At 37.4% G+C, this 61,763-nt stretch overlaps 4 protein-coding genes, 3 long non-coding RNA genes and 1 pseudogene across 30 annotated transcripts; 4 read left to right on the top strand and 4 right to left on the bottom strand.

Annotated features, from left to right (window-relative positions):
• The first annotated feature begins 1,412 nt into the window (after positions 1–1,412).
• On the top strand, positions 1,413–4,829 carry LOC125213059 (uncharacterized). Of its 2 annotated transcripts, XR_016136672.1 has the most exons (5): positions 1,413–1,601; positions 2,288–2,379; positions 2,449–2,515; positions 2,666–2,751; positions 2,861–4,829. It is a non-coding gene; the product is annotated as an uncharacterized LOC125213059 (long non-coding RNA). The 2 variants fall into 2 exon arrangements; XR_007174847.2 differs by having other exon boundaries at positions 1,413–2,379.
• Positions 4,830–11,863: 7,034 nt separating this feature from the next.
• Positions 11,864–16,707, top strand: LOC125216492 (65-kDa microtubule-associated protein 6-like). The gene is made up of 12 exons (XM_048118226.2): positions 11,864–12,337; positions 13,203–13,406; positions 13,814–14,077; positions 14,275–14,490; positions 14,564–14,719; positions 14,806–14,965; positions 15,067–15,218; positions 15,313–15,400; positions 15,482–15,555; positions 15,634–15,708; positions 15,927–16,263; positions 16,347–16,707. The coding sequence occupies exons 1-11, from the start codon at positions 12,257–12,259 to the stop codon at positions 16,260–16,262; spliced, it is 1,806 nt and encodes a 601-aa protein (XP_047974183.1). The 5' UTR covers positions 11,864–12,256; the 3' UTR covers position 16,263; positions 16,347–16,707.
• Positions 16,708–17,395: 688 nt separating this feature from the next.
• On the bottom strand, positions 17,396–19,377 carry LOC125216494 (BolA-like family protein). Its single transcript, XM_048118228.2, has 3 exons — positions 19,068–19,377; positions 17,855–17,922; positions 17,396–17,732 (listed from the first exon to the last, which is right to left on the bottom strand). The coding sequence occupies exons 1-3, from the start codon at positions 19,308–19,310 to the stop codon at positions 17,579–17,581; spliced, it is 465 nt and encodes a 154-aa protein (XP_047974185.1). The 5' UTR covers positions 19,311–19,377; the 3' UTR covers positions 17,396–17,578.
• Positions 19,378–20,019: 642 nt separating this feature from the next.
• LOC125216490 (septin and tuftelin-interacting protein 1 homolog 1 pseudogene) lies at positions 20,020–24,948 on the bottom strand (annotated as a pseudogene). Of its 21 annotated transcripts, none has more exons than XR_016136926.1 (6): positions 24,778–24,948; positions 21,960–24,543; positions 21,226–21,569; positions 20,935–21,023; positions 20,391–20,495; positions 20,020–20,282 (listed from the first exon to the last, which is right to left on the bottom strand). The product of XR_016136926.1 is annotated as a septin and tuftelin-interacting protein 1 homolog 1 pseudogene, transcript variant X11 (transcript). The 21 variants fall into 21 exon arrangements; XR_016136931.1 differs by having other exon boundaries at positions 20,391–20,440; XR_016136930.1 differs by having other exon boundaries at positions 20,391–21,023; positions 21,226–21,286; positions 21,472–21,569.
• A 92-nt stretch (positions 24,949–25,040) lies between these two features.
• On the top strand, positions 25,041–29,971 carry LOC125216493 (alanine--tRNA ligase-like). Its single transcript, XM_089068019.1, has 10 exons — positions 25,041–25,903; positions 26,009–26,205; positions 26,271–26,408; positions 26,585–26,731; positions 26,821–26,970; positions 27,185–27,314; positions 27,521–27,617; positions 27,737–27,875; positions 28,530–28,589; positions 29,834–29,971. Exons 1-10 carry the CDS (start codon positions 25,267–25,269, stop codon positions 29,870–29,872), a joined length of 1,734 nt encoding a protein of 577 aa, XP_088924145.1. The 5' UTR covers positions 25,041–25,266; the 3' UTR covers positions 29,873–29,971.
• A 138-nt stretch (positions 29,972–30,109) lies between these two features.
• Positions 30,110–32,208, top strand: LOC125209853 (65-kDa microtubule-associated protein 6-like). Its single transcript, XM_089068020.1, has 8 exons — positions 30,110–30,242; positions 30,329–30,488; positions 30,590–30,741; positions 30,836–30,923; positions 31,005–31,078; positions 31,157–31,231; positions 31,431–31,767; positions 31,851–32,208. The coding sequence occupies exons 1-6, from the start codon at positions 30,129–30,131 to the stop codon at positions 31,199–31,201; spliced, it is 633 nt and encodes a 210-aa protein (XP_088924146.1). The 5' UTR covers positions 30,110–30,128; the 3' UTR covers positions 31,202–31,231; positions 31,431–31,767; positions 31,851–32,208.
• A 4,499-nt stretch (positions 32,209–36,707) lies between these two features.
• LOC125199558 (uncharacterized) lies at positions 36,708–38,443 on the bottom strand. 2 transcript variants are annotated; one of them, XR_016136655.1, is made up of 3 exons: positions 37,412–38,417; positions 37,114–37,349; positions 36,708–37,009 (listed from the first exon to the last, which is right to left on the bottom strand). It is a non-coding gene; the product is annotated as an uncharacterized LOC125199558 (long non-coding RNA). The 2 variants fall into 2 exon arrangements; XR_007172602.2 differs by having other exon boundaries at positions 37,114–38,443.
• An 8,221-nt stretch (positions 38,444–46,664) lies between these two features.
• LOC125215253 (uncharacterized) lies at positions 46,665–48,328 on the bottom strand. Its single transcript, XR_007175235.2, has 2 exons — positions 47,072–48,328; positions 46,665–46,967 (listed from the first exon to the last, which is right to left on the bottom strand). It is a non-coding gene; the product is annotated as an uncharacterized LOC125215253 (long non-coding RNA).
• Positions 48,329–61,763: the final 13,435 nt, after the last annotated feature.

Below are 61,763 nucleotides of genomic sequence, written 5' to 3'. Positions count from 1 at the left end.
GATTGATAATGTTGATATAAAAAAAATTGTTGTGATTTTGTTGCCATAATATATTTTTTTATTTTTCCATTATAATTTCAACTTTTACCATTATGAGATAAATGAAAAAACTGAAATATTTTAGTATTAGAGTTTTAAAGTTATGAAATTGGCCAAATTCAATGAATAACTATAATTTAATAACTAATATTTTAGTATTAGTGCGGTATGTACTGAAGCTTATTTGAAAAGAGTTAAAGTTTAATTGTTGCGTTGTTATTATGAACAATTTTTTTATATTTTAATTTAATTGGTGCATTTTATTCAAGTTTGGGTGCGTGGACTTCTTGACTTTCGACAAGGAAGAAAAATTAGTGCTTTCGACTTTAACTTTGACCTATTTTATGGCCTAAATTTTCTTTAAATTAATGTCACCTATGCCCTTGACTTAGGGCGGAGGAGAATACGATATAAGAAATTCTAGTTGAAATAATACACTAGTATAAGTTGAACTAAGAAAAAGATATATTGATCAGAAAATATGAATTTATCATTTCTAGCATATTATGTGGTAAAAAATGATGATGTTAATGGTCGATAAATGATAAAACTATGAACTTAGAGGCTAGAGCTGAATTTGGTATTTCTCTCAAACTATAAAAGCAATCAATAATATAGTAGTATTAAACCTTACATAATGCGCTAACTTCTCACGGGAGAGCATTCCGGAAATCGTCAAAATTGACGTGACATATTTGATCCTTTCTGACATTTATGTGGTGTAAAACTGATGACCTTATTGGTCGAAAACACAGTGAACTTAGAGCCTAATTTAATACTCCCTCCGTCCACGAATTAGAGTCCCATTTGTTTACTGCACGGATTTTAAGAAATGTTAAGAAAAGTGGGTGGAAAAAAGTTAGTGGAATAGGGGTCCCACTTGTATATATTAGTTTTAAATGATATGTGAGTGGAAGGAGTTAGGTGGAGATGGGACCCTAGTACCATTTATGGAAAAAGTGAACCGAGTCTCTTATTCGCGGACGGACTAAAATGGAAAAACGGGACTCCTATTCGTGGACAGAGGGAGTATTTTCCTCAAATTTTAAAAGTGGTAAAAAATTCAACGTTACATTGACCTGATATTTCCCATGGCAAATTATTCCGAAAATCATTAAAATTGACTTGACACATTTGTTCCTATATGACATTACTAATATTAACGTCTGACATATGAATAGTCACTAGGTCCGCCAGACCGCCAGTAGATACCATTGATCTAATAACCAAAAAAATTGACAAGGAACGAAAGGGCTCAAAGTTGCGTGCTGGCCAGCCAAAAGGCCCAAAACTGGGGGCGGCAGAATGAGCCTGAGACGCCGCGTTGCGGATATCCTAACATACAAAGTCAATTCATTTTAATCCAGTTAATTATCATCTCTTATTAATCACACTGTTTATTCAAAGTTGAGATATATTAAAAAAAATTCTTTATAGAATAATTTTCTAACTTGGTTATTTTATTTTTCCCTCCAACAAAAAGCCACATTCTCTGACAGCGGCGCCATGAAGAAAACTCGTTGCCTGTGCCTGCGATATCGAGTGATCGAGTTCCTCATTCGGTCTGCTAGCTTTCCTGTGCATTTTACTTTTTTTTTTTTTTTTTTTTTTTTTTTTTCTTCTTAAAAATTGTAGCATTCAGCATGGATTTTAGGCTTCCGTTTGATTTTCTCCAGTGATTCAGTGTTATATGTTTGGAAAAATTTGCTGGACGTTCGCCAATAGCTAAGTAATCGGCGATGTCGCTCTTCGCCGGTCGCTTTTATCATAGTTACTCATTTGCATCTATTCGATTTTTTATTATTTCATTACGAAATCTGTAGCTAATCTGCAGGAAATTCTAATTTTCTTTTTGTTACTACTTTTTTCCCCGATTGAGTGTGTTATGTGATTAAATAATGCATTTCTGATGTTTGTTTTGTGTAAAGGTTTCCTGCATTTCTGATCTATTGTTGTGTATGATTCTTTTTTTTTTTACTATTAAAAATATTGTTTACTTACCCTGTGGCTGTGAATGATTAGCATTTGTCGAATTATCAACAGTGTTTCTATGATACCAGAAGAACCTCAAATTTGAATCACTGAAATGTTGATGTGTAAGATGTATGCCTCACGAAAATTGCTTTTATCTTAGATTTACAAGAAAGTATGTTTGTTTTCCATAATTTTTGTTTGAACATTGATGAGAAATGTGAAGGCATCTCTTGGAAGTTGTCCTTTCGTCCAGTAGTTATGCAGTTTTGTTAAGTAAGGTGACGAAAAACTGTCTTCTACATCCGAGTGGAGAATGTACCTTGCAGCTATTTGCTCTTGTTTCATTATAGATATCAAGTAATGCAGGTAGTTATTCCTGTGTCTTTTAACTTGATTCTTTTCAGATACATTATTCACCTCTTCTGTCTGTTATAGCTTCGAATCCTTGGGAGACAACTTTATCAGGAAGCAATATTACACGATCGTTGATGTTTTGAAAGCTGTAAGATCGCTGTTTCAGTAATGTATACAAGATTCTGCTCCATTTTCTATTAAGCATGATACTAGTTGCCAAGAAATCTTCTGGAGATGGTGTTGATGCAGGTAATTGTATGATGTGCTAGTCCTTAGTGATTCTATTTGTGCTCCACAGTGATAAAATTTCTTCAAGGTTCTGCAATTTGAGATTGGCATGTCAAAAATTACATTTACTTCAGTTGAAGACTTCTTTCAATTCAAGTAAGCTTCGTGACCAACATGGAGTTCTTTCTGTCTCTGCTGTTTGAAACTGGTTTCGAAACTGATGTGTAAATCCTAATAAGGAATTTTGTTTTTTTGGTTAACTCAGTTACTCAGGAGTCAGGACAGATTTGAAGCTTGTATGGTTGTTATGGATCCGGTTTATGAAAATGAAGAAACATCAGTCCTTTACAGCAACCCTGAGGCTCTGGCTGCATCAGTAGTGGTATGTGCTCACTTACTTCAGCTGCAATGAGACATCTATTTATTTTGAATGGTGTCTTCCACCCTTCACTTACATCATTACAGCACATGCACCATCACTACTATCTAGCTGCTAATCTGAAACCAACAATAAGTTAGTACATTGGATAACTCAATTTATTACAGACGAACATTAGTCCAACCCCAACACAATTTTGTCATTTTTCACATTCTTCTACTTCAATCATTTTTTCTCTAGTTTTTCAATCTATAAAGCTTGAAACTACTCAAAATTGTATAATGGCCTTCGATAGGTTAAGTTAGATAGTTAATAATGCTTGAACAATATAGATTATACTGATTACTGAGGTTAATAATTACTTGACCATTCACCACTAGATTTTGGATTTATTAAATAATTGGAAAATCTCCTCATAAATGCAGGCTAGCCACAATTTGTTCAACTCCTGAATCATCTTAGGCACACAAAATCTTATGGAATCTCTTCAAAGCCTCTATTTTTGTTTCATTTAAAGTGAGACATAAATTTTAGTTTAAGTACAGTCTGACATTTGCTGAGACTACCGAATTAATTGAATGAGAACATATTTCCATACTTGTGTAGAAAATAGGGCCGTTTCACATTGCTTGAGAAGGATTATCATCTGAAAATTTTAGTCTTAAATGCACACACAAATAATCTCAAATTTGACTAGTCACCGATTGAATGAATTGGTTATTCATTGATGTCTATATGGTTGGTAGAGTGCCCCCTTCTACCAACCATCCATCACCATTATTTGATTCTTCCTTTCCTCACACTAATCATGCAGTGATTTATATATGCCTATCTTTTCTCAAAGTCTGTAAAACTTCTAACCACTTTCTTGGACCATTGGACAAAGTTTAACATAAGAATCTAACTTTGAGAGAGCTTGTCTTGTTATAGCTTGAGCTACCAATAACAGCTCTTTTAGTCTTTTTTTATTCTTATAATATCATTCGACTCAACCAATTCTCTAGCCACTGTCTTTGAGAGTTAAATGGCCAAGACAAATAGTATATTGTGTTCCCTTGATCCCATCACTCTTAACTAAAACTTTGTTTCATCTGATTTAGAAATTTAGGATAATCAGAAAGTAAATCATACACTGATTCTTATGAATTTGTGTATTTGTATGCTCAATAACACTAAACACAGCAAAAATTAGAAGCTATTGCTTATTTGATCAGTAGTCTCGTTATTTTGATTTGGGTCAGTTCTCTATAAGTTACAAATTTTGGCCAAATATTTTGCTTGTAATGCACCTTTCAAAATTCGAATGATAAATCATGAAGTTTCAAAAATTCTCAATTGTCTCATTTGACGTCGTTTAGTCGCATGCATCGTTGCTATCTATCGACATCATCAAATTTTGCACGTGTGCAGCAACGTAACATTCAAATTTTGAAAGGCGCATGACAAACCAGAATTTGGTCAAATTTTATTATTTTACATGCAAATTAACCCCTTTTGAGTTTTGATTTCCATGTTGCATTTAAGAGAAGCTTGGTTGTGTCTGTCATTATTAATTTAGCATTAGCGAAGCGTAGGGAGATCTCTGTTAATTCAGATAAGTCTCGTTATATATACCCCACCCTTTTGAAGGGTTGTTGTTCACCACATAGTTTAATGTTTGGTTGTTAATCCAGAGAAGCCCGGATCTATAGATGTTGATTTGAAATCCTAATTTATCCTACTCCATATATCATTTAACACTGTTAGCTTTCTTTTCTTGATGTGGGGTTGGAGTTGGACAAACATTAAAAATTATGTTACTACTTTAAACATTATTTGTTCACTATTAGTCAATTTATGGATGCTTATTCGAATATTATGCATACTATGGATTATCAGTCCAATCCAATAATCACAACTAGCAATGCTCGTGTGATATTATGTCGTATTCTCTCTATTGTATTATGCTTGAGTTATTTTTTTAAAAGCAAAACACACACACACACACATACATTTAATCTCTTTTATTTTATTTTCCTTGTTACTTTACTCTCTCTTTGATTATCTATGTTATTATGTACCTAAAAAACATTCTTTCTTTAATTTAATCTATGTGCCTAACAAACACATCAACTAAGCGGTAGGGATGAGTACTAAACAATTGCCAAAATTTTGATGATCCTAGGGCATATATTCGGTACCCAAGCGGAATATTATAGCAAATGGATAAAATGTACATATGATTATAAAGGTTTGATAAAAATAAAATATGTGTATGGATTTTGTCTGGTTTATGAAAGATGGTAATGGTAATATTTTGACATTTAGGGCCATAGGACCACAAAGGACCATCCATGATTCCTTCCTATCAAGACATGAATTTAATATTAGCTTTTCTACTTGCTTGTCCTTCTTCCTACTGTATTCCCCACCTCATTGATGTTTTTCTGTTTACCTTATACAGTATTGCACTTAAATTAATTCGCGTTACATTCTGTTTGTCATGGCTTTTATTCCGAAAAAAATAGTCTCTTTTTGTCATCTTGGTACGTCCACCAAAATTAATGTTATTTCTATTTATAAAAAACATTCTTATTATTTTTTCTCTCTCATATTTTACATATTTTTTTCTTTCTTGTTTTACTAATTGCGATTTAAAACGTCATCCACAAGTAAGATTATTTTTCGCAAACTAAGCTAGTATTACGTGTAACAAAATGGGTTAGTAGTATGACATTTAATTCACTGCAAAATCATCATTCCCTATCTCGCCTTGCGGAGTGGATGCTTTCTGTGCAGCACATTTTCACTAGGCCTTATGGGTAATTTTTTACCCCCTAGTTATGTTGACCCATATTTTAACCTTTTCATTTACTATCGGCCCACTATTTATTATACTAGTTTCTATAGTTTTATTCAATTAAAACTTGTTTGGGTCTTTGTGGGTTGGCATGCTGGGGCCGCTGACAAGGTGACAGACAGGAAAATGCGGCATTTGACGTAAGTTTTGGATGATATGACGATATAGTATGTGATTTATTGTGTCCTCATCTGGTTAAGGGTAAATTGTCTAAAAATCGTAAAATTGTGTGATTATTAGTTTGTCAAGTAACTTCAAAAATTACTCCGCTTCGTATAAAATTGGGCTAGATTGTAGGTTGTCTTGTAACTTTGAAAAATCAGTCAAGTTGGATTTGATTACAATTATCCTATAACAGTTTTTTTTATGAAATTATATATGTAGTAGTCTGAAATCACATGTGAAAGTTACTAGTGGTGAGTTAAATGATGTCGTCAATTTATAAAGCAAACGACGTTGTTTGGTTAAAGAAACATTTACTGATATTATGTGTATTTGATCGGAATTTTTATGTCATGGGATAATTAAGAACAAATCCAAACTTCATGATTTTCATGTTGATTTTTAAACCTGCGGGACAAATAAAGAATTTAAGTAAGTTTCATGATTTTTGACAATTTACCATTTTTGAAATATATTCTCAATATTGACATGCATTTAAAATGGTCTACTTTCTACCTGTTTATTCTTGTATTTATAGCATTTATAAGCAAATCATGTGATTGTGTAAAGAGTATTATTTTGATAAATTTGGAAGGATCAATAGTTACAATGGGATAGTGTCAATAAAATTTAATATGGTTAGATATTAGTGCAATGGAACAAAACGGTATCACTTCATTTCAAGTCATAACTCAAGAAATTCATTATGGCAATAAAGAGTTTGTTCTTTCCTTTTGTTCTCTTCTGTGTAGGTAATATAATGGTAAACCTTGTTCGAATTGATTGTTTTAAAATTCACCTACAATGGTTGCCAAACTGCGCCGGAAGTTGCGGTGCAACACCCCCTTTTTTTTTCATACGATAAGAATGCTTTTAGGTCCTCCAACGTGAAATATCTAGCTCTTTTAGTGTTTTAAAAGTAAATTCTAAAAAAAATTGATATCTAAGGGGTCAAAGTTCAAACAATCGAATTTTGAATTGTCAACTGTAGGACCAGATGTCCTCAAAGGTTTAGGACAATGAGAGGACATAAACTTTAATTTACTTGAATAGAGACCATATATAGCGTTTAATTATTTCAATATGTACCAGCTAAGTATGTTGAATGCTGCCTTCCTTTAATATGTAGTAGATTTTTTCTCATTATTGCCAACAAACTAATCCCAAAAGATTGTTTATATTGAACTGGAAATGGTCCCTTATTTTTTCCATCTTGCCTCCGTTCCGTTCTAAGTGAAGCAATTTTAATTCGACACGAGATTTTTTGTAGTGTTGTTTTGTGAATAAATGTGGAGAATAAATTAAGAGGGATGAAAAAGTAGAGAGGGTGATGTTATATTTAGAAACGTATCATTTAAACTAGGATATTCCAAAAAGAAAAATGTATCACTTAGAGTATGACGGAGGGAGTACAAGTTTATAAACAACAGCCACATAATTTATCATAGTCGCTATATATATGTCTCTCTACAAAACAACCATGTTTTTTTGTTTTGTTTTGTAGTAGGATTTCTTAATACCAACTAATTTGTTAGTATAGTATAACATTTTTTTATCAAATCACTTCGCTGGTAAGCAAACCATCTCCTTGTTGGTAATTTGCATAATAAGATTATATTTTGTAAGTATTTTGTAAGTTAATTAAGTTGATGAGGATCATCATCTAAAAATAGAAGAACCTAAATATAATTAAGAGGAAAAACAAAAAAAACCACTTGGTCTTTTCTAGTCCTCTTTTTTTGTTCTTTTATTGGTAGAAGGAAAGTGACTGCACTCAAATTTAGATATAGTACCATAATTTATCTTCATCTATAAAATGCTACGAATACCAACAAATTTAATATCCCACTTCGTAAGTAAAAATCTATTCTTGCAAGTTAATCAGTGCTAAATTAGTTGGTTCATCGTTTGTTGTGTTTGTATACCTTTTTTGGGGTTGATTGACCGTCCATGCAACAATTTTTAACCTTTTACAATTTAATACTCCAATATATATTATTGGAATTATGTTATTATTCTCCAATTTATTGTCTAATTCACGCTTCAAAATTCTTGATCATTGGATAATTGACATGTTGAGTGTGGTACAAAATAGAACCGGTTCAGGTAATTAACCAGAGCATGATATATGTACATGTATGATATTTTGTCGAAATTAGATAAAATTACAATTTACGTATCATAATCAAAAGTATCTAATGAGGACGTGTACAGTCTACACGGATCCAGAAGATTGGACCTTCATTTTGTCATTTCGATCTATCACCATGTTCAATTACTACACGAATCCAGAAGATTGGACCTTCATTTTGTCATTTCGATCTATCTTCATGTTCAATCACTATCAACGATTTTAAGTTTTCAGAATATAACTGAAGTTATGTTCGTGACATTTTTTTTCTTACCTCTTAATTTCAATAATGAAAGATAAAAATAAATTTATAGGATAGATAAGATCTAATGGACCCCTCCACTAGGAAAAAATAAATCACTGCATTTTATGATAGGGCACCAGCTTTTATATGATTATATATTTATCATTTCATAGGATAATGAAAGTTGAACAGAATGCAATGGGTCCATTATTCTATACTTTCTAAGCTATAGTTACATTGTCATTTTCTTGGACAGAATCATATTCTCAAGTACCAATATTTGTACACAATTAAATACTCTCTCTTAAATAGGTAGACTTCATATATACTCTCTCTTTCTGCGATTATACTTTTCATTTCTTTGGCTACACGGGTTTAATAAATTACTAGTGGAGTAATAAATAAATGAATACTTACCTCATTTTTTACATTAATTAAATGTGACTAGAAAGAATAATGAAACGTAGGTTTTATTATTTTACTACTCCTATATAGTAAAAATTATATGTGATAAATTGATAAACCAAAATGACAAAAATGAGATGTATAAAGTATAATCATGGGCGTAGAGAGTAATATATTTTCTTCAATAATATTATGAACTTCAATATGAATGTTATGATCATCTTTTTAATTATACTTGTAAATGCATGTCTTCAAAATATGTATTTTCAATATTGTCCCACTTTATTTGAAGCACTTTTTGGGTACGTAATTTTGAAAATGATTTTTAGGAAATTAAATAGAGAGAAATATGAATAAATTAGATAAATGAACAAAAAATAAAATAGATAGCTTGTTCAATGATATAATAAAATAAAAAGAGATTAATATATGTCACAGAGAAATGACTCCAATTTGAAACAAACGTGAAATTGAGTGAAAACATATTTATTTTAAGAAGATTCTTGTATTTAAATTAATGCTGATATTCTTCATTTGGGATTAATAATTGCTATACATAGTGTTTTAATTAATTCATCATAATTAATATCGTCATTATTGAGATTGGTTGGTTCATACATTAATATTTCTCAATCGTCATTATGCAATGATTGCACTGCAGCAGCCTAATCCACTAGATTATACATCCTCAATATGTATTATTGTATTAAACTATTTTGACATTTTTCTCAAACAATAATTGATTATAATTAATACAGTATTGTAGAGTCCCATGCAACATATAAATATGATTGCATGTTTCGTCACGTATACAATTAATTATGGACTGTATTTAGACATTATTGCATATATACGTAACATACCCTACTTTCTTTTTTCTTTCATTTCCCGATTATTATGTGGTCGTTAACCATTTTTTAATCAACACTAATTTCTCATTTACTTATATATGAAGTGTATTTAGCCTTCTTGCACCTATGCATTTACATATTCCACTTTAAATTTTTTTAGTAAATTAATAATAATTCTTCATTTATTTCGTGACAGTCGTAATTCTCAATTTACTGATTGAAAGAGAAATTTCTTATCGTCTGCATCTCTATCCTACTTAATACAGGCAAACATCTTTTTTTCTTTATACATGACAACAAATTTAGGATATTTTTGGCTAAGAAAAATTCTGACTAATATATCCAAATAATGGTCACATGTATATATTATTTTTCTGTCTCATTCTTATCAGTTAGATTAGAACACTTGTTTTTGGGTATTATGTACAGTAGAATCAGTAGATAACGATGAGTGAGTTTATCGTGTGATGCACACAGCAAATAGTTTTTATAGCAATAGACACTTTTTTAAGTCTGAAAATAAAAAAATATCACTATAGATATTTGAAAACTGAAAATATCACCGTGAGTATTATTTTTTTCTTCTTCTATTTTCCCTTAAATCTATTAAAGACTATCTTTAGTAGTATTCTCTAATCATTTTAAGTTAAAGATTGTAAATGATTTGGTTTTTAATTATGAATAAATAAACATAATTTATTCTATAATTAATTATTTTATACTTCTAGAATTTATTTAAGTATTTGAAATTTTAATGATATTATTTCGAATTATATGAATACTTATTTTATTTTAGAGGTATTTTTCAAACAAAAGTAGTAGTATAATTTTAGTTATATTTCAATTAATTTGAAATTTATGCACTTATATAAAAATTATATATAATTATATTATAACTAATTTATCGTAATTGAAAAAGCTGTTACTGTAAATAATTTATTGCAAATTAATCTAATATCAATATGTCCTTTAATACTACTTTGGAGTTTGGATTATGTACAATTAACTATACAACAGATAAATCGTCTGAAATATTTAATTATGAGATAAGCAGCATAGTCATCCATCACTTTGCATCAAGTTTTTAAAAACTCAAACCAAATCAAGATTCAATTTTATTATTTTTATTGTTGTTGTTGTGGTAGTTGTTATTATTATTCCATTTCTCATGTTAAAAAAGGTTCCTAAGCTTAATTTGTTCATTAATCGACCCTTTAGAAATTGAATTTGAAAAGTACAATAAAATCATTTGGATTCTTAATGTCATCAAAGAATACCATATTGGTAAAGCGTTAATTGCGACTAGCATATATTTTTGTTTGTGATTGGAAACTTTCAATTTTTTTAATATAAATTGACTTCTATAAATAGAGTTATTGGGTGGTTTGTCATTTTCCACGAGGTCTTATAAATAATTTACTGAGAGATAATATAGGTGAAGTTAAAGCATTAGTTTTCGTAATCTTTATTCTTATATTGGACGACAGTTATACATTGGTCAATTAATAAACTTTTACTCTAATTAATCCTTTTTTATAGAATATACTACCAATATAATTATCAAAGATGATCTTCCATTTTATATACCAATATTCAGTGATCCATTTATATGATACGAATACGAACAAGAGCATTTTAGTTGGTCGAAAGCTCTATTACATAAACAGTTTATGTACTACAAGTTTCGTATGTCATTATTTCATTTTATTATTTTGACACATTCGTCATTAAATGTCTCAGTTCACTTTAACTTAGTAAGAATTCTGGATATTCCATTAATTCAATTTATCGTAAAATTCGTATCGATTCCAAATAAGATAACAAAGTCCGGACAAAGGAAATTGGCCAATTTTAACCATTATAATTTCTTTTATATAAAATTTTTAGCCACTATCATATCTTTTGTACGAAAAAGTAGTTAATCATTTGTTTACAAAAATAAGTGGAGTATTAGCTTTAATGATTTAATGCGTAGACAAAAATGGTTCAAACGTCCACATAAGAGTTTCTTCGCGTTGACGTAAAAACAAGAGGAGAGTGTCGGTAGCGAGACACGGAGTGGAGATAGCAATTCCGCCTAACGAGAATATTATACTCTCCAATAAAATAATTAATGAAAAATATTCCTTTTCACTCACTCCGGAGGCGCACTGTAGCATAGAACTCCGCGCTAATCTAATCTGCACAGATCCACCTGCATCTGCGCAAGTTAGCCACCACCACCCCTAAAATCACCATATCTTCCTCTTTTGCCTCTTTCTTCCACCTCTGCAGCAAAGTACATAAAATTGCAGCAATTTCAACAGTAATTGTGAATGTGATTCATAATAATTGAGTTGTGTGCTACCTTCTTCTACAATTTTTTATATTTATAATCTAGAATATTTCTCCACAGTACCTAATTCTTCCTCTCCTTTCCTTTAAATAAAGAAATTGAATTCACAAACAAAGTTTGTTTGTCCATTTGCGTTGAATTTAGCTTCAGATCTGTTAGAGAGAGAGAAATGGTGGTGCATTACATTACATAGTCTCTTTTTACAAAGGAGAGAGAGAGAGAAGAGGTTGGAAGGTGCTGCCCTTTCTTCATAAAGTGTAAAGGTGAAGCCTTTAAGCATTTTCTGGAAAGCCCCTTTGGATTAAGCTGTGAAAAATGATGACTGCTGCATTTGGGAGTAATTCCATCAGTTTCCACACAAGCAATACTTGCAATACTCTGCTGAAAGAACTTCAGGTTTCTCTCTTTCTTTCACACACTCACACACTTTTTTTTGGTTAGTGTAGAGTAGGTTTTAATGATGTTGTTTGGGGGAGAAAGGGTTCTTGTCATGATGTTTCTATGATTTCTGTTGAACTTTCTTAATTTTGATTTTTTTTTAGCCTTTTTTTAAATTTATGGGATAAGGGTTTATTGCTTCATCAATTTCTCACAGTTCCTTTTTTTCCCTTGTAATTGTTATCTTGGTTTTTTTAACTATTCAGTGGAAGAAAGATTAATTTTTAAGATAATTTCTCTGTTAAATTTTATGATTTGTAAATTATGTTATGATATGGGTAAAAACTGGAGTTCTTTGCACTGTTGGTTGCAAATCATGTCTAATCTGTTTGTGTAACTTTTGATTTTTTTTTCATTCTGATTAGTGTATAGGATAAGGGAAGAAATTTATTAGAGTATGTACTATCATATTATAAATATGTAATTTATTACTACTTCATTAATTTCTCACATTTCCTTTTTCCCTTGCAAGTGTTATCTTAAAACTTTTCCTATCAGTAAGATTTTATTTTGTTTTTATATGAAGAAGCCAAAACATTGGTTTTAATCTGAAGAAAGATTAATTTTTATAATAGTTTATCTGTTAAAGTTTACATATTGTTAATTATATGATGGTATGGGCAAAAATGGAATTTCTTTACATTGTTGATAGCAAATCATGTCTAAACTGGTTGTGTGTATAACCCGAGTTTTTCTAATGAAAATGAAAAGATGAATTTCATATTTTCTTGTTTGAATATCACAATTTTCTAGTTTCATGGGTAAGACTGTTGATAATGGAGTGTAATTTACTTGGTGGTTTTGTAACTGTTGTGATTACCAGCAATTATGGACTGAAATTGGGGAGACTCAAGCGGATAAAGACCGCATGTTAATGGAGCTCGAGAGAGAGTGTTTGGAGATCTACAGAAGAAAGGTTGATGAGGCCGCAAATGACAAGGCACGCCTTCATCAGTCTATTGCTTCCATGGAAGCTGAGGTTGCAATGCTTATTGCAACTCTTGGAGAAATCAACATAAATTCGCCGGTAATGAAGCATCTTCAACACTTGAGACAACTAGCACTTCCATTTTGCGTAATTTGTAGAATGTGTTGTGCAAGAATGTTTGTGAGTGAAATGAGACTATGCTCTCGATTCCCGTCTAATGGTGTGTCAAGGGTAATTGAATCTTAGATTGAGCTTTGAGAGTTTTGCTTTACCCCACAAATTCACTCCAGCCCAAAACCTCGGTCCTCGATTGCTGAATATTGTTGTGGAGTGGCCAGTAGTTTTTTATGGTGTATTGATTATTTTTAGAGTTACAACTTCATCGTTCTGTTCTGGTTATACTATCTCTGTCTTATCTTAAACTATATTGATATTAACTCGATTTCACTTATAGATATTTGATTGGTTGTATAATATTGCTTGGCTGATATTTTGCGAACCAACAGGTGCAGTCTGACAAGAAAGCGAAATCTTTGAAAGGGCAGCTAGCCTCAGTCAGACCATTAGTGGAAGATCTAAAACTTAAGAAGGAGGAAAGAATGAAGCAGTTTGCAGATATTAAGTCACAAATTGAGAAGATTAGTGGCGAGATTTCTGGTTATGGCAGTACTTCCGGTTCTATGAGCGTCTTGACTCTGGAAGAACAAGACTTATCAGTGAGAAAACTCACCGAACATCAATCAAAACTGCGTGGTCTTCAGAAAGAGAAGGTTAATGTGTTAAACTTACAAAATGTATCTTCTGTATTTCTGCATTCTTCGTTCCAGTCTCTATATTGAACTACAGTATTACGGCCTTATTATTTTATTGGAAGTGCGTTCCTCAAAATTTGAACGACTTCTTTCACTTAAGGATACTGTAGAAGTCTCCCCGACTGTGGTTCTAAAATTACTCTTCTTCTTGGCAGTCCGAGCGCCTCCAGAAAGTGATGGATTATGTGAACGAAGTGCATACTTTGTGCGGTGTCCTTAGTATAGATTTCGGCCAAACTGTGAGTGATATCCACCCAAGCTTGCAAGGATCAAGTGTGGGGCTTGTCACGAATATCAGTGACAGCACATTGGAGGGGCTTGATCAGGCTGTCCTTAAGTTAAAAACCGAGAAAAAGTTCCGGTTTCAAAAGGTATTTGAACTCTGGTAATCTTTTATCCAAATGTTTTGCTTTCTTGCTCATTTAAGAACTATCGTTGCTGCAGTTGAAAGATGTCGCCCGGTCTCTCTTTGAACTATGGAACTTGATGGATACATCGAAAGAAGACAAAGCTAGCTTCCTTAGAATTACTTCAGTCCTTGGTTTGTCCGAATCAGAAATTGTGCAACCGGGCGCTCTTTCACCAGAGACAGTTCATCAGGTACGGGATCAGTATGAATTTTTGCCCAACTTTGCGGCTTCTTTCCAGAAACGTGAGCTGATTGTTTGTAATGTCGTCTCTGACAGGTATCAGCAGAGGTTGAGAGGCTCACGAAACTAAAAACGAGTAGGCTGAAGGAACTTGTGATGAAGAAGAGGTCGGAGTTGGAAGATCTGTGCTGTAAAATTCATATTCAACCGGATCAAAGCACAGCTGCCGAGAAAACCAGTGCTTTGATTGATTCGGGTGATTAATCTGTTTTAATAAGTACCTCCTCTCCCTCTTGTGTGTCTACAGTCTTGTTGATTCTTAGTGAAGTTAAACGTTGGAAATCGATCGTACTGCAGGCTTGGTGGATCCCTGTGAGCTCTTAGCTAACATTGAGGCACAAATATGTAAAGTCAAAGACGAAGCCTATAGCCGCAAAGAAATAATGGAAAGGATAGACCGGTGGCTTTCTGCGTGTGACGAGGAAAAGTGGCTTGACGATTATAACCTTGTAAGCTACCTTATCATGTTCGGGATATGCAAATCAGATACAGAATTCCGTCACCAACAATTTATGATTTCTCTTTTATTGATCGATCATCCAGGATCACAATCGTTACAGTGCCGTAAGAGGTGCGCATATAAACCTTAAACGTGCAGAGCGAGCCAGGATCATGATAAATAAGATTCCAGGTACTTTTTTGGACTCGTTGGCGATATGTCTCCTTATCGGAGCTGTTCGTGTTTCTGAGGTTAACGAGATGAAATTTGCAGCTATGGTTGATAATCTAATTAGCAAAACTCTTTCATGGGAGGAGGAGAAACAGAAACTGTTTCTTTATGATGGAGTAAGTGATTTAAAAACTTTCAATGTGTTTCGACGTTTTTGACTACTTTTATAATTGCATTCTGCGTGTCGTGTGCAGGTGCGTTTGGTGTCGATTCTGGAGGACTACAAACAAGCCAGACGACTCAAGGAAGAGGAGAAGAAGCGAGCTCGGGTAATTCAAACTAGTTTTTCTTAGAGAAATTCTTTGTTGATAACATAGTTAAGAAATAAAAGAACATATATATTGTCTTTAATGAAAAAAATGAAATCTTGGGGAAACAGAGTAAAAAACTCGCCATACGTTTTCTCAAGGCCTCGTAAGAAAACAATCTAGAGGCTATTTTCGATGTTTCTCATGTGTTTTCTGTTTCTAACTTTACCTAAATTTAGGATCACAAGAAACTACAAGATGTGCTCCTTACCGAGAAAGAATCTATGTACGGGTCTAAGCCAAGTCCGAGGAGAAGCAACAGCTTCAGGAATCAAAACGGATATCGAGCATATGGGAATGGATCGGTGACACCATCACCCCGTCGCAACTCACTTGGTGCTGCAACTCCCGAGCTCCTCACACCACGTTCATATTCAGGCCGCCACAACGGCTACTTCAAGGAAATGAGAAAGCTCTCCACTGCTCCTCTGAATTTCGTCGCTATACCAAAAGAAGACACCATGTCGTTTTCCTCGATTGGTGGCTCCGAGCCTGAGTCGCCTCCTCAAGTTTGAAGTAAGTTTTTTCATTAAGCAGAGAAACATACTATCACTATCTACAAGGTTTTGATCATCTTCATTACTATTCACTCTTTGTAGTTCTTGAGAAGTGTCGGCCCGTGCTGAGAGGAATCGATAGAGGCTTGTGAATATAGGTGATGTACACTATGGTGACCGAGGGCGCGTCTTAGCAGGACGAGAGGAACGCGTCTGCTCGTATTTAACTTGCTTCTGGCTGATTTATGGGAGTATGTATGAGGCGTTTGAGGAGATGGGATGGTAAGTATAGAGGTGTTTATTCATAGGGAAAATAGCTAATTGGAAATAGTGTTGTTGAATTAGGAGATGTTTATGTATGTATATAGAGAGGTTGCTGTTGTTGTTGGGATATGACTTGGCTGCCTCATTTGCTTGTTGCAGTTTCAAAGAGAGATTTTTAAGATGTTTGCATTTTGGATTATTGGCAGTGATCATCAAGATACCCGAAAAATCAAATATCTGATGTGAATTAAATTATAACTTGAAATTTGGGTTGGTCCGATTTAAATTTGACAAAATTTGGTTTTTTAGTTCAATTATATAAAAAATTGGAAAAAAAAACGAATTCATTTGTATCAGTATATAATTATTTTTTTAACCTAAAACAAATCCTAGTATAAATGTATTTAAATATATTAAATTTCTATACCGAGTAAAAAATTACAAGTATATAGATATTCTATATCTAAATATTAGTAGTAAAAGTTAGTAGGTTTAAAAATAATATAATAAGTTATTAATAAAATTATAAGTTTTGATATAGTTATATATAAATCCTGTATTAACGTCAATTGGTCCTTCATAATTAAAAATATGCGCTTGAAATTAGACATGATATAATATTTAATATTGGAAAAATCTTATATAGTTTTGAATTTTCGGTTCTTTTTCAACTTTTTTGTTATTTTTTTTTTTTGTAATTTCAAATTTTTGGGATGAATCACTTTTTTATAGTTCGGATTTTAAATTTTCAGATGATTCGATTCAGTTTTATTTTTTTTTAAAAATGGTTTATTTGGTTCTATTTGAGCAAAAAAACGTACAAAAATCAAATATTGAATGTATAGGAGTGACCTAAGCATCATATGAGTTTAACAAAACTAACGAAATGAATGTCGAATCCACCTCTATGAGGTCTCATATAACCCATAGTTCGAAAGTGCAAATTGCTTATTGAGTTTCTCACTCAAAAAATATCAAACTTGTACATTATTCAGAGAGAACAAGACACAAGAATATAGGACTATTGGAACAAGGACGACAAAGTCGATGAAATCGCAACTAATGCTTCGTCACTTCCCTGCTGCTGCTTCAGATGGAGTCCGTGTAGTCATCTGGTCGACAGCGTGCACTCTATCCTGAAGTTCTTCCCATATCGCCTTGTATACGGCCCTCTGTCTATTCACGGCCGATTGCCCCTCGAAAGATGAGGATATGACATCAATGCTGCAAAAATTAGAAGATGAAATCAAACTTTTAGTTTACCAACCCAAGGATAATGTGTAGTACAGCATCCTAACAAGATATGAACCCACAATAAAGAATAAGAACAAAAAACGAAACCTTACCTGACATGGCGACCATCACCGTAAGCATCCTTCACAACGACTGAATCTGCACTCAAATGTTCCTTGATCTAATACCAGAAATATTAACAATATTCAGATAACCGAGCCAACGTGCTAAGAATACATCGGGAAGTGCATATTAAAAAAAGGCAATCTCTTGTTGTAACTTGTAACATGTATGACTGTCTAGGTTTCTTGAGAACTTGAAACTTTAATCCTCGAAAATATGCTATTCTAAGTGAGTTTACCGTCGACAGAATATCATTAAAGAATCACACTGGATGATGCCTATTCATCCCAAGCTTAATTTAGGGCCAATTTATGAACAAAATGTATCAAAACTGCATCCTCAAAATATGCAAGGACTTTAAGAGCTCACAAGCTCGAAGTTCGACCAGGTTAAAAAATAATTCATTCAAATTCATGCTAATACGTAGACAGAAACCTTTTATGATGCATTTTTTTTCGATAAGGATAATGGAAAAGCAAAGCAGTGTTATTATTCACCATAATATTCCCCACAATTCGGCTTAAGTTCATCTCATCAACTATTGGTCCAGAGATATGGTGCTTCAAAGCTGACTAAAGCATAATACAACCTCAGAGCATATAAATATACACCTACCTTATACTTTATAGTAAAAGAATATAATCTCTCTTAATCTCACGTTTGCCTATTTTCCACTAGAAACCGAAGCTTATTCCCTTAATCAAATCCATGGGACAGTTTCTAGGATTCTAAGCTAAAGTAAGCAAGATCATCAGCATGACTTTATAGTAACTCCAGCAAAGATTAAATGCTAAGCAGATAGTATGATCCAATAGCTGCACCGGTAAGAGCAATTCCAATCAATTTAACGCGATTTGAACAAATTATGTGCCTAAGTGTATAGATTGGGTTGTTCAAAGACCTAATTAGGCTACCAGTCCGATTTCATAAATCATAACTGAAATCCCCAATCAATCAGGAAAATTTAACCTACAAATGAAAGAAACAAATAGGTATATTTGAGAAAAGGCACCGATAAGAGCATTTCCAATCAATTAAACGCGAGTTGATCAAATTATGTGCCTCAGAGTATAGATTGAGTTGTTCAAACTTCAAAGGCATAATTAAGCTACCAGTTCGATTTCATAACTGAAATCCCCAATCAATCGGACAAATTCAATCTACAAATGAAAGAAACAATTAGGTATGTTACAGAAAAGGCACCTTCTTCTCCATTGTTTCCATCAAAGGAGCTTCGATTGGGGCCGGAGTGTCGGTCGCCCGGACGCAGAAATTCCGCCTGATAGCAAAAGCAGAGGAGGAACGAGCGAGGCTCCGGCTGAGTAGCGAGCGGTTGGAGGTTGTAGCCGACGTCGAGATCATCATCGGCGAGGGAGCTCGGCGGAGAAAGGAGCGGCTGCCGGAGAGACATAGGGCGGCAACGTTAAGCAGCGATTTGGCCGCCATTTTTGGATGGATTTGTGTATGTGTGTAGTGGTGAGGGCTGATTGTTTTGTCACTGTTGTTTCATTCCCTCTCTTCAAATTTATAATCAAAATTCATAATTATTCATTTTTAGTGTCATACTACTAACATATAGTAATAAAATATAAATATCTTTTAATTAAGTTAAATTTAATTTTCTTACCATAATATTATTGTATTTGTTCCATTAAAATTGATCATTTTTTTGGGGAACGGATTTTAAAATGTTGTATGAACTAAATAAAAACTGAATCAATAAATAAAATTAGATTTATAAGTAAAAAAAGAGAATTAGGAACAATCAAGTTATTTTGGTGGACAATTTAACGCATTATAAACCTTTTATTACTATCATATTGATACTTATCTAATAAATATGAATATATAAAATACTCTATTAAAAATACTACTCCTACTCCATTAAATACTCTATTAAAAATACTACTCCTACTCCATTAAATACTCTATTAAAAATACTACTCCTACTCCATTAAGATCATTAACAAATTACAACTCATATCTCATTTAATATTCCAACTCTGTCAATAGTTATCATTTCCTTTAATTTCTGCATCGTTGTAACTCCTATATCTCTATTCACACTAATTTAATTTTGTACAGTTGAAACTTTAATTTAAAATAGACATCATTGAGATTATTTTTGTGAGGATTTGATTGGAAAAATTGTAAATGAAAGACAGGAAAATGGATGAAATAAACGTGAAATGTATTTGTATTTATAATTATAAATTTATTTTTAAAAAACATCGAACCAGCCCGACCCTCTCTCCGCCGCGTGCATCCCTCTTGGTGCTGGACCGTACCTCCGAGACCAATCTCCCACCCCTCTCTCGACATCCCCACAGCATCCCATGCTGCACCTCGACACCTGCAACGCTCCGTGCCGGTATCGTACCCCTCCGAGCAGTCCGGCACAGCAAATGCCCTACTAATCTGAAACAATGCCCAAAATCAACATGGCACAGCTGCATATGAATTTCATAAAAAAAAAGGCATGAGACTGCCCAAGCTCGAGACGAGACGAAAAGAAACGAAACTCACGGTAGAAGACGATGAAGGAACCATACCCACAAATAAAATAGTGACACCATCTGATTCAACAGAATGCGTCAAATTGCCAATTAGTCCTGTATTTCTTATCAATCACTGAAGAGCAGACATTTTTCAGTAAGAACTCATCAAACAATCTCTCATCCATGAACAATGTTTTTGCATTTACTTACTCCTAGATGAAAATCATTAATAATGTACATGAATAAAAATAAAGCAAATGACCAAAAGCAGAGAAACAACCAATTTTACGCACACAAAAATGAGACAGAAAACACCTAAAGCAATCCTTGGTTATTTTTAAGACGTCTACTGAACCACATACAATGGCAAACCAAAATTAATTTACTTGGGCTGTTTGGAAAATAATACGGTCATTCACCCATCTAATAGCCCTAACTAGCTATTTTAATTGTACGGGGCTCAACTTTAGTAGATGACGGAGTGAGTAGGATGAACACCAATTCTATTCCATTCTTACACAAATCAAAGGTTTATGAATATCAAATGCATCGTTTTATTTAGGCAACCAAACCTGTAATCCGCGTCCTCGCCAGTCTTCACCAGGGGGGGCGTCGGCGTCTGGTTCGATCGAGCTTATCGAGGGGGTCAGTCCTTGCTCAACTGGAGATCGGGAGGGTAAAGGGGGAAAGAAAAATGTTTTCAAGCCAAATGATATAAATGGTGTTAGCTAACATACGTATGAGAAGTGGCCTCACTTTCTCAACCCCAATTCTATAGAAAAAGTTAAAACTTATAACAAATGCCAAGAAAATTACAGCAGTGATAAATATAAACTAGCTAGACTATACTCAAATCAATATACCTAGGTCCACCTTGAGAGAGACACATAATAGCTAGGCCACAGGTTTGTTCAAATTAACCACCTGCATCATAATTGCTCTGGAAGTAAGCAAACGAAAGAGTTACACATCTCACATGTCTTCCAGATAACCAAATTAACATGGCCGCGTACAGCGATAAGAGAACAACGACTACCATCTTCAACATTCAGTTTCCAAAAAATATCTTAATTATTAAACTAAAGAGTAGTATCATCACGCAACTTCACCTGATGATTACCTTTTACTCAAATGGTAATGATAAGATTTAGATGCCAAGCTTCACCAGACACAACAGAATTGCGAAGAGAATCATGCAGTTTAACACCTAAGCAGTGACTGCGAGTTAGCATTTCCATACAAATGTAAATAGATCAAGCACCAAACTTATAGAGAAAACTTAGCCATGAGGATATGGCCTCAATAAAGATCAATTTTCTAACATTTCAACATGAGCAATAATATTCTTTTTTCACAGTAGGCAACTCTTATCAGGACAGTTAAATTTAAAACCCTATGAAACTAATAAGAACTAAAACTATCTACTAATTTCACAAGTTGGCAAAAAGAAGTCAAGAGAACAATTCATCATTGTCTGCATTTTAATAATAAGGTACAGATCTTCGGGGTAAAAACTGAGGCACAATTAGATTTCTGAATCAGGAAATGAAGTGGAGAAATTGCCATATGCAATTATGACTATGTTTCATGGACTTACTTTTAAGGAGTTTCTGAAGCTCATTAACGGCTCATCGTAGAAGGCCTTTGCAATTCCAGCAGTTGCTCAAGTGATACGAGGGGCCATCTGTCCTCAGTCTGGGCAAACACCTTTTCGTTGAGGGAATCTACAATTATGCTTATATTACCAAATGCATATATTTGATGCCCATCTAGCATTCTACCAGGTTTGGGCTTGAACAGCAAACCATTTTGCTGAGCATAGATTTCAATAACTTCTTTCAAGCTCATCTTGTTTCCACCACTAATGCCCTCTGCTGGAATATCATCCAAACCTGGCATGGTCCTATGTTGAGCTTGTGCAGCGGCTTTTTTATGAGTTTCAAACTGCCTTTGCTCGTGCACCCTGAGATAGCTAATATTCTCTTTCAATCCAGGTGGAGCCACCTCCATGCCTTCAACCGCCTGGTTCATCATGGCCAAACCAAGATTAAGCCTATACCGGATATGCTCATTTGCCTGAAGTTCTTGAGGAAGGAGCTCTTTCCAGTTGAGATACCACTGGGTCACTTCGTCAAAATTTGGTTTCGAACACAACCAATGATAAAGCACTTCTTGCCACTTATTAAAGAAAACATCCATTAACGGCAGCATGTGATGAGTAGGAATAACAGACGCCCATTTTACGACCCAATTAAATTGATCGAGACTCTGATTGGCTGGATTTATTTGGAATTCATGCATGACAATCGATAGTTTTTTAATGATGTGCTGAACCATTAAGTGCTCCCAACTGGCAGGTTCAAAGACAGTTTTCCAAGGAGACAATATGGCAAAAGCTGATCCATCACTTGGGTGCCAAGCATGAAGAACACTGGCAAATCTATCGCGGATCGTGTGATAGAAACTCTCGAACTCGTGCCCCAACAATGGTAACCAAGGGTGGATCCATTTATGGATGGGAATAGTTTCTCCACGTGGATCCCAAGAGTCTATAGCAGCTGATATTTTTGGCATAACAACCATGTTGAGTATGGCCTGTAGGATAGAAGGAGGCAAGAGTTCTTCCCAAGATTCCAAATACCTAAGCATGGGTTCTGCATCCCTTGCCTGCCAAGAGTTGGTCGCAGATATTCTTACGGCAGGAAATACAACTTCCATAAGCAGCTGCACGTATGGAGAAGCTGTACCAGAGAAATTCAAAGAATCTTTACCTTGCAACAGTTTCTTCCACAGTGATACAACCTTAGTTCCATGAGTTGGATTCTGAAGTGGGTCCCATCCCTGAAATATTCTAATAAATAGAGGCAGAGCATGCGAGCACGCAATGCAAGATAAGTTGCACAATGTGTATTCATCGGGAAATCTTGTCTGCAAGTCTACAAATGAATTAGCAAGTGATTCTAGAGTTAACAATCCTGACGAGCTCTTCTCACCCAACTGATCCAATACAGCTATTATCTCCTCCATGTTTCCAAGCCGCTGTTTCTGTTCATGAGCCTCCTGTTGCAGCTTCTCCTTTTCCTTCTGTAAAGCAACGACAGTTTCCTTTTCGTTCCTCAAATTACTGTCAAGTTTCTGAATGTCATGCTCAATTATATCAACTATCAATTTGATATTATGCTGAAGTTCGGGCATCGGTACATCATTTTCCCTGGCTATTTCTTCTGCATTCAAGTTTTCCAAATTTGTCAAAACCCGAACTTGTGGCCCTCTCATATCAAAAACCTTCTGAACAACTTCAAAACCTTTCTCTTCCTTTTGGGCCAACAATTCTGCAGCTGTTATATAAGCCTTCTTCTTTGAAACTTTCTTTGACCAAAGCTTCTCATTAGTGCGACCTTCTAGAGAATGGGTGGGACGTGGAACAGATTTTTCATCTACTTCCTGTATTGCTGGACGAACGGCTTCTTTATAGTCATTAAAACCCATTCCCATATTCTTAGGCCGAAGCTTGGCCTCAATAGGAGCCGTAATTCCCTGCTCGTTTTTACCAAGACCGCCACCCTTGTAGCCCATCTTCTCTAGCAACTTCATTCCAATACCCTTGGTATGTTTCTCAAATTCACCAACACCATTCGGGTCCAAGTCCCTCTTGCTAGCTTGAGATGATTTTTTGGCTGCCCTAGCCTTCTCCTTTTCCTTCTCTTCCCGCAACTTCGCACCTTCCCTGATAATCTTACCAAGGGCAGTAGGCAAGAAGTCATCATCTTCTTCCTTGTCTTCATTTGCCTTTCTCGAAGAAGCAGAACCAAACCCAAGGCCTAAACCAGCAGGTTTGACATCATCCTCATCCATTACATCAATATCCTCCTTGGAATTATGTTCAATCTCCTGACTGGGCATAACCGTACCAGTCGAAACAAAACTGACTGGCTTAGAGTAATCCGCCTTCTTCGACGAATCCTTCCTGCGCTTGTTTTTCGACCCAAACCCCTCGTCGGAGTCACTGTCACCAGAGGCAAACACGCCATAAAGAACATCATCTTTCGTCTGCACACGTTTCTGTCTGCGCTTGCCATAAAACTCGCCACCAATCCACTGGCCATCCTCATAATCATTATCCATGCCGAACCTCTCCCTCTCCTGATACTCATCCATCTTCTACTAAAATTTGGTAGCCTCTGAAAAAAGTAAAACCCCAATCAAACGACAAGCTAGGATTCAAGCCGAGACAACAAAATTAAATTATAATCTCTTGCCCTAGTTTTATTCTAACAAAAAATAGACACCAAATCCAATCAAGCAATCATAAGAAGCACAAAAAAAGGAAAATCTGATGGCAGTAATAACTTTGCGAAACAAGGAACAAAAAAAAACCAGAAAACGATTCAGCAGGGATGAAACAACTAACTCACATTCGAAATCGAAGCTTAGGAGCTGAAATTGCCTCTTTCCTGATGACAATTGCTGCGGTGGAGAGGTTTGCCTTGATCGCAGAGAGAGAGGGATTTTTCTGGCGTTAGAATTTACGGATTGTAGGTTTGATTTGGGGGTAACTAAAAAGCTGAGGTTATTTTTGTGAGGCACAATATTTAAGATAACGCAAATAAATTTGGCTAAGTAGTAGGAGTAGTATAACTAAATTAGTAATTAGTAAAACAATAAATGTGAAAGAAAAAGGCCCTTTTAGTTTTTACACTCCCAAAACCCTCACCGCGTTCGACGAAAACCCTAGCGCCTCCCATCCATCAACGCCGATCATTCAACCCGCCTCCCATCCATCAACGCCGATCATTCAATCCGCCTCCCATCCATCAACGCCGATCATTCAACCCGCCTCCCATCCATCAACGCCGATCATTCAACCTGCCTCCCATCCATCAACGCCGATCATTCAACCCGCAATGGTGAAGTGGACTGAAGAGGAAGATGCCGAGCTTGTTCGGCTCGTAGGCATTCATGGGGAGAAGAAGTGGGCACTAATCAGCGGGCTTATTCCGCCAAGAACTCGTGGATCTGTCCGAGAACGATGGGTGCATAATTTGGATCCGAATCTCAACAAAAACCCGTTCACCCAAGAAGAAGATGCTATCATTATGGAAGAGGAAGCACGGGGTACCGCGTGGAGTGTTATGCTCAGCCGATTAGCCCGTGGTCGAACCGATAGAATGGTCAAAAACCGATACAAGAACACCCTCGTTAAACGGAGGAACCAACCGACATTAGAGGAGCTTGAGGCAAGTTATGATACCTTCTTAGCGAAGGCTGCAGAGTTAGGTCGCGACATAGCCTTGAGAAAGGCGAAAATGGCGGCGGAGGCGGCGACCGATGTGGCGGAGACGGCGGAGACGGCGGCCGACGTGGCGGAGACGTTGGCCGATGCGGCGGAGGGGGCGGCCGATGCTGATCTCGTGCTGCCTCTGCCACATTGGCCTTCCAAGGAAGTTAGGGCAGCATTTATCGCCTTTTTCGAGGGGAAAGGCCACGCCAATTGGACTGTTCCTCTTGTTCGCCACGATTGCCAAACTCGTCATTTTGCCGGTAAGTTTTTTTGTTTGAAAAGCGTTTCTTGACTGTTGGATGTTTGATTGTTGACTGTTGACTGACTGTTGACTTTTTGATTGTTGATTGTTGATTGTTGGTTAGGTATGAAGCTCTACAATCCGATCTTCTTGGGCACGAATGACCCTGACACAAACCGTGCTTGCTACACTCAGAAGTGTATTGGTGTGAGCGAGTATACTCAACACCATACATTTTACGAGGTGCTGAAAACTGGTCTTTCGGGAACTGACTACTTTAAGGAGGAGGCCATTCAATGGGCTTGGGAGCTCCTTACCAAGGTAACGAGATAAATTTTGTTCTCTTATCAAGTGTCAAATTTGATTTGTTGTACTTCGAGAAACAGGTGTATAAGTTGCCCGGCGAGAAGATTTATGCTACCTATTTTGGTGGCGATGAGGAGCTAGGCCTTAAGGACGCTGACGAAGAAGCCAAGAAAGAATGGCTCAAAGTTCTTCCTGCCAGCCGAGTCTTGCCTTGTGAAGTATGAACCCTTCGATCTTACCTCCTAATTATGCATGATTTTGTTCATCTAGCTATATATATCTATGTACCTGTGAGTTTATAGCTAAATAAAGTTGATGTTCATTGTTTATGGAATGAGTTTATTGCTAAAGTTGAAGTTCACTGAATTTTATTATTTTATGCTGCTTTCAATAGAACAACTTTTGGAAGATGGGGGATACTGGACCCTGTGGACCCTGTACTGAAATCCATTTTGATAGCATTGGCAGACCTGATGGTGCATCCTTAGGGAACAAAGATGAACCTACAGTGATTGAGATATGGAGTCTCGTGTTTATTCAGGTGATTCTTTACTCTTGTACTATGTGTGTGGGGGTGGGGTGTAATTATTTGCTTATGGTTTCAGAAACTGAACTGATTGCATATTGCAGTACAACATGGAAGCTGGAGTACTGAAACCACTGACTGCGAAACATGTTGGCACTGGGATGGGTTTTGAAAGATTAACTTCTATTCTTCAGAATAAGATGAGCCATTATGATACTGACATTTTCATGCCCATATTTGATGCAATACAACAGGTAAATGGAATCTGTACATCTTTGGTAGTAAACTAACCTGTTCTCAACCTGAAGATTCTTTTAAGATAGATAAGGAGTTTTTCATGTTTTAAATGTTATGAAATATGTTTTTATTAAGACACGAGTTTTCAGAAAATCAATCTATGTTAGTATTTTTTACTTGAACATTCATGTTAGATATTTGTGGTCTCTAAGTAATTTCTTATCTTTTTAGGCAACTAAAGCCCGTCCATACACTGGGAAAGTTGGAGCTGATGACCTAGGTGAAGTTGACATGGCCTACAGGGTCGTTGCAGACCACATTAGAACAATTTCATTCGCCATAGCTGATGGTTCTTGCCCAGGTGAAGTACTAATGTTTGTAATCATGATTTTTGATGTCATAGTTCATAAGTTGTACTCTCATTCATATTGCCAGCAATTACATATTCCCAAACTTTTAGCATCTGAATTTCTGAACTTATTTGAGGGATGTCAGTATATAGCTGCGCGTATATGTCTATCACGCGAATATTATAGATGGTCTGAGAAGCTGATAATTGATCTGCAGGTAACGACGGGCGTGGATATGTGTTGAGGCGCATCCTTCAACAAGCTGTTAAATATGGTACTGGAGTCCTGAAAGCTCAGCCATACTTTTTCAGTGGGTATAATTCTACCAATTTATGCTTAATTTTTGTTATATTTTTTTCCCCCCCTAATATATCTTTCATAATAGAGAATTTTGTTTATTGCTGCTCATACTATTATATTTTTATGTGAAAAGGCTGGTGCAAGTTGTGGTAGATGTCATGAGTGATGATTTTCCAGAGCTGAAGGAACATTACATAAAGATTAGGGACATCATTGCGGATGAAGAGGCCAGCTTCGGCAGTACTTTTACCAAAGTATTGTCATTGAGTCAGGTACTTCTCACTCTCAAGTCTGCTGAGTATTAATGGAGTCATATGTTACTGCTCGAGACTAAATCTTATTTGTCCTCAGAGATCTGTGAACTGTTTTATTTGAGGAAATATGTAGTTGTCAGTGTATCTGCAGGTTGTTTCCATATGCACTTAAAAATTAATGCAAATGATTCATTCGATGGTGATTTTGAAACAAATTTTGATTATTTCCTGATAGTTCGTGGTTGATCGATCCTGTTCTTTGTCAAGTACTATGTATTGGCTTGCCTAGTTGACTCTCTTACATCCTGATGACATACTTTGGAGGTTTTATTGTGAGAAAGGAAATGAATACAAAATTTTACTTTTTTCAGAACCAAGTCATTCTGATGGCAGGACTTTGACCACAGTATGGTCATTGATTTCCTTTATCTCGTTTTAGAATCCTTCCCATTTTGGTCATTGGGTGGTCAGTTTGCAGTTTCAATTTTTATATTCAGACAACCGTCCCATGCCTTGACTTGTTTTTATGTGGGTTATATTAGCTTCAGTTAGCGGACATCTGTGTAGCCATCCATCTTCTACTAATCACATCATTTTTGTTAAATACTGATTTTAGATCCCTAGTTGGCATTATGAGGGCATTCTAATGCATTGGTCTGTTTTTTTCAACAGGGAACTGAGAAATTTAAGAAGGCTGCTCAAGAAGTCCAAGGGAAAACACTTGGTGAACAGGCAAGTGATTAGCCAGTTTTGTCGTCATTCATCTCTATCATACTCAATGTTGTCAAAGCAGTATGGCGGTCCATGGCGGTTCGCCCGAAAAATGCCACAAGGATATGGCGTATCGGTATGGCGGGATATGGCGGTCATTAATTAAATATATAAAATAATATTTATATATTCATATATAATTCAAAAAATTAGAAAATAATAAAAATATAACATTAAAAACTAAAAATATGTAATAAAGCATAAAATAGAATGCAATTATATAAAAGTCTAGTAATTAAAGTCTTTAGTTCAAGTGTTCAACAAAACATAAAACCATGATAAGCTCAATAGACATCAATCATCAAGCTCAACATAGTCTTCTAGTTCATCATCATCACTATCATCGGCATCCATTTCATCTTCATCCTCCATTGCTTCATCCTCTTGATCTCCACTTACACTATCCTCAAATTCTTCCTCTTCCAATTCTTCATCTACAAGCTCAAGCCTTTTCCCATTCTCTTTTCTAGGTATGATAGGTTCCTTTTTCTTAGAAACTCTAAGACAACTTGAACTTATGTCCTAGGCTTTCCAACACTCGAAGCCTTATACACCATGTTCCAATAGGAACCGAAACCGAAACTGGCGGTTTTGGAACCGTAACCGCGAAACACCCTCGCGGTTCGGTTCCGATTCAACAATTTCCGAAACCGGAACCGGCAGTTTCGAACAATAACCGCCGGTTCTTGAACCGTGGCACCTCTAGAGTAGCCGTTGATTGAATTAGGGTTTAGTTTTTCATTTTAATTAAATATTAAATGGGTTAGAATTGTTGGGGTGGGCTGGTTTAGTTTTGGGCCTATGCAAAATTCAATTAAAAAGTAAAAAGCCCCATTAAAAAGTCAAAATTAGCACAAAAAAGTCAAAATTGGCTTAAAATACTGCCATGGCGGGATATGGTGGCGCCATGGCGCCACGACCGTGGCGGGCATGGCGGCCGCCACAGAAAAATGCCATGTATCGTTGTGGCGATGGCGTTTTCATTAAAAACCGATATGCTATAGCGCCATATCCCCGCCATAGCCGCTATTTGACAACATTGATCATACTCTGGTAATTTGGTGCTTTTGTGGAGATTTCTCATATGTAGGCCAATCTAGCTTTTGTAACAGTTACATCGTCACTCGCTTGCACATATTATTCTTTGTCAAATTTCCTTGGGAAATTGATAATAAAATACATGGATCCTTATCATTTGGTATCAGAGCCTATATTTGGTATCAGAGCCTATTGGAGGGGCTTGATCATAAACTGTGAGTGATATCCACCCAAGCTTGCAAGGATCAAGTGTGGGGCTTGTCACGAATATCAGTGACAGCACATTGGAGGGGCTTGATCAGGCTGTCCTTAAGTTAAAAACCGAGAAAAAGTTCCGGTTTCAAAAGGTATTTGAACTCTGGTAATCTTTTATCCAAATGTTTTGCTTTCTTGCTCATTTAAGAACTATCGTTGCTGCAGTTGAAAGATGTCGCCCGGTCTCTCTTTGAACTATGGAACTTGATGGATACATCGAAAGAAGACAAAGCTAGCTTCCTTAGAATTACTTCAGTCCTTGGTTTGTCCGAATCAGAAATTGTGCAACCGGGCGCTCTTTCACCAGAGACAGTTCATCAGGTACGGGATCAGTATGAATTTTTGCCCAACTTTGCGGCTTCTTTCCAGAAACGTGAGCTGATTGTTTGTAATGTCGTCTCTGACAGGTATCAGCAGAGGTTGAGAGGCTCACGAAACTCAAAACGAGTAGGCTGAAGGAACTTGTGATGAAGAAGAGGTCGGAGTTGGAAGATCTGTGCTGTAAAATTCATATTCAACCGGATCAAAGCACAGCTGCCGAGAAAACCAGTGCTTTGATTGATTCGGGTGATTAATCTGTTTTAATAAGTACCTCCTCTCCCTCTTGTGTGTCTACAGTCTTGTTGATTCTTAGTGAAGTTAAACGTTGGAAATCGATCGTACTGCAGGCTTGGTGGATCCCTGTGAGCTCTTAGCTAACATTGAGGCACAAATATGTAAAGTCAAAGACGAAGCCTATAGCCGCAAAGAAATAATGGAAAGGATAGACCGGTGGCTTTCTGCGTGTGACGAGGAAAAGTGGCTTGACGATTATAACCTTGTAAGCTACCTTATCATGTTCGGGATATGCAAATCAGATACAGAATTCCGTCACCAACAATTTATGATTTCTCTTTTATTGATCGATCATCCAGGATCACAATCGTTACAGTGCCGTAAGAGGTGCGCATATAAACCTTAAACGTGCAGAGCGAGCCAGGATCATGATAAATAAGATTCCAGGTACTTTTTTGGACTCGTTGACGATATGTCTCCTTATTGGAGCTGTTCGTGTTTCTGAGGTTAACGAGATGAAATTTGCAGCTATGGTTGATAATCTAATTAGCAAAACTCTTTCATGGGAGGAGGAGAAACAGAAACTGTTTCTTTATGATGGAGTAAGTGATTTAAAAACTTTCAATGTGTTTCGACGTTTTTGACTACTTTTATAATTGCATTCTGCGTGTCGTGTGCAGGTGCGTTTGGTGTCGATTCTGGAGGACTACAAACAAGCCAGATGACTCAAGGAAGAGGAGAAGAAGCGAGCTCGGGTAATTCAAATTAGATTTTCTTGGAGAAATTCTTTGTTGATAAATAGTTAGGAAGTAAAGGAATAGTCTTTCTTGAAAAAAATCAAATCTTGTGGAAAAGAGAGTAAAAAACTCGCCATACCTTTACGAGGAAAGCCATCGAGAGACTATTTTCGATGGTTCTCATGTTCTATTGTTGTTTCTACCTTTCCTAATTTAGGATCACAAGAAAGTGCAAGATGTGCTCCTTACCGAGAAAGAATCTATGTACGGGTCTAAGCCAAGTCCGAGGAGAAGCAACAGCTTCAGGAATCAAAACGGATATCGAGCATATGGGAATGGATCGGTGAAACCCTCGCCCCGTCGCAACTCCCTAGGCGCAGCCACTCCCGAGCTCCTCACACCACGTTCATATTCAGGCCGCCACAACAGCTACTTCAAGGAAATGAGAAGGCTCTCCACTGCTCCTCTGAACTTCGTCGCTATACCAAAAGAAGACACCATGTCGTTTTCCTCGATCGGTGGCTCGGAGCCCGAGTCCCCTCCTCAAGTTTGAAGTAAGTTTTTTCATTAAGCAGAGAAACATACTATCACTATCTACAAGGTTTTGATCATCTTCATCACTTTTCATTCTTTGTAGTTCTTGAGAAGTATCGGCTCGTGCTGAGAGGAATCGATAGGGGCTTGTGAATATAGGTGATGTACACTATGGTGACCGAGGGCGGCGTCTTAGCAGGACGAGACGAACGCGTCCGCGCGTATTTAACTTGCTTCTGGCTGATTTATGGAAGTATGTATGAGTTGTTTGAAGAGATGGGATGCTAAGTATAGAGGTGTTTATTCATAGGGAATAGCTAATTGGAAATAGTGTTGTTGAATTAGGAGATTTTTATGTATGTACATAGAGAGGCTTGCTGTTGTTGGGATTTGACTTGGCTGCCTCATTTGCTTGTTGCAGTTTCAAAGAGAGATTTTTAAGATGTTTGCATTTTGGATTATTGCCAGTGATCATCAAAATACCCGAAAAATCAAATATCTGATGTGAATTAAATTATAACTTGAAATTTGGGTTGGTCCGATTTAAATTTGACAAAATTTGGTTTTTTAGTTCAAATATATAAAAGAATTAGGAAAAATGGAAACCGAATTCATTTTTATCAGTATATAATTATTTATTTAACCTAAAGCAAATCTTAGTATTAATATATGTAAATATATGAAATTTCTATACCGAGTAAAAAATTATAAGTATATAGATATTCTATATCTAGAGTATCTAAATATTAAAAGTTAGTAGGTTTAAAAAATAATACTCCATTTGTTTCAATATAGTTGAATCCATTTATTTCTTTGTGGATCATAGTTGAGTCATTTCTCTTTCTTTTGGCAAAATTTTTATTTTTTTCATACTTTACTCTATATTTATATGTCTAACTTTATTCTCTTTCCACTTTAACTTTTAACACATCAATTTCTTAAATGGTGTACTATAATGAAATGCATCAACCATATTAAGACAAATGGATTAGTTATCTATAAAAATATGAATTTTTGTATAGAAATATATCATTCCTATATTAAACTATTGGGGATACTACGTTGGGGAAACTTTGATGCCTCCTATGACTCGATCCAACAAAATGGGGGACATCCACGAGGAGGAAGTCGAGAAGGGCGCGGGCTCAAGTAGTTCCAAATCCGAAGGGGATCTAGTGAGCATGATATCCCAAATGATGGAAGATTTTAGTCGTGATCTCAAACAAGAGATGAGAGAATGGGATGCCCGGAGGAAGGAGTTCGAGACCCGATGGAAATCCAATCAAAACACATTGGTTGGAGCCTTAAAGGAGGTTCGTGCATCAAGATCCGTCACTCCTAAAAGTGACCATCTACATCTCAAAGCTTTTGGCATAGAACATGTAGTGTCGAGGGGTAATGGAGCCAATAGGCAGTTTGGAGGAGGAAATGAGGAGTATGTTCGTTTTGGGGTAGGAAAACAACTAGGCGGTTTGAATAGATCATATAGTATTACTAATATAATTAAGAAAATAGTCAGTGCAACTACTTAGATATAAATCCATAACTTTAGTTACAATCATTTGATGCAAGCTGAAGGAGTGAATATTACAATACTATTCATACGTAATCTGCAAGATATTTGGGACGAGAAGTTTTTCGAGACATTCTTGATTTTGTGGATGTAGCAACATTCTTCTTTTTCTTTGTTGTGGTGGTATTGCTGGATCTGCCAAATTTTTTAGTTGTTTTCTTGGATGCCGGTGTACAATCTGCAACAAAAAGTTAAGTCATGTTATATTATTATAATTAATTTTTTTAATTAACTTGATAATGAAATACAGAATTGAACAATAATTAAAATTAAACGTACCTTCAGGGATTTTAACCTTCTTCCTAATGCCATTGTCATCAGAAAAATGAACTATGAATGTGTCCTCGCCGGCATATATGAATGTCAATAAAGTATGAATTTCGATATTGTTGTCAGTCAAAAATTTCTCCCATCCAGTTGATAGATAAGTTTTGATATGGTGGCGTTTTTTTACTTTTTCCAAGTGAACTTTCCATTCTGAATTTTGAGAAATCTTTAGGATGCATTTTTGTGATATTATATTTCCGTATGAATCTTCAAAGCGTTGTGGAAATGGCTGTGATATAAAAATGAGATATAAAAGTGATATAATTATTTAAAATAATACGTTAATTACATTTTAATAATTATTCTACTCCTATTATTGTAAATGTCTAAATTAAATCATTGACTTTTTACTCATTCTAATTTATGCCTGCAGACATCTTCAATGCGTAGAATAATTACGTATTAATTATTCTACACAATATAATTAGTACATAATTATTCTACGCATTAGAGGCTGTGATATAAAATGAGATATAAAAAGTTATATAATTATTTATGCCTGCAGACATCTTCAATGCGTAGAATAATTAGTACAGAATTATTCTAAATTATATATTCTAAATTAAATTAGTACTACTAAATTTATTTATGATAAACATAATTTTAAATAAAATATTTGTTGTATATGGAATACTCCTATATTGATTGTAAAGTAATTAATTGTTACCATCATTTTTGTATGTCTGGAAGGATTGTAAACTTTGTGAAAAGTTAGTCTCTACTTGCATAACATTAGCACTGTTTCAGATGAGATTTTGTTTGGTCTGCAATATTCAAAATAAAATGTGTAAGGTTTTATATGTAAATATGAGTTTCGAATTTATTTAAACAGATTGTGTTAAAGATGGATTAATATAATAATAAATTTTGTGCTTAAAAAAAATAAATTCTTACCGTGTTGTTTCTTCAGAGTTTTCATCTTCGTATATTGGCTTCATTTGGCTTTTTCCTTGAGATTTTTGATTTGAGTTTTATTTCAAATTGCTTGGTTGAGTTGTTAGAGTAATGAAGTTTTCGGGATTTTATTTTGCATCTGCTTCAATCCAACTATAGCATGGACGATGTGCTTTGAAGTTTTTTGGTTATGTAGAGTAAGAAGACATGGTTTGTTCAATAAATAGTATTTTGGTAGCAATATGAAATAGTAGTGTTATATAACTAATAGATTCTTGGAAAAGATTAGTTATGAAATGACATATGTCAGGGTAATTGCTAGATTTTGTTTATTTTTTTGGTTTATGATTAATTATGAAATGACGTATGTCAGATTTTTGCTATGAATGCAAAGATTGAGTCTTTTCAATCCTTTTAATAAATGCTGGTAGTCATTATTTTTATCATTTCAATTGTTTATCATTAATTAGTATTATTACTATAAATTTAGTTGAATTACAATATGCATACAATAAGATTTACATCTGTAATTTTAATTATTGATATAAATAGGGTTCTAGGTTTAATTATTGATATAAATAGGGTTCTAGGTTTATAGATATAGTAATAATTAAGCTTTATAGTCTTGGTAAATGTATTTTTCAGAGATAAACATCCACTCAACTTGATTTATTTATTGATTGTTGTTTTCAAGGTCGTGTATGTTTTGTTATTTTATTAATTATAGATAAATATAGAGATGTGTATATACTGAATTATAAGAAGAATTGTGGTATCTAATACTTTATTTGTAATACTTCCTCCGTTTCCTCATAGTTGAGTCATTTGTAATACTTCCTCCGCTTCCTCATAGTTATATATTTGTAATAATTGTGGATATACTTTTATTATTATTAGTAATAATAATTTTATTAATAAAGTATGTTTTTAATAGTTTAATAATTGATTATTTTGTTTTGAAATTTTATTTTTTTATACATGTTCTTTATTGAATTGAACTTTTTAGTTTAACATGTGTTAATTGTTTCAATTTAATTTTATTTGTATAAATATTTTAATTTGATTATTATGTTGATATTTTTTTTTAAATGTAGGAAATACCATTATCATTTTGGAAACAACATCTTCCAGAAATGTCTATTCAGAATGTTGTTCTTACATGTTATCGCCGACATTATTCAATGAAAGTAACGAAATCCGATGATGATTTGATTATTTTGCATACTGGGTGGAGAATTTTTTATGATGAAAATGGTGTGGAAATTGGCAGCATAGTTACTTTCATGCTTTTGCCTGATGCATTTATTACTTTCAAGATTGTGGTTTCTCCATGAATTTTGAAACTTTTGCGATACACTATTTTAAGTTTTTGTGTAATTTTTATTTGTTGTAATTGTAATATTTTTGTTGTAAATAGTATGTTTGCTTATCTAAGTATTCACAATGGTTATATGTTCATTTGTATGATTTTGGTTTTTGAAAATAGTACTTGCTCAATTATTGTGTTTTTAAGGATATGAGATATGTTTTGGATTTTATCAGTTTCGATGTAAAATGTTAATTGTCAATTGTTGTCAGTATAATTGTGTGTAATGATTTGTGTACAAAGATTTTAAGTACAAAATATTCGTAGCCTAAAACTTATAATCGGTTCAAAAACTTATACTCTATCCGTCCCCCATTAAAAGTCACATTTTTCCATTTCGGTCCGTCCCCAATTAAGAGTCACACTTCATTTTTACCATAAATGGTAGGTAGGTCCCACATTCTACTAACTCTTCACACACATTTTATTATAAAACCAATATAAAAAGGTGGGTCCCACATTCCACTAACTTTTTCAACCAACTTTTCTTTACATTTTTTAAAACCCGTGCCCGGTCAAACTGTGACTCCTAATCGGGGACGGAGAGAGTAATTGTCAATTGTTCATACCAATGTGTGTACAAAGAAAAATTAACAAATTTCGTCTAATCATTGAAATGTTTATGTAATACCCGCTTCTTTAATTACCCCGATACATTAATGCTTAATGACGAACTAGAGGATTTTCGTTCTCTTGATTCATGATAAAATAAAAACTTGTTACTTTTCCTTGTTTGTGTTTAATGGAGTGGTTCGCAAGAGAATAAAAGCTAAAATAAGAATTTAGCGAACACAAGGACGTCAACAATATGTAAATGAAATAAGAAGGACAAGAAGTCTTTTCCCAAGTAAAGAAATTCGAATAGCGTTTCATATACAATAAACGAACTACTAACTTCAAAAAAAAAAAAATAATAATAATACATGGAACAAGGCTTCAAATAAAGAAAACAAAGAAAAGAAAAGATAAATTTTTGATGCACTTCGGGCCTCTTCTCCAGGCCCGAACTATAGCCCGTCTTTGAGCAGTCCATCGGGCCAAGGGGAGCGAGCCTAGCCCGAGAACAACACAACAGCCACACCTTCCTTTCTCACCTACAAAACTACAAACAAAGTAATTAATGCATATGTACAAGAGAATTAAGGGATCTTCCTATTAAAGAAAAGGAACAACACCTCTTTTAACTATGAAGGACTAAGGACTTACCCAAAAGAGACAAGTCAAAGCTGCCATTTTTGCTCCTCCAAAACAGCCCCTGCGCACCAGCTTTCCTAGTCACACAATCAACCAAAGTCAGTTTTGAGGGGACTTGTAATCTCTAACTAAAGACCAAAGTGCATTTAGTGTAGAGTACTACTAAATCACAAACGTGAGATAGGTTTCAACATGAGGACAAGGGGGGAATCAGCTTTCAATTAATTCTCCTAAGATACAAAATCAGCCTATAAAACCCCCCCTCAACCCCACCGTTAGACTCCCTCCCCATACATCACAAATATTCAGCAAAGTTAGAGAAAATTTTGAGAGCTTGGAGTATCAACACCAGTGGCAGCAAGAGCAACTCCCACTCCCCATAGCAAGGAATCAAGGAGTAAGTGAGAGAGTCCAAGTTTTAAAAGCTGAAAATCAAGCAACTGCTTCAAGAGGTACTCCACCTCCACCCCTTCTCCCAATCAAATTTTACATATCATCATATAGAGGCACCACAACTTAAGAATCACAATCAATATATCACAAGCACACCCTCTGCCTTTGTTCGAACATCATGCTTAAGACAACAAGTTTAGAGCTTTACCACGTTTTGAAATAAGAGAAACGACCTGCTGCTGCCCTTACACGCTAACTCAGTAATAGCAAACCAAACCAAGTTTTACCACAATAATCAAATGCAAGAATTTTCGTTAAATCTCATAAGCTTCTGCCCAAATTAAGTGGCTACACTAAGAATAAGATAAAGGACTTAGCTTTAAGGGAAAGTGAATCCGCCGGAGGTGGAGACGGCGACAGCGGTGGTAGCTGCAGGAAGAGCTGCAGCTCGACGGAGGGAGCCGAACTGATCGACTCCGGTTAGAGAAAAAAAAAATAGAGGAAAGTCGCAGAGGCAGTCGGAGCTCCGTGCGGAGGGAAGCGATGCCTTCTCCTCTCTTCCGACGGTGCAACACCAGCCATGGCTGGGCGTTGAGGTTCCGGCGGCGGCGGCGACGGCTCGTCGTAGGCCCAGAGCTGACGGCTGACGGCGGGGCTATGTGGCGGCCAAGACATCGAGCTCGCGCACACCAGCGAGGAACGCCAAAGACGGTGGTAGGAACAGTCGAGCGTCCTCCAACGGAGCGATTTCCCGCCTGAATCGACCAAATCTTGGTCGGTTGGAGGGAACGCCGAGGTCTGCCTCGAGATTCCGGCGGCGAGGTCTCGACTGGGTGTCGAGGCGACGACGGTGGTGGCGGCGTGGCTGGAGATCGAGCGAGGTGAAGATGCCTCCATAAATTCTGACTAGGGTTTCAAATTGGGGATTTTTGTTTGATTTGAGAATGTTGAGAAGAGAGAAAGTTGGGCCTCTTTTGATTTTTAATTGTTTTTGTCTTTGGGCCTTTCTTTTATTTATTTGCACCTTGGGCCAAAGAATTTACTTGAGGGAGTTTTAAGTTGGGCCTCTCCATTAAAAGTAAATATGGGCTTAAGAAATGTTAGAAACGGGCTGCCTTTTATTTGAATTTAATTATGGAGTTGGGCCACCAACTAAATTAAAGTATGGACTAGGAAACTAATTAAATCATGGGCCTTCCTATGTTATGGATTAAATAATTAATAGTCCGCTAATTATTTCCACGAAGCTAAATAGAACTTTCCGGATCTTAGCTTAAGTGCTCGAATAATTAATTTTTAAGAATTTTTACGCTAACAATGAATAGACCTCGGATTTATTTTAGCACCTGAATAAATGGCATAGGAGGTAACACTCTCTAGCTGAGCGAATAGTTTTTTTTTAAATAAATGAAATTACTTGATTTAGTTAATATTCAAGGATTCTAGAACGCTTCTAGAAAATCTAGAGAAAGAATGAAGTGATCACACACGTAGGATGCATCCACGTTTAAGCTTAATTAATTTTTTTTCCTCAAAGTCTAATAAAGTATATTTATGTTAATTATTTTCCTAAAGGAACGTCTTCACACGGCATCTAAGGCCACGTTAAAGAAATTACGGATAGAGACTTTTGCTTTGAGGTGGGCATTCTTTTAAAACGTGTTTTTAGTATGAAAATGTGATTCTTTGCTCAAGTATGTTGTCATGCCATGTTTTGTCTTATGATTACCTATCTGCTTGGCTATGCCAATTCAAGTTAAATAGAATTCGGGTCCCAGTAGGGCCACAAACCCTACTCGGACTAGTGTACACATAAGGGGACCGTGAGCTAACAAAAGGGGTTGGCCGGTCCAGTGACCGTCGTGGAATGTGGCCACATTCCCGGTTCACACAAGGTTCAGATATGGTATATCTATGTTACGTGATTGCGCAATCAAAATCTTTACTAAAGGAAAAGTATTTAGTGACTCGGGTCCTTTAAGTAAAACCCCGTGATCACTCAGCTGTGGCAATGACAATTAAAGATAGAACTATTTTTGGCAATGTGCCCACTGAGTATATCAAATACTCAGCCCTGCATGTTATTTTTCAAATGTGCAGGTTGAACGTGGACGAGCAGGCGAAGGTGTTGGGACAAGCATATTAAATAAGTAGTTAGGTAGCCCAAAGTAGCATGTCTTCATACGTGCTATTTTGTCTTGGACTCTTCCGCTGCAAACCTAGAATTATGTGCTAGAAAGCTATGAACTTAGTCTTGATACTCTGAACACGTTTTGACTATGTACCCATATGCCTTTGATACTATTGATTTAAGTGATTTCATCCTTTTTATGTTGTCCCTTGATTATTGAGAATTGTTTAGTCGCGAAATAGCTACGCTCACTAGCACTAGGGAGTTGTGGTCGTGACAGAGTGGTATCAGAGCAACGTTCTTTCTCTCTGGACCCAAGAACCTTCTTTCAAGCCTTAGTCTAGAATTATAGTACTAGACTAGAATATGACTAAAATGGAAAGCTTAAAGGGACCCAACACCTCGACTCGTCACGTTCAACTTCAGCAATGAGGTAAGAAAGAAGTTCTTACCAGAAAATTTTCAGTTATTCATGAAAGAACTTGATAAAAGGAAAAAAATGATTTCTTTCTGAAAATGTTGTGAAAACATTCAAGGTTTTCAAGGAAAAGCATGTAAATTTCAATTTTCCTATGAACTATGGAATTTCAAGTTTAAAATGTTAAGCATAAGGATGTCTTGAGACAAATGCTAAAGTATTATTAATTACGCATGCTCGATTATGTGAAGTATGATGATAGATTAAGGAACCTTTTAGAAAGTTACGGAATGACTAACGCATGCGAACATTGAATGCCTAAGAAGGACGTTAGACTAAACGCTCTTGAACAGTGTTGTAAGTTGATGACTTCCTTACCGCTTTTCTAAGCGATAAAATGAAAAAGTATATGCAAGTTAGGGCAAACCCCTAATTTTGTTTTAAGAATGAGGAAATATAGATGAAAGTGTCTAAAAGTGGACCCCACACCCATGATGTGGTAATTGGAACAATTCCAAATGTACAAGAATGAACCTAACAATTTATAAATAACCCATCTATTCTTAGATGGTAACGATCACACGAGACACGAGAAACTACCTACGGCACATGGGCGTCTGTTGAACGTTTTAAATGATGAGAACAACATGAAGTTCCATTTGTCCTTATGATCTCAATCATAACCAAAATGAGCGTACCCTCGATCCAGTAAAGGAGATGTGTCCTTACACGAAAAGATATCGTACCTACGATCTAATTAAGTGATCCAGTCTTGCGTAGCAAGTCAAGGAGGCTACGCGATCTAGAAGCAATGCTTATAGCACGCTGTGAAGCACGATGGAGAGTGCAATGTTTTACGAGAATGACCGTCCTGACTTATCGAGAACATTATGAAAATATGACCTTCAACGGCAGTTATTAGTTATAACACCAAGAATCCTAGCTTGGAATGTATGGTTTCCTAGAACGCTCTGATCATGTTCGAGCTCCGAAAGAACAAACAAGAAAGTGTCACATAACTGGAACAGATGATTATGGTCAACAGTACTTACTTGGATTCCCATCGATATCTTTCTATGAACCTCCTTAATGAAAATGCCCTCGTCTACTTCAGACTCCAGATTGACTCGCATTTATGCAAGTAATGCCTCATTTTTTTTCCTTTCCTATGAAAGTTGTGACTCTCTTCTAGTTTGTTGGCTATAGTAGTTGAGCTCATTATTCAGAAAATGTAAAATGTTGACTTCTTAAGCTCCAGTCATAAACCTTCGATTCCAAAGTTGCTTACGACCATTCCCTTCAAAATAATCTCATTTTGAACATCCTTAACAAGGGTGTATTGCCGTCTACTTAAGACTTTTGATTGACTCATGTTTTTACAAGTAATAAGTCGCTATCATTTTTCTTCAACGAAAGTGGTGACTCACTTTCAAATCCTAAATTCAGAAGAACTCATATGTTCTCAATTATCTTTGTTGGTTGTTGTCTCCTACACCCCATCATTTATAAGATCAATATCTTGGTTTCTTTAACTCTCACGATATAACTTCATCCTTAAGTTGCTTATTGTTCAGACATCTCTCCTCAGAGAATGGCACAAAAAGTGGAACTTTTGTTCACCTCCTTATTTGGCAACCATATTGTGACTATTTCGTTCTTATATGGGTGAATTTGTTTTGCCCAGTTCCACTACATGCATTGTTTCTAGCTCATGATTTCTTTCTGAAACACTAAGTTAAGGCTAATGTATTGCATTTTTTTTTCTTTCCTTGATGGTAGTTGACTTTTCCAAAAATATTTCTTTCACTTTGGTCGCTACCTGTGAATCCATGGATGTATTTCCATGATTTCCACATTATGACGTTGGTGAACCATGATCAACGTTAATTCATGGCAATTGTTTACATTTCTAAACCCTCCTATGACTAATCATCTAAGGTCTTGACATGTTGAAACCATCATCCTTGATGTCCGGATCTAGTCAAGTTGAGCGGACAATTGAACTATCTTGTTTGACAACCTACTATGGAAATTGAGAGTTAATAAAGTATCATCTTATTCTCATGACCTACCCCATGTTCTTTCAAGCTCCCATCAGAAGTGAGTTTTCAAATTCGATGGGTTTATCTAAAACCAGTGGGGCCGCCTAGTTTTTTTTGAATTGACACGATGAGTTCAATTGAACCCAGTTCTTTCTTTCAAAAAAATCAATTGTTGCAAATTGATGATGAAAATTCACAACAGTCGAGCAAGAGATGTTATTCTTATCCCTTTGGATATTCTATAGTCCTTTCAATAAAAGAAATTTGCAGTCATGCTTCTTCTAGGTGACATCAGTACCTATCCAAGTTAAGACTGTTTGATTAATCATCGAGTTCTTAGTACAAGGCAATCACGAAGGGTATAGTTGTTTGGGCTTTTCGCACTTGTGTGCCGCCGGTCACGAGCTGCTATGGGATGGATCGTTACGCTATATGCATAGAATATAGGCCACAAAAAGAGAAATGTAAAGGAATCTTATATACGTACAGACCTAATGACTTTTCGTTGCACAAGACTTATTTATCTAAGTGATTAATCGTTTGGGGCACAAATAACAAAGTGAACTAGGAGAGCCACGAGGAAATGGAGATCAAGATCATCGTTAGGTAACGAAATCTAGTGAAAATATGAACACTCTCACAGATTACGTTTTAATGAACGGATGTCTTCGACAAGAGGAAAATCGTCTGAGATATGGCGCAATAAAACCAATGAATGAAGGAACGATCGGGAAAATGGAAACGTACTTCAAATGAGAATAAGAAGCAATAGCACACAGATGGAACCACCGTGGAGAGTGCAGAGTTAGGACACACAGATGCCTTAATTGTGGCAGAAGCGGACATTTCTCCAGGGAATGCCGAACAAGAATACTAGGACAGGAGGGCGGCAGGACTATCAAGGGTAGCGTTCGTAGCTGCGGGCACTTCAAGCTGAGCCGAGAAGAAAGGCAGTCCCAGTCTCACCCCCCCCCAGCACCATATCACCAGCGGCAGCTACGCCAAAGGTTTCCCACTCAGGCTATAATTACTGTACCGAGGCAGAAGCAGCCTAAGATTGAGTAGGGAACCAAGAGCAATTTAGCAAGTATGGGAACTCTCCTCGACATACCTATTGCCATTCTTTCATGTCAGCACCTTGCGTGGATACTTTAGAACTGCTTACTGATGAAATCGAACATAAGATGAGGGTGTCCTCACCCGTAGGAGGCCTTATAGATATCTCACGAACTTGCTCAAACGTAGAATTCACTATGGGAAACCTTAAGTTAGTGGCTCACAAATTGCATGTGATGTTGATGTGGAACGTCGACATCATATTGGGAATGGATTGGTTAGCCGAAAACTACGCTACCATTCTTTGTAAGGAGAGGCAGATCTCGCTGCAATACCCAGGGAAGGAACCCACAATCTTCCACGGAATCTCCATGAGGCGACGAAAGTCCATAATTTCTGCACTACAAGCAACCACTATGATAAGGAAAGGATACCCTGCATACCTCGTTTACCTGAATGGGGAAGAGAAAGAGGACCGTAAGATTGAAGATGTAGCAGTGGTACGAGAATTTCCAGATGTCTTCCCAGACGCACTACCTGGATGGCCGCCAGACAGGCAATTAGAATTCACAATCGATCTCGAACCAGGATCGGCCCCAGTATCGAAGGCACCATACAGAATGGCGCCTAAGGAGTTAGAAGAACTCAAGATACAGTTACAGGAACTACTAGACCTAGGCTTCATCCGACCCAGTGTGTCACCATGGGGCGCACCAGTGCTCTTCGTAAAGAAGAAGGACGGAACACTGAGAATGTGTATCGACTACCGAGAGTTGAACAAGCTGACGCTCAAGAACAAGTACCCTCTACCGAGGATTGATCACCTATTTGACCAACTTTGAGGAGCTGGTGTGTTCTCGAAAATGGACTTGAGGCCAGATTATCACCACCTAAAGGTTCGACAGGACAATGTACGAAAGAGTACGTTTCGCACCAGACCTGGCCATTACGAGTTCACTGTAATGCCTTTTGGGCTTACAAATGCCCCAACTGTGTTCATGAAACTAATGAACCGCGTGTTCCACCCGTACCTGGACAAGTTCGTCCTAGTCTTTATAGATGATATTCTTATCTACTCGAAGAAAGAGAAGGAACACGAGGAACATCTGAGGACCACCTTGGAGACGTTAAGAGCCGAGAAGATCTATGCCAAGTTGAGCAAATGTAAGTTCTGGCTTAACGAGGTGAACTTCCTTGGGCACATAGTGACGATAGAAGGGATCTGAGTAGACCCTACAAAGGTGGGAGCAGTACAACGTTGGCAGTCACCAACAACACCTAATGAGATTTGAAGTTTCTTAGGTTTGGCTTGATATTATCGAAGGTTTATTGAAGGATTTTCTAAAATAGCCAGACCAATGACTCAACAACTCAAGAAAGGAGCTAAGGTCAATTGGACGCCGGAGTGTGAGGCAAGCTTCCAGTTGTTAAAAGAAAAATTGACCACCGCACCAGTCTTAGCCGTGCCAGCACCAGGAGCAGGCTATGTGGTGTACACCGATGCATCAAAGATCGGACTCGGATGCGTATTGATGCAGGATGGCAAGGTGATTGCTTATGCGTCACGCCAACTCAGGCCGCACGAGTTAAACTACCCCACTCATGATCTGGAACTTTCGAGCAGAAGGATTTAAATATGCGACAACGCAGATGGCTCGAATTAGTCAAGGATTATGACTGTGGTATAAATTACCACCCAGGCAAGGCGAATGTAGTGGCAGATGCCTTGAGCAGGAAAACTACACCCCAAGTGGCCACCTTCCTTACACAAAATGAGGAACTCATACGGGAATTCGCTAAGATGCGATTGGAGGTAGTAAGAGCACCAGAGACGGTGGAAAGTAGAATCGCCACTCTAGTGATTGAGCCAGACTTAAGAGCCAGAATTGTTGAGGCTCAGAGGAGTGATGAAGCATTAGAGAAAATTCGACTTAAAGTGAGGACGGGAAAAGAGGTGAGTTACCGCGAAGAAGCGGATAACGCCCCCACTTTTGAAGGAAGATTATGTGTGCCCAATGACGAGGCTCTCAGAAATGAGATCATGAGTGAAGCACATGAGACACCCTACACCGCCCACCCAGGAGGTACGAAAATGTATCAAGATATGAAGAAACAGTTTTGGTGGGATGGCATGAAGAGGAGCATAGCGTCGTTTGTAGAAAGGTGCTTAGCATGCCAACAAGTGAAGGCTCTACATCAACGACCCTATGGGAAATTGCAACCCCTAGAAATTCCCGAGTGGAAATGGGAGCACATTGCGATGGACTTCGTGACAGGATTGCCAAAGTCACAACGAGGGAATACTGCTATTTGGGTGATTATAGATCGCCTCACCAAGAGCGCCCACTTTGTACTAGTTCGTATCACTTACGGATCGGACAAGTTAGCTCAGATCTATGTGCAAGAGATCATACGGTTACATGGAATACCGGTGACGATCACATCAGACCGTGACCCAAAATTTACTTCTAGGTTTTGGATAAGCCTGCAGCAAGAGCTAGGCACCAGGTTGAATTTCAGTACGGCATTCCATCCACAGACTGATGGGCAGTCTGAGAGGACAATCCAAACCTTAGAAGATATGTTGAGGGCCGCAGTGCTCGACCGCGGAGGAAAATGGGAGCCAGTATTGCCACTTATAGAGTTTGCTTACAATAACAGTTATCAGGCGACTATAAACATGGCCCCATATGAAGCACTGTATGGGAGGAAATGTAGATCACCACTTTATTGGGATGAGGTTGGTGAGAGAAATACGCTTGGACCAGATTCTGTAGAGGAAATGATAGAGATCGTCCGCCAGATCCGTGAGAGAATCAAGGAAGCTCAAGACAGGCAGAAGTCTTACGCGGATGCTCGCCGAACCGACCTGCAGTTCAAGGCGGGAGACAAAGTTTTTCTAAAGGTATCTCCGTCTAAAGGGATTTCGAGATTCGGCGTCAAGGGCAAGCTAAGAACACGTTTCATCAGACCCTACGAAATTCTAGAAGAAGTGGGTCCTGTGGCGTACAGATTGGCATTCCCACCGAGTTTCGGGAACGTGCACAATGTTTTTCACGTGTCTCAATTGAGAAAATATGTGTTCGACCCAAAACACATAGTCCACCAAGAGGAGATGGTTTTGGAACCAGACTTAAGCTATGAAGAGAAGCCAGAGGCAATCTTGGATAGGAAGGTCAAGGAATTGAGGAATAAATCTATTGTAACAGTGAAAGTTTTATGGAAGCATCATGGTCACGAGGAAGCTACGTGGGAACTGGAAGACGAGATGAAGGAAAAGTACCCAGAGCTTTTTGAGTGACATAAGCAAAATTTCGGGACGAAATTTTTGTTAAGGAGGGTAGAATGTAATACCCGCTTCTTTAATTACCCCGATACATTAATGCTTAATGACGAACTAGAGGATTTTCGTTCTCTTGATTCATGATAAAATAAAAACTTGTTACTTTTCCTTGTTTGTGTTTAATGGAGTGGTTCGCAAGAGAATAAAAGCTAAAATAAGAATTTAGCGAACACAAGGACGTCAACAATATGTAAATGAAATAAGAAGGACAAGAAGTCTTTTCCCAAGTAAAGAAATTCGAATAGCGTTTCATATACAATAAACGAACTACTAACTTCAAAAAAAAAAATAATAATAATAATACATGGAACAAGGCTTCAAATAAAGAAAACAAAGAAAAGAAAAGATAAATTTTTGATGCACTTCGGGCCTCTTCTCCAGGCCCGAACTATAGCCCGTCTTTGAGCAGTCCATCGGGCCAAGGGGAGCGAGCCTAGCCCGAGAACAACACAACAGCCACACCTTCCTTTCTCACCTACAAAACTACAAACAAAGTAATTAATGCATATGTACAAGAGAATTAAGGGATCTTCCTATTAAAGAAAAGGAACAACACCTCTTTTAACTATGAAGGACTAAGGACTTACCCAAAAGAGGCAAGTCAAAGCTGCCATTTTTGCTCCTCCAAAATGCGCACCAGCTTTCCTAGTCACACAATCAACCAAAGTCAGTTTTGAGGGGACTTGTAATCTCTAACTAAAGACCAAATTGCATTTAGTGTAGAGTACTACTAAATCACAAAAGTGAGATAGGTTTCAACATGAGGACAAGGGGGGAATCAGCTTTCAATTAATTCTCCTAAGATACAAAATCAGCCTATAAAACCCCCCCTCAACCCCACCGTTAGACTCCCTCCCCATACATCACAAATATTCAGCAAAGTTAGAGAAAATTTTGAGAGCTTGGAGTATCAACACCAGTGGCAGCAAGAGCAACTCCCACTCCCCATAGCAAGGAATCAAGGAGTAAGTGAGAGAGTCCAAGTTTTAAAAGCTGAAAATCAAGCAACTGCTTCAAGAGGTACTCCACCTCCACCCCTTCTCCCAATCAAATTTTACATATCATCATATAGAGGCACCACAACTTAAGAATCACAATCAATATATCACAAGCACACCCTCTGCCTTTGTTCGAACATCATGCTTAAGACAACAAGTTTAGAGCTTTACCACGTTTTGAAATAAGAGAAACGACCTGCTGCTGCCCTTACACGCTAACTCAGTAATAGCAAACCAAACCAAGTTTTACCACAATAATCAAATGCAAGAATTTTCGTTAAATCTCATAAGCTTCTGCCCAAATTAAGTGGCTACACTAAGAATAAGATAAAGGACTTAGCTTTAAGGGAAAGTGAATCCGCCGGAGGTGGAGACGGCGACAGCGGTGGTAGCTGCAGGAAGTCGCAGAGGCAGTCGGAGCTCCGTGCGGAGGGAAGCGATGCCTTCTCCTCTCTTCCGACGGTGCAACACCAGCCATGGCTGGGCGTTGAGGTTCCGGCGGCGGCGGCGGCGGCTCGTCGTAGGCCCAGAGCTGACGGCTGACGGCAGGGCTATGTGGCGGCCAAGACATCGAGCTCGCGCACACCAGCGAGGAACGCCAAAGACGGTGGTAGGAACCGTCGAGCGTCCTCCAACGGAGCGATTTCCCGCCTGAATCGACCAAATCTTGGTCGGTTGGAGGGAACGCCGAGGTCTGCCTCGAGATTCCGGCGGCGAGGTCTCGACTGGGTGTCGAGGCGACGACGGTGGTGGCGGCGTGGCTGGAGATCGAGCGAGGTGAAGATGCCTCCATAAATTCTGACTAGGGTTTCAAATTGGGGATTTTTGTTTGATTTGAGAATGTTGAGAAGAGAGAAAGTTGGGCCTCTTTTTATTTTTAATTGTTTTTGTCTTTGGGCCTTTCTTTTATTTATTTGCACCTTGGGCCAAAGAATTTACTTGAGGGAGTTTTAAGTTGGGCCTCTCCATTAAAAGTAAATATGGGCTTAAGAAATGTTAGAAACGGGCTGCCTTTTATTTGAATTTAATTATGGAGTTGGGCCACCAACTAAATTAAAGTATGGACTAGGAAACTAATTAAATCATGGGCCTTCCTATGTTATGGATTAAATAATTAATAGTCCGCTAATTATTTCCACGAAGCTAAATAGAACTTTCCGGATCTTAGCTTAAGTGCTCGAATAATTAATTTTTAAGAATTTTTACGCTAACAATGAATAGACCTCGGATTTATTTTAGCACCTGAATAAATGGCATAGGAGGTAACACTCTCTAGCTGAGCGAATAGTTTTTTTTAAATAAATGAAATTACTTGATTTAGTTAATATTCAAGGATTCTAGAACGCTTCTAGAAAATCTAGAGAAAGAATGAAGTGATCACACACGTAGGATGCATCCACGTTTAAGCTTAATTAATTTTTTTTCCTCAAAGTCTAATAAAGTATATTTATGTTAATTATTTTCCTAAAGGAACGTCTTCACACGGCATCTAAGGCCACGTTAAAGAAATTACGGATAGAGACTTTTGCTTTGAGGTGGGCATTCTTTTAAAACGTGTTTTTAGTATGAAAATGTGATTCTTTGCTCAAGTATGTTGTCATGCCATGTTTTGTTTTATGATTACCTATCTGCTTGGCTATGCCAATTCAAGTTAAATAGAATTCGGGTCCCAGTAGGGCCGCAAACCCTACTCGGACTAGTGTACACATAAGGGGACCGTGAGCTAACAAAAGGGGTTGGCCGGTCCAGTGACCGTCGTGGAATGTGGCCACATTCCCGGTTCACACAAGGTTCAGATATGGTATATCTATGTTACGTGATTGCGCAATCAAAATCTTTACTAAAGGAAAAGTATTTAGTGACTCGGGTCCTTTAAGTAAAACCCTGTGATCACTCAGCTGTGGCAATGACAATTAAAGATAGAACTATTTTTGGCAATGTGCCCACTGAGTATATCAAATACTCAGCCCTGCATGTTATTTTTCAAATGTGCAGGTTGAACGTGGACGAGCAGGCGAAGGTGTTGGGACAAGCATATTAAATAAGTAGTTAGGTAGCCCAAAGTAGCATGTCTTCATACGTGCTATTTTGTCTTGGACTCTTCCGCTGCAAACCTAGAATCATGTGCTAGAAAGCTATGAACTTAGTCTTGATACTCTGAACACGTTTTGACTATGTACCCATATGCCTTTGATACTATTGATTTAAGTGATTTCATCCTTTTTATGTTGTCCCTTGATTATTGAGAATTGTTTAGTCGCGAAATAGCTACGCTCACTAGCACTAGGGAGTTGTGGTCGTGACAGTTTAAGAGAGCCGTTGATTCATGAGTAGAGATGTATAGTGTGAAGGACTTATATATAGTGTGAACCTAACTCTTTAAATAAATTTGAGTTCATATATTTTGGCCTAAACATATTTTAAACATTGCATTATCAGTGTTGACATAAGTAAAGCAATTGAAAATATTTTGACATTGCTTGAGTAGCTATCTGAAAATGTACTCAATTCATAAGTTTTTAAAACTTAATTAGTATCTATAATCTTATTTTAAAATATAAGTTTCTATTTTATTTTAATTTTAATAGTGATAAAATAAAATCATTCATATATATCATTTGTTAGCAAACAATGTGGTTGTCTTAAAATGTAGCAGCCGGTAGTTAACATAAAGATAGACAAATTGTTTAGTTTTAAATTACATTGTTTAGAAAGTTTCAAGAATCTTAATATACATATACCTTGATTAAACGCTGTTTTACATCTTGCTCCGGTATTAAGTTAATACATGTCCTGCATATGTAATATTTGAAATTATTTTTTAGTTTTAATTTTTTAGTAATAAGTAGTAGTGTTATGCAAAAATAGAAAATTAAATACTAATAAATATACATTTACGGTTTACCTTTGTTGGACTGACTCTGAATTTGATGTCAATTGTGTCCAGCAAATCAAACTTTAGTTTTGCCCCTACATGCAAATTGTTGTCTTGGCCAACCAAGCCGAAGTGTTATTCTGTCGTCTCTCTCATTTAAAATTGAAACCCACTGTTTGTTGTCATATTCTAGAATCACTGGAACCTTGGTTTGTTGATTAAGTGGTCTCTCCAAAATTGTATCGGTATATGCTATGACAATTAATACAGTACTCCCTCCGTCCCGGAGTATTAGACTCACTTCTTTTGGACACATGATTTAAGGAATTGATATTTAAATAGTTAAAGTGGAGAGAGTAAAGTAGGAGAGAGGGAAAAAGTAGGGGAGAGAAGAGAGAAAAAAGTAGGTGGAGAATAAAATAAGATAGATGCTTTTTGCTAAAAAAAAAAATGAGTCTAATATGTTGGGACATCCCAAAAAGGAAAGTTGGTCTAATACCTTGGGACGGAGGGAGTATAATTTATTAATTTTACATTATTTAATAAAATAAAATTATATAACAGTAGTAATGATGATTTAAAACTTACGAAACTTCTTTTGTTTGACCGTGTCATCTTGGATTCGAAAGACGCCAGAATTGTTGTTTGCGATGAACAACCAGCGTTGTAATCAACTTTGTCTGCAAATGTTTGTGTTATAATACAATGAAATATTTTATATAGAGAAATTAAAATTTATGCAAAATTATTACCTGTTTGAATTCCGGCTGTTTTAACACAACCTCTGATATGAAATAATTTCACAAAAAAATGACTTTTACCAATTAAATGAAACATCATAAACTCTCCAAAGCCCATGTTGTGATGCGTGTAAAAGCTCTTCCAACCATCGTCCAAAGTCATTCTTCCATCTGGAGTTGTTGAGATTTTCACTTTCCAAATATTTCCACTCTTATCTTGCGAGTTACATATTGGATCAAGTTTATGTCCATATTTCTCTTGGAATTCAACTGGGAATATCTGTTTTGGTGATTAAAAATAAAAATTTTAATTCAGATTTAAATTAAAAAAAATGTAAGTATAATGAAGAAATCTGACAAATTGCATTAATAGTTACATACCATTTTCGATTGTGCATGTAGATCGAATATCTTCGTAAATTCTGGGATATCAAGGTTGATTGATATGTTTTCTTTTTGGTTCGTCCATATGTTGCTCTAATTTGATTCAGCGTGAGAGGTTTGGTGATTTTTAGTTTTGTGTTGTGATAGGATACATAATTTTTGAAGTAGAGATGGAATAAATGATTTTAGAATGTAGTAGTTGAGCGTTTGCAATTTCTACTACTTCATTCTCTTAGTAAGTTTGTCTATGTCTATTTAGTCAAATTTTGGACTGTGATGCTAAGAAATTGTATTCAAGGAATTAGGTTATTAAAATGAACATAATAAAGCATTTTATTAAATAAAACTAAGATATTAACGCTATTTTTTTTCATTTTATTCCAATTTGTTTAGTTGTGTTGTTTGAGTAATATGTTATAATGTAACATATTTCATTATATCATGTTAATGTTAGACACCTAATTCCAGTATTTATTGTAGTATAAATTCCATGATTTATTGATAGCATAATATATTGAACCTTATGGTCTATTAGATATATTTTGGATTTTAGCAGTTTCGATGTAAAAATTGGAATTGTCAATCGGTGGTTGTGTAATAATGATTCGAATATTTGTCATTGATATTTGGTGATTCGTTTTAGATTTTCTTATGTTTTCAATGTGGTGCAGTTGTTTTATTTTATATATGTATATTTTTGTATGCAGTGACTGTTATGAAAAAAGTTTGATTCTTGCCTACCAAATATCAATGGTTGCTTGATTCTTGAAACAATTGATTTGAGATATGAAAAAAGCTGATTTTCTGAAACGATGAGATGCGTTTGGATGGGATGAGAATGTCAATAGTGTTATTTATTGATATGATGGTTCACTCATCTTCTTTATTGTTGTGTAAATATGGATTTTGTTACCTATTTATAATTAATGTTGTATTGCAAAATGATGTAGATATATTGTAATCTATTTTGTGTTATTAGTGGTAAAATATCTTAAATATTTGTGAAGATTCTTTGTCTATAAAATAAGTATATGGTTTATTGGTTAATGGAATATAAGATTATTTTTTAAGAGATTTGTATAGTTTTCTTGATTAATTCGTGTGACGCCCCGGAATTTCGTTCCTTTCTTTCGGGATAAATCGGATTTATTAGCTTAATTAATTTCCTTTAAGAATCCGTGTAATCATAGTTATCGTTGTAATTTTCGACTTTGGAGTAATCTAAGTATTTTCGTTGGAAGAAATAAAATGCAAGGAAATTTATGTGTTCAAGGATAAAAGTAAAGGCTATGCTTTTACTAGATAAATATTTGAGGAATAAGATATACAAAAATGTTGGAGATATATCTAGCACATGTTTACATATGTGAGAGTGACAACACACACATCAATTCTACACCATTTATCCTACTACACTAGTCAACAAGTTTGGAAGCTAGCTATTTTGATGATGGAGCCAAAGGATCTCTAGAGGAGCATCTTCTTTCTTTCTCCCTCACTCTCTTTCTCGATTAGGGAGCAGCCACAAGACTCCAAAGCTCCAGCCATGTACCTACAAATTAACACAAGAATAGGGGTTAGAAGATGACTCACAAATAAAAAGGAAGGGAGGCACAAGCTCATTTAAGAAAGGGAAATAGTAGAGCTTGAGATCAGCCCCTTTTTGGCACATTCTCAACTAGCATCAATGAGGAATCAAGACAAATGAGCATGGTAGAATGAGCTTCTACACAAGCCCAATATAGACATGAGTCAAATCCTTTTCTTCCCATCGTTCAAGGCTGAGGAAACAACCAAGAGAGACAGCCACACATACACCAAAGTAGTAAGAATAACATGAACATGAAGCTCAAAAGAGGTAGAGCTGGCAGCCCCAAAATAGGAGCCTTTGCCTCCAAGTCTCAAGCACAAACAGCCAAGAATAGAGCCTATATAAGCAGCCTCATCTCCCTTCTCCTCCCCTAATTTTCGACACATAATTTTCACCAAATAATTCAAGAGTGCAGCAAGGAATAGGAGCAAGGAGGAATTTTGAGGCAGGACATCAGTCCCACCCGAGAGGAATCATCGAGTTAGGTATGTGACATCCCTAACTCGAAACCTGCATTATTTTGCATATTAACATATTTTTATTTATATTGGCATATTTATATTGTTAGTTGTATAATCTTTATTATTATTAGATAGCAACTGAGAATTATAGAAGAGTTACTTAATAAATTACGAGATATCTTCTTATATAATTGAAATGTACAACGTACGTATACGTAAGATTAGTATTTATTAAGTATATAAATATAGGTATGTACTCCATTAGACTTTATAATTATGAGAATATATAGTAATTAGTGAATGTGTGACTACGGGAGTAGTATATCCTAAATGAAATAGTATAAGTAAATATGGCACCCATATACTAGTAACAAGGGTTTAACTTATATTAACAATAAAATAAGGAATATGTTGTAGTTATAAGTTAAAAAAAATCATGTATATACGTGGCCTTGCATGCATAAATATACATATAGAAGTGCCACTTGTATTATTTAAGATACGTGGCTAATCTTCCATGCATAGAGTTAGGGAAATAAGAAACTACCGAGGGAAAGAAAAATAAAAAGGAAGGAGAGAAACATTATTCATACAGGAGAAATTTATATAACAAAGGATGGAAATTAGGGATTCAAATAACTGCAATCAGGATCGAGGGTAATTTAAGAGACAGAATCGGGAGTTGATTTGATTATCTATCATTTTCAGGTGTGTATAAATCACACTTTTAGTTTTACATAGTGATTAATTGCTATGTGTTAAATTGAAGTGAATATTTGAATTATATGATGTGATACTGATATGATATGTGTTTAATTATGATGATAGGGATATATGCTTGCTGCAATAAATAGTATATTAAATTGGAATTATTGAGTGGAATATGATATGGATATGTGATTGGTGTAATAGATATGTTTTGCATATGGTATTGGAATTAATTGAATCATTTGATTAAAGATGATCTGTGATAGTCATGTGAAGGGTTCCTCAGGTTCCTTTCCACTCTTTTTGGGTGTTTTGTGGTTTATCGTATGTAAATTGGAGTGTTTCCAACTGATCAGGAAGAGATTCCCGACCTAGCTGAGTCGTTGGTACGATAACTGGGACCTGGCTTCAAACAAATTTCCTCAACCCACTTCTACTGGCTAGCATAGTGGAGGTAAGGGTCGAATCCCACGAGGATGGACACGTTTTGAGAACTGTGGTGACTTTCCTGGGTGTTTTGGTTAGCTACCACGCTTGGGTTGAGATTTTACCTAGACAGGAATTAAAGGTGGTACTCTACTGACTAGTAGGCGGGAAAATAACAGACATGTAGGAGTGTTCGTGAAAATAGGGGACAAGGTGTATCAGAGACATATGGAAAGTGGACAGTTACTAAAAGGGGAAATTTAGACAACAAGGTATATATCTGATGGCTGGGGGCTTCCTGACAGGTCTGGATAGTACATCTGAAAAGTAGGGAACAAAAGTAAAAGTAACTTAAAAGTAAAAGTGGTCCAAATAAAGTTGATTTTGACGTTTTCTTTCTTCACCAAGTATTAACAGAATTCAGATAAACACAAACTCCATAACTGAACTTCAGATTCACAAATTCAAACTCAAGATCCATCGATAAAATTGCTTAAACTTAAATTAAACGGTAAACTGCAACTTTTACTTCTACTGACTGACATGCAAGGTGGTATCACGGCGCAGAAAAGAAACTCATGCACGAAAACTTGACTAAACTTAGCTACAACTTCAAATCAACAATTCCCGACAAGAAAACACTTAGAAATTGAAAGCAATCACTAAATCTAACTTTCCTAGGCAGAATGAAGCAAACTCGAACCAAAGTGACATGCGAAATAGAAACTTCATAATGCAAATGTTGGAAAATAACAAAGTACTTCAAAAGAGCAACAACGATGAGTGTTTGCAAGTAACTTAAATGATGAAAACCATTAAACTTTAAACTAAGAAAGCGATTAAGATTGTTTATGCCACTCCGGGCGATGATACTACTACACTGCTACGATAACTGGCTGGAACGACGGACTGATGACTTCTCCGGCAAACTCTGGACGTCAAGTGACCATGGCTGTGGCGAGGAATGAGAGGTGGGATAATGCTGAAGGATGGATCTTCTAGAGAGAATTCTACTAAGTGTGATTGTCAAACTCCGAACTGAACTCCTTCTCTCTCTCCAAGTGGCTTCTTTTATAGGGAGGCTTGCCCTTGCTTTTAGGGTAGACTTCTCCCGCATTTTGACCTTTTTGCCCTCGTCAATGATCATCCCAGCTATCCTTCTTCTCCATCTTGAGCCTTTTATCTGGCATGCATCCTGGTCAGTATCGCACCCTTCTGGAGCCCTTTTCACTTGCGTCACCTGAATCGTTTCCTACTGACTTGGATCCTTCAATCCTGCACACTTGAGCAACTGTTTTGCAGATAATACATGAATTTCACGACATACTGACCAGTAACCAAGGCTTAGAATTCGACTTATCAAACTGCTCACACTTACCACATGCTTGTCCTCAAGCGTGAAGACAAACAAAAAGAAATAAGTCGAATTCGAGCCTGGTTACTCTCCCTGACCGACTCTACCTAACTAGACTCAAGACTCTGACGCACAAGAAAAGAAAACAAAAACGACACAAACACATAAGACACATAGTTAACTTAAACACATAGAACAGGCTATATTTTCAACCACCCTTCCTCTTGAGATCAGGTGCAATCCGGCCTTAGGCAGCCCTGAACTTCCGCCGCCCCCCTTTTCTTCCAGTCAATATATCTGCTTGTCAGGATCACCCAATCCTAGGCCAAACACTGGGTTCACTCAGTCACTCATTCCTCACAGGGGATGTTAGGACTGTTTTCTCTCAATGCTTAACCACAGATGTTTCGGACTCAGATCTCACATGCAGCTCCTAAAGGTCTTTAAGGCTTGTAATGGGGCTAGTGGTTTGTAGTGTTTGGGGTAGTTGTCCCTAAGGCTCTAAGGTTCAACAATAACTACTTATCTGATGAGGGTGAACTGTGTGCATTCGGGCTTCTGGCTAGGGCTTCTTCTTTGGCTGGACAATTTCTGACATTGGCTTCCAACTGGTCAGTAGCTTCTTCGTGGCTTCGCCACCCTTATTCCTTCTTCTCCTTTCTCTTTTTGTGGTCAAGTATCTGCGACCATTTTCTTCAATTTTTTTTTCTGTGGCTTCGCCACCCTTATTCCTTCTTCTATTTTTTTGGATCTGGAAACTTCAGATCGATTTTCTCCTTCTTTCTTTGTTTTTCTCTTCTTCAGCTGGTTCCTTTTGTATGTCCTCCTTGTTAGTAGCTTCCTTGCCTCATGCCTTGCACGCACACAGTTCCAGTGGCTGATGGGTTATTTCGGGGTATAATTCAGGCTAGAAAATGGGGTCCTAAGGGTAGGTTTTTTTCTTTTTTTTTTTTATTATTTTTTTTATGGGGGGGGGGGGGGGGGTTTCCTACTGCCTTCAGGGTTTGCCACACGCGGTCACCTTGCCCTGGGCATCATGTGGTAGCCTCTCTTTTTTTTTTTTTTTTTTTTTTTTTTTTCAGTATTTAGTGGAAAGTAGTTCCACTTTGGGGTTTCTAACTCACCTTTTAAGAGGGCTTTCGTGTCTGACCTAAGGGATGGATTTTTTCTTCATACTTGCATCATCTCTACTGACTAGGGGTTACTGGAGGGGGTGGTTTCTGTTTTTTGGCATGCCTTATCTCCCTCAATTCCCCTCACCGTCAGTTCGAGGCAGTTGAGTTTTAAGCCCATTCATAAAACATAACACATAATTCCTAGACCTAAACAAACCTAAAAAAAAAACACTAACATGCACTGACTCAAATAACACATATATACATGTCATACTGGCCATTTGCTCCCCCCTCTCACTTCACAAGTGTCTGCCCCAGATACTGGCTGTGAAGTGAAAATTGGGAATGGCTAGTATGACAGACACACACTTATAACAAACACATATTATATCTAAAAACTTCTCACACTTAGACTATGCAATAGGCTAAGTGGGAGAGTTTCAGATATATACCTAGATCTATAAATAAAACAGAGCAATATATTTACAAACATGAAGTAAAAACATATAACTCCTCACACTTAGACTACGCAGTAGGCTAAGTGTCAGGTATTATGCTCACGACAAAACACAAAGAAAAACATAATAAAATACATGCACCTAAGTAGCAAACCCTTTACTTCTCACACTTAGACTATTAAATAGGCTAAGTGTTACGAATGGGGTTTGCATACAATTAAAACACATAAATCTACCTATTTAGTAAAAGTACGAAAACATAAACAAAAGAAAAAACTTAAAAATTAAAAAGAAAACTAACTGGTCAGTTGGGGGTGGTTCGGTCAGGTGTTCCTCCTGCTCCTTCTTGGGGCAGGGTTCTTTGCAGGTGGGTCCATTGGTTCTTCTTCAGTAGGTCCTGGTTGGTTGTCATCATCCTCCTGTTGTCCATCGCCGTCTTCTTCCTCAGGTTCGGTGGGTTCTTCTTCCTGTCCTCCATGTCCGCTTGTTCCAGCTCCACTGCTTGCTTTCCCTCTTGCTAACTCCTTTAGTATGCTCTCCATTAGGGTTGTCAGCTTCGCCATCTCTGCCCGCGCTTGTCTATTCTCCTCAGCCAGCTCTGTCACTGCCCTCTCCAGATTTTCTTGCCTCAGCCTCTGCGCTTGGTCGATCTGGGCAGCTTGCACCTCCTGGCCTTGTTGTGCCCTTCCTCCAGGTGCTTCTCCCATTGGGTAGAACTGGGGTACACCTTCTCTGTAGTATACCAAGTTGGTGCGGATGAAGAAGGGTATATCAAATAGACCAGGAGCGTCGACCATGTACATTGGAGCCAGGTCCTCTGCCTCTGTTATGATGATGTTGTTGCGCACGAAGGCTCCTAGTATGTGGCAGAGCGACAAGTTTCTGGCTGGGTAGGTGGCTATCAGATGGCATTGGTAGGCTGTCCAAAACCCTAGGTGCAGTTTCCTTCCATGCTTAGCGCACCATACCAAGTACAATTCGGTCATGGACGTTCTTGCAGCGGAGTTGCTCTGCCCCAGTAGGTTATAGCCTAAGTAGAGCTGCACCAATCGCAGCATGGAATTGTTGAAGTGGGTGGATCTGGATTTTGTGGAGGCGAACTGGCCAGCATTGGGGTGGGTTAACTCCTCCCAGGCTTCCTGAGGCTCAAATTCTATATGACGCCTCGGTACCCCCCTCTCACGGCTTCTCCAGTCTGGACCTATAGCCTCCTCCAGGCTACACATACCCAATCGCACAGTCCACTCTATCAGACTCATCGACAGTTCTCCACCGAATATCCTAAAGGAGATTGACACCTCGTCTAGGTCCGTAGTGAGTTGGAACCTAAATGTGGTGAAGAATTCCTTCGCTAATCTCACCGATATCTCTGGGTCCCTATTCTCTAACAGCCATTCAAAACCCAATGCTTCCATACTGGCCAAGAAGGAATCACGAACAGACAACTCATCCAAAGAGGGTATATGGAGTACCTTTCCGCATTTGACTTGCTTGCTACTGTCATCCTTGTCGTCAAATGCATCCTGAAGATTTTTGGTGTCGTAGTGCTTCATGTCCTCCATAAGCTCATCAGTGAGCGTTACCCTCCACCGCCGGTATAAAATCCTCTCTACCGGAGGATGGACTAGTTCAAGGTGGTTGTCGGGGAGCTGCTGCTCATGATAGTCTTCTCCTTCCAGAGAGATATCACTCTCTGAGTCAGAATCCTCGCTGGAAGTGTAGTCGGTGTCGCTTGATCTCTCCTTTTCTTCCGGCTCTCTGATCACTATGCTTGCATTGACAGTGCGCTGTTTTTTCATGACTTGTTTCCTCTTGACAGGGGCTTTCCCCTTCCTCTTCCTTTCTTGAATATACTTGGTTTCTTCGATATCCATTGGCTCTGCTTCCTCATCGGCTTGTGTTGAAGTGTCCTCCTGGGCGGTAGGCTCGGCCACCATGCGGGCGCCAGTATCACTTCTTGCTGCCTCCTCCCGACCTACTGACTCTGATGCGAGGTCCAGACCCTCAGCCATCTTGTCAGTATTCTCCTCCTGGTCAGTCGGCGTTGCTGATACTGTCCTTGTTGCCATTTGGGTGTCCTCCTGGCTAGCATTCGAGGGCTCCTCCCCAGGTTTTGTAGGAGTAGTCTTCTCGTCATCACTCGAAACCTCCACTGCATCTGCTGTGGTGTTTGCTCCTGCCTTGTTGGACGTCCACTTTCCCAAACATCTCTGTGACACTCTTTGGGGTTTCTGCCTTTCCGCCTTGGGGTCCTTTTTCAACACTAGCCTCCTCTTTACTGGCTTTGGTTTAGTCACCACTGAGGCCTCCTCTTGATGTGTTTCTGGGTCTTGTCTCTCCTCTTCAAGTTGTTCGGCCCTTTTCGGTTGTTCGTCTGTCTTCTCCTCTACTGACTGGTGGGCTACCCCTTCCGACCTTTCCGCTTCCTTTGTTGCTTTCCCCTTCCCTACTGCCTGGGATGTGAGGTCCATTACCTCAGCCACCCCTTCAGGGTTTATCACGATTCGATCCCCTTTGCCCAAAACCGTTTGGAATTCTTCATCCGTCATTATCCCTTGCTTCCTGGCCGTCTCGTTTAGATCTATCTCCTCCCCCGCTACATCGATTTTTGCGTCAGTGGCCCTTATCTCCTCTGCTTCACCTTTCTCGCTCTCGCTTGCTCTCCCTCCACTCTCCTTGTCTTCTGTTTCTCCCCAGTTGGGATCTTGATAGGCGTAAAGAGGGCCGACGTCCAGCGGCTCTGTTTGTTGGTGTATGGGAAAAGGATGGGAGGGTTCTGATTGTGCAGCAATTGTTGAGGAAATATTTTCGGACGTCGGAATTGAGGTTTTTGGGGTGGTGGTGGGTGGGTTTTCTGTGGTTGCAGTTGGGGTAGGGTTTGATGTCGCCGGCATTCCTCCGGTTAGGCTAAATCCGGCTAGGGTTGTTGTCCAGTCTCTGTTGGGGTCCTGTTGGCTTAGAAACGCCGCCAGTGCGTCTAGAGGAATTATCGCCGGGATTTGTGTCGTCGGCGGTGGTTGTGATCGTTGTGGGCTTGGCGGCCGCGACTCGGCTGCTGGCTGGAGTTCTGACGAGGCTTCGCCGGTGGTAGATGCCGGGTTGTTGGTTGCCTTTCTCTTTGCCATGACCGTACCGGTGGTGGTTTGCGGTGGTTTCTGTAGTGGGTGGTAGTTTTTCGGAGTGGGGGTGGTGGTTGTGAGAGAGAGAGTGCAGGTAATGGTTTGTAAAATGAAGGGGAGTAGGCGGTGGGGTGTTTTATAGAGTGGTGGGCAGTTGAGGGTTTTGACCGGTTGTAGGCGGTCGCTCGGTTGAGACGCTTCGTGTGGGAGGCGGTTGTGCTTGCTGGCAGCCGATTGGACGTTGCTTGTCACGTCCTTGCCTTACGCGCCTCCCAGCCTCTGCACTCGCCTGCAAAGCTGCAACATGCCCAAAATTCAAACTTTACTCAACTCTCTCTTCTCAATTAGCTAGAAATAGAAAAAAGTAAATAAATGGCTCTTTAATATAATTCAGAGTTTCACCCAAGTGGTATCCTCGTGGTCAGTACGAACTCCGAATTAATATTTAAGATCTGAAATATCTTTTTGTTGTTTTTCCTTCTTAACAAATTAAATTACCAAATATCTACAATATTTACATCATTACTAAGGGTATTTGAAATTTTACCCGGTCAGTAAGTACAATACTTATGCCGTTGACCAGGTGAAACTTCAAATCCCTTTCCTACTGGTCATTTAGACGCTCCTAAAGTGTAGTGGAATTTCTTCCACTACACACACCTCTTCATTCTCCCTATATATTTTCAATCTATGTCCATTAACGACAAAAGGTTCAGAGTTAGGGATACTCCCTGAAATCTCGACCGCTCCATTAGCACGTAGCGCAGTGATAATGTAGGGTCCCGCCCATTTGGATTTGAGCTTCCCAGGCATTAGCTTCAGTCTTGACTGGAAGAGTAGTACTTTCTGACCAACTTGGAGATCCTTGGTTCTCAGATTTTTGTCGTGCCACATCTTTGTTTTCTCTTTGTACCACATGGCTGAGTCGAACGACTCCAATCTGAGTTCTTCTAGCTCTTGTAGTTGTAGCTTCCTTTCCTCTTCACAGGCCTTAGCATCCACATTAACCTGTTGTACTGCCCAGTACGCTCGGTGCTCAATTCCCACTGG

The sequence above is a fragment of the Salvia hispanica genome, chromosome 3 (assembly GCF_029641045.1).
Source record: "Salvia hispanica isolate PSC_SH4W2 chromosome 3, Shi_PSC_v1, whole genome shotgun sequence".
Lineage (NCBI taxonomy): Eukaryota > Viridiplantae > Streptophyta > Magnoliopsida > Lamiales > Lamiaceae > Salvia > Salvia hispanica.
The sequence above is the reverse complement of the archived record's forward strand: the minus strand, read 5'-3'. Positions and strand labels throughout refer to the sequence as shown.

Bases quoted from the DNA above. Each gene is read 5' to 3' on its own strand.
- LOC125216493 (XM_089068019.1), top strand. From the start codon at position 25,267: ATGGTGAAGTGGACTGAAGAGGAAGATGCCGAGCTTGTTCGGCTCGTA. The intron at 25,904-26,008 runs GTAAGTTTTTTT...ATTGTTGGTTAG, and splicing joins CCAAACTCGTCATTTTGCCG to GTATGAAGCTCTACAATCCG. The intron at 26,732-26,820 runs GTGATTCTTTAC...TGCATATTGCAG, and splicing joins GGAGTCTCGTGTTTATTCAG to TACAACATGGAAGCTGGAGT.
- LOC125216494 (XM_048118228.2), bottom strand. From the start codon at position 19,310: ATGGCGGCCAAATCGCTGCTTAACGTTGCCGCCCTATGTCTCTCCGGC. The intron at 17,923-19,067 runs GTGCCTTTTCTG...TTCTGGTATTAG, and splicing joins TGGAAACAATGGAGAAGAAG to ATCAAGGAACATTTGAGTGC. The intron at 17,733-17,854 runs GTAAGGTTTCGT...TAATTTTTGCAG, and splicing joins GGTGATGGTCGCCATGTCAG to CATTGATGTCATATCCTCAT.
- LOC125216492 (XM_048118226.2), top strand. From the start codon at position 12,257: ATGATGACTGCTGCATTTGGGAGTAATTCCATCAGTTTCCACACAAGC. The intron at 14,966-15,066 runs GTGATTAATCTG...ATCGTACTGCAG, and splicing joins CAGTGCTTTGATTGATTCGG to GCTTGGTGGATCCCTGTGAG. The intron at 15,401-15,481 runs GTACTTTTTTGG...TGAAATTTGCAG, and splicing joins CATGATAAATAAGATTCCAG to CTATGGTTGATAATCTAATT.
- LOC125209853 (XM_089068020.1), top strand. From the start codon at position 30,129: ATGGATACATCGAAAGAAGACAAAGCTAGCTTCCTTAGAATTACTTCA. The intron at 30,742-30,835 runs GTAAGCTACCTT...TCGATCATCCAG, and splicing joins GGCTTGACGATTATAACCTT to GATCACAATCGTTACAGTGC. The intron at 31,079-31,156 runs GTAAGTGATTTA...TGTCGTGTGCAG, and splicing joins AACTGTTTCTTTATGATGGA to GTGCGTTTGGTGTCGATTCT.